The sequence below is a fragment of the Rattus norvegicus genome, chromosome 3, assembly GCF_021556685.1.
Source record: "Rattus norvegicus strain SHRSP/BbbUtx chromosome 3, alternate assembly SHRSP_T2T, whole genome shotgun sequence".
NCBI classification, from domain to species: domain Eukaryota; kingdom Metazoa; phylum Chordata; class Mammalia; order Rodentia; family Muridae; genus Rattus; species Rattus norvegicus.
The window spans coordinates 153,571,222-153,642,260 of NC_141536.1; the positions used below are offsets into that span (position 1 = coordinate 153,571,222).

General features: G+C 50.9%; 2 protein-coding genes across 12 annotated transcripts in view; one reads left to right on the forward strand and one right to left on the reverse strand.

Annotated features, from left to right (window-relative positions):
• Positions 1-9,126: 9,126 nt before the first annotated feature.
• Cd40 (CD40 molecule) lies at positions 9,127-24,062 on the forward strand. Of its 9 annotated transcripts, none has more exon segments than NR_197228.1 (10): positions 9,172-9,258; positions 15,595-15,673; positions 15,939-16,064; positions 16,299-16,445; positions 16,773-16,866; positions 19,734-19,795; positions 22,228-22,314; positions 22,429-22,455; positions 22,956-23,015; positions 23,257-24,062. NR_197228.1 is itself a non-coding variant. In NM_001431500.1 (10 exon segments), coding segments are annotated over 10 exon segments (930 nt in total). In that variant the 5' UTR covers positions 9,172-9,207; the 3' UTR covers positions 23,449-24,062.
• A 40,212-nt stretch (positions 24,063-64,274) lies between these two features.
• Cdh22 (cadherin 22) overlaps positions 64,275-71,039 on the reverse strand; it is a 125,255-nt gene continuing 118,490 nt past the window's right edge. For all 3 annotated transcript variants that reach the window (XM_087650228.1, XM_087650230.1, NM_019161.3), the window contains 2 exon segments: positions 68,970-69,221; positions 64,275-65,445 (listed from right to left, as the gene is read on the reverse strand). In XM_087650228.1, the coding sequence (XP_087506354.1) occupies positions 64,910-65,445; positions 68,970-69,221 (788 nt within the window). In that variant the 3' untranslated portion in view covers positions 64,275-64,909.

Genomic DNA, 71,039 nt, shown 5'->3' on the forward strand with positions numbered 1-71,039 from the left:
AAAGAAAGGAGTCTGAGGACATGGCACAAGGCCCTACCTACGCTCAAGCCCTAGACTTACAAAAACCAAAACCAGAAACCAAAAACGTTAATTTTATTAATAAAGCAGAAATACTATTTTTGAGAAATGGGAATCAAAGCAGCAGTATCTGTCACCCATTGAGCTGTCAAATACTAAACGGACAATAACACTTAGTAATGGAGAGAGTCCAAGGTTCTTTTATAAAAAACGTTTTCTTTTGTTTGAGAAAGAGGATCCCTGTATAAGCCTTGCAATCCTGGAACTGATCTGTATATCAGGCTGGCCTTGAACTCACAGATATCCACCTGCCTCTGCTTCTGGGATGCTGGGACTAGAGATGTGTACAGCCACACCTGGCAACCCGAAACTTTTTAAATGTAAATTTTCCAATTGTCGTCCTTGCAAAGCATTTTGAAAATACTTGTTTGCATTTTGTATACTCAGCATGCTCTTTCTAGAAATCTGTTCTGCAGGTAACAGAATACAAGTGCCCAAGCATGCGTGATCGAGGGACCTGTGTCCGCTGCAGGAGGGACAACCTGGGTTCCAGTCCACAGCAGAGCAGCTGAACTGGCTGCGACAAGTTCACTACACAGAGCGTTACATAACTATTTCAAACGGGAGCTGCAGATCTGTGTCTCCCAACTTGGAACAATTTCTTTGGTGTGTTATTTAGTGGGAAACAGTTTCAGAAGATGATAGGTTCCTTTTCTTAAGAAATGAACGAGTACACTCTTTAACATGTACTGTGACACCTAATGGAATGTCACAAAGAGGGGAAGAGTAATGATAGATTAAGGAAGAAAGATGTGGGCTAGAGAAGGCTCTATGAGCACAGACTGCTCACTCTTGTAGAAGACCCAAGTTTGGTTCTCAGCAGGCCAGTGTGCTAATAGCCGCCTGTAACGCCAGCCACAGGGATGCAGTGCCCTCTTCTGGTCACTATGGACACTACACTCATGAGTCCATACTATATACAGACACACAAAATTAAAAATACATCGTGTAGCCAGTTGGTGGTGAAGCACTGCACACCTTTAATCCCAGAGCTCTGGAGGCAGAGGCAGGTGGGTCTCTGAGTTCAGGGCCAACCTGGTTTACAGAGTAAGCTCCAAGATAGCCAGCGCTACACAGAGAAAGCCATGATAAAGAAGAAGGAGGGGCTGGGGATTTAGCTCAGTGGTAGAGCGCTTACCTAGGAAGCGCAAGGCCCTGGGTTCGGTCCCCAGCTCTGAAAAAAAAAGAACCAAAAAAAAAAAAAAAAAAGAAGAAGGAAGAGAAAGAGGAAGAGGAAGAGGAGGAGGGGGAGGAAGAAGATTAATAATAATAATAATAATGATAATAATAATAATAATAATAGGCTGTAGAAATTGCTCAAAGATTGAGGGCACTGGTTGCTTTTACAGAGGACCTGGGTTCAATTCTCAGCACCCTCACAACGCTCACAACTGTCTGCAACATCAGCTTCAGAAGATCTGACACCTTCACACAGACATACATGCAGGCAAAACACTAATGCACATTAAAATAAACATAAATAAATTATATAATAATAATATAAAAAGAAATCTTATAAAAGAAAAAAAATATCGTGGGAGTAACGTTCACAGCATACCATTGTAGGAAAGTAAAAAGCAGGGACTGCATGCCTTCCGTGGGAGAGAGAACTCTAAAGATACCAGCAGGCCAGGACTAGCATGTGAGTGTAAATGTACAAAGGACAGTGTTGATTTAATTTTGGGATAGGACAATGCATTGTTTTTGGTTCGAAGCATTTCATCCCCGTATGAGGTGTCTGTTTAATGCAATATCTTTAGTGATCTGCAGGGACACTGGAGAATGGATATACATGATTCCACTGAGCTGGGGGGGGGGTGGCTCGGTGGGTAAAGTGTTTGGCATGCAACTCTGAGCACTCCGCAGCCACATGAAAACCTCGATGCAGCGCTGTGTGTCTAGAACCACAGAGCTGAGTGTTCTTCAGTATAAACACGGGCGAATAAGAAGACTCGAAGCACGGATCTTGTGTCTTCCTCCACCTCTCTGCACCTTACGTTTTCGTTATTACATTTATGTATTTATGTGTGCATGTATTTATTGTGCATACCCAAGCAGGAGTGACACCACCTGGATGTGGAGTTTAGAGGACAACTTGTCAGGAGTTGGCTCTCTTTTTTCCACTATGTCAGTCCTGGGAATTGAACTCATGTTGTAAGGCTTGACTGCAAGCAACCCTACCCATTAAACCATTTTGCCCACCCTGTACCTTATTTTCTTCCTGAGACAGGGGTTTCTCGTTGAACTTAGACAGAGCTTGCCAGTTTGGTTAGACTGGCCAGCAAGTCCGGGGGAATCTGTCTCTGGCTTCCAGCATTAGAATTACAGATACACACTGCCTCCTTTTTGTTGTGGCTTCTTTCGTTTTGTTTCTTTGATTGTTTTGATACAGGGTCTAGCTATGTATCCCTGGCTGGCCTGGAACTCACGAAGATCCACTTGTTCCTGCTTCCCCAGTCATAGGGTTAGTTGGGGATCCTCCTGTGTTGGGAGTAAGTATGTTACTGACTGATCCGTCTTTCCAGCCAAACGTCAGGGTTTTATATTCTGGACTTCTTGTGACCTCCTGTGACCCACTGAGGGAGGGGACCAAACATGGGTGTGAAGAGGAAGAGTTGGGAACATAGGACTGTCTTGGGGACTGGCCGGTGCAGGAATGGCTGAAAGGACTTCTTTCTATTCTGACTCCTGGGGTTCTGGACTGAGGCTGGTTTTCCAGCCTCTTGCTCAGTCTCTTTCCAAAAAACATTATCCTTTATCTATGTTGATGAGTTCTGAAGACAGTGTGGGGAGCGGGAGGGGGCTGGGCAGTAGAAGGAACTCCCTTTTAGATGAGGGTCTCAAAATAGGCCTCCCTAGGAGACGACACCATCTGTCTTAGACCCAGCTAAGGAAGAGGAGGCTGATGGGTAGAGTCGGGACACAGACAAAGCTGTAAACTAGGAACAAAGAAAGCCTGACACCTGGAGGACCCTAGTGAGTGGGCACCAGCCGGGGAGGCCCACAGAAGCCAGGATGCAGAAGACCTGGAGATCACAGCAGGAAATCTGAGTCACATCTTCTACCCTCCTAGCAGACACCACAGTCGGAGAAAGCTGAGGTCAGTGACTGGGAGTCAGAACCAGTCAGGCCAGCAAGTCATTTTAACAGGTCCCGATGATGACATTTTGTCAAAGCACCCTTCTGCTTTGTTGACTCTCGGGTTTTCCAGATTTCTCGTTGTGTTCTTTCCTAGGTGCCTTAGTTCCTCTTGACAAATCCCGGTTCAACATTGGTGAGTTATAGGGAAATATGTGGGAATCCCTGCCAGAGAGTTCAGTCATCTGGTGGGGATGGCCAGCCATGCAGCTACAGGGGGCCCAGGCATGTAGGTGCTGATGGATTCCTTTAGTCTCAACAGCCTTGCATTTACTTACTTGGTACTTAATCCGAGCACCTCTGCGGCATGGGCCTGTAGTCTGGATGGTAACAGAAGGCTGTGCTGGCTAGTTGTTGCTGTTTTTTAAGATTTATTTACTTATTTCATGTATGTGTGTGCACTGTCGCTGTCTTCAGACACACCAGAAGAGGGCATCGGATCCCATTACAGATGGTTGTGAGCCACCTTGTAGTTGCTGAGAATTGAACTCATGACCTCTGGAAGAGCAGTCAGTGCTCTCAACCACCGAGCCATCTCTCCAGCCATTGTTGTTGTGTTGTTTTAAATGTCAACTTGACACAAGCTGAAGTCACCTGAGAGGAGAGAACCTCAATTAGGAAAATGTTTCCATAGGATGGGGCTGTAGGCAAGCCTGTAGGTCATTTTCCTAATTAGTGATAGATGTGGGAAGGCCAGCCCATTGTGGGTGGTGCCATCCCTGGGCTGGTAGTCCTGGGTTCTACAAGAAAGCAGGCTGAGCGAGCCAGTGAGCAGCGCCCCTCCATGGCCTCTGCCTCAGCTTCTGCCTCCTGATTCCTGCCTTGTTGGAATTCCTGTCCTGGCTTCCTTCAATGATGAACCAAATTAACCCTTCCTCTCTATGGTGCTTTTCTGGTCGTGCTCTTTCATCAGAGCAATAGAAACCCCAAGTAAGGCAGTGAGACATTGTTCTCCTTCTCTCTAGGAGTCAAGTCAGATGTGAGGAATGGCCATTACAAAGGTTATGGAGCGGAAGTTCTGTTAGGAATCAGCAGGAAAATCCACCAGGTGCTGTGTCGTGGGGAGCCAGATCTCCCCAAGAGGCAGAGCTGACTCCACACCCACTAGCCACAACCCGGGTTTTCTCCTCTCTGCCTACTTTAATTAATAATCCTGGGGAAGGTGGGGTCTTTGGTTTTACTGAGCACCGCAGGGTGTACGTAGAAGTGAAAGGAATTACCAGAGGGTGTGAGTAGCAGGGGCTCAAAGGATCTCTGTGGAGATTGAGGGCGACTGCCAGAAGGGGTGAGGGATGCTGTCTCCCTCGAGGTCTTCCCGGCAGTGGACAGTGCCTCTCTGAGCAGAGAGAATGGGATAGAGCAGAAATGGCAGAGAAGTTGCCCTGGATGCTTATGTTCCTGGGAGCCCCGTAGCCGGGCCCAATGCTTTTCTGAGCTTTCATCTAAGCAGACTGACTTCTGCCTGAGAGGGTTCTACTGCAGTCTTGAGATGGTAACATGGGGAGAGAGGAATGTTACAATCTAACCTGGGCAGCCTGTCAGAGAATTGACCAGAGGGAAAACCATGCAAGTCACTCAATGTCCCTCCGGAAACCAACCCCCTTGGCCACCGAGGACAAGGAGGGTCAACCAGCAGGTAGGCCAGACACTCCATCAGACATGTCTGGCCTCTCCTGCCTCTTCCATCGCATGAGCCAAGGCTCATCCCCCAGCCAGCCCTTTCTGCCCGCCTGCTTTGTATTTCTGGCTGACAAGATTCTTTCTGGCTCAAGTCAATCCTCGGCTGAGCAGGGAAGATGAAATGAGATTTAAATTGAGTTTGAGAATAAAGCATCAAAGGACGGAGGTTTAACAACACAGAGAGATCCAAAAGTAATGCAATCTGCCCAAAATGTCATTAAGGGACAGAAAAGGGAAACTTGGCTGAGCGTGGCTGGAGGGAGAGATTAGGGTGAGCGCTTCATTATCGGTCCCCCATGGAGCCGAGCTGCCTCAACGCACTGGTTTCACAAATAAACAGGATAATTGAAGTACAGTGGGGCGGGGCTGACTTGGAGGGAGAGCCTGGGGAGGTGGGTGGGTTCGCCCCGGTGGGCTATGGTGGGGAGGAGTTCTTGGAGGAGGTGCACTGAGCCCCAGCGCTGAAAAGTAAAGTGACAGGAGGTAAGGGGACTGTATTGTCAGGTGGAGGTGGGACTGAGCAGCTGCTAGATCCTTGGACTTCCATTCACAGCTGCTGCTGACCATTGTTGGGGAGTTGGGACTGCAGACTGTAAGTCATCAACAAATTCCCTTACTATTATAGAGACTGCCCATAAGTTCTGTGACTCTAGAGAGCCCTGGCTAATACAGAAGCCCAGGGCTGTGATGGTTCCAGGGAGTCACTGCAAACTGTGAAGACAAGGCTAGCCTCAAACTCACAGAAATTCACCTTCTGTCTCCAGAGTGCTGGGATCAAAGGCATGTGCCTCTCTAGCTAATATTCTTTTAATTTTTCCTAAATAAAACTTTATTGTAACGAACTTGCAAATAAAAAAAAATCACGTAGTGAGATTAATCAGACCCAAAGCTTACACATCTCCATGAACATCTAACGGTTGGAATAGCCAGAAGCTGTAGAACTTCAAATGGGATTTTATACTTTTACTGTCATTCATATATATATATATGCATATATATATGTATACACACACACACACACACACACACACAAACACACACACACGTGCACGCAGGGTTTCTCTGTGTAGCCCTGGCTGTCCTGGAAGTCAAGCCTGGACCAGGCTGGCTTCAAATTCAGAGATCTGCCTGGCTCTGCCTCCCAAGTGCTGGGATTAAAGGTGAGTATGAGTACCACCATCTCCTGATTATATTTTAATGAACTCATCCACCACAAAACCCTGATAAATACGTGACAGAGTTAAAAATCTGGAAAACAATTAGCTCTGTATCATCTTTTCATCAAACATGCGCATAATTCACACATACATACACACATACATATACACACTTACACAAACGGACACGTGCAAATATGCATGTAAGTACAGTGTATATGTAGGAACAGGAACAGCAAAACACACACATTATGTGATGAGGAGAGGCAGGATGCAGGGTAAAGGATCATGAGTAGATCTGGGCCTTTGGATACCAGATGCTGTGGATTCTGACCTCCAGGCGTGCTCCTCAGTCACGCACCTGCCCCCTGCCTCTCACGAAGGCCCTTTCCTCTGGGAATCCTGGATCACTGTTCTCCCCAGCAACCCTTGCCCTACCTCTATTGCTGGACCCTTCCCTTGATGGGAAGCCGACAATTGCCCCTCCCCTGAGAGCATCTCACTACCTGTGCTCTCTGTGTTTGCCTTTTAGCCCCACACTGTTCAGTTCCTTCCCTTCCCTGGGCCTCACCACAAGCGTCTCCTAGGGATGTGTGTGAACTGAAATATCTTCCCTTTATCTTGTCTGGTCTGCTCCCCATGGGGCAACCCCGAAGGCTACTATTTATTCTTTCCCACATTAATTTAAGATGCTTTAATTGCCGCTATGATATGTTTTATATAATATAATTAATGTTTTAATTCTGTTGAACTGGCTTCCCCCAGGCAGTTTTGTGAAGGGCCCAATTTTGGAATCAAGCAAATAATTAGCGAAAGCCGAGTTATCTAGGGGTGCTCTCCCCACACCCCATCCCTCCTTCCAGGGATGAAAACCAGACTTGTTGTCCAAAGGGGATGAAAAGGGGGGAAAATGGCTTCATTTTCTCCTCATCCCGGATGTTTTCGGGTGGTTTTAATGGAGACTCCTGGGTCCCAATTTGAGTGTGTCTGGCCTTCTTGTGTGTGACCATCATCCTTTCTATGCAGAGGTCACTGTAGCTTGAGGTCAGTATTGAGACCACCAGGGTTGTGTCCGTCTTGTCATCTTCCTTGTGACAGGGGTGGGGATTGACACTCGATTCACATCCTCGATGTGAGGCTCTGAGTTAGGACAGTGGTAGAGGTGGCGGGACGCGGGGGACTCCGGAGCGAGGGGCAGACAGTATAGGGGAACCTGACCCCCCCCCCACATGCTCCTCAGTCAATCATCTGACCCTGTGCTCCTCACAAAGGCAACTTCTTCTGAGACTCTTAAGTATGGAGTGAAGATAAATGAAGTGATTACTGTGCTTTTGTGGCAAAGGATCCGTGATGGCTCAATTGAGAATGGAACCCGTAGGCTCCTATGCTTGAGGTCTGTTCCCAATTAGTGGAACTGTTTTGGAAGATTAGGAGGTGTGGCCTTCCTGGGGGAGAGTGTCACTGGGCGTGGGCTTTGAGGTTTCAAAGGGTGGTGCCAGGTCCAGTCTCCCTCCACCCGCCTCCTGCAGCCTGTGGCTCAGGATGCAAAGCTCCTGGCTACTGCTCCAACACCATCCCTGTCTGCTTCCCACCATGACGATCACGGGCTAACCCTCTGAAACTGTAAGGAAGCCCCCCATTTAAATGCTTTCTTTGTAAGAGTTACTTTGGTCATGGTGTCTTCATACTGAACAGCATGTAAGACAGGCCCCGAGCCTGGGGGTAATGTAACACGCCTTCCTTCCCCGTCTTCCTTTTTCTTTGCAACCTGGTCTCTCAGCAAGGCTCGGATGTTCAGTTTGGAGGATCAGCATTCCAAACACCATCTAGTTCAAAGTTCCTGGGAGGGGACTGAGATGGGGATTGGCACTCAAGTGAATGCACCCGTCTCAGAGCTTGGATCAGAACCCAAGCCACCCTAGCTGCAGAGCAGATGTGAACCCTGGTTCAAGAATGGGGGCAGTGGGGGCTGGGGATTTAGCTCAGTGGTAGAGCGCTTGCCTAGGAAGCGCAAGGCCCTGGGTTCGGTCCCCAGCTCCGAAAAAAAAAAAAAACCAAAAAAAAAAAAAAAAGAATGGGGGCAGTGGAGTGTGGAGGTGTGGGGTGAAGACAGTACTAAAGGTTCCTACGTGGTGGAGGGAGATGACTAAATCCCTTATAATGTTCTCTGACCGCCATACAGTCTAAGAGGGGAGGGAGTGAGGAGGAGGAAGAGAGCAGGAGAAGGAAGAGAGGAGGAGGAGGGGGAGGGGAAAGGCGGAGGGGGAAGGAGGAGGAAGAGAAATATGAATGATGACTAGTGGGTGGTACTGGGGGAGGCGACACCCAGAGTAAAGTGCCTGCCACACAAGCATGAGGACCAGAGTTCAAATTCTTGTTCCTGACACCTCCCTACCCCGTACCCTCTCGTAACGTTAATGGGGAATAGGGAGTGTCTCTAGTCTTCTAAGGGTTCTCAAGGAGCCTCTGATCCTATGAAAGGCTGGTCCAGATGGTAAATGCCTGTCTCCAGACTCTGGATGGAGCCGGGATGGGATAGAAGTCCGTGGGGACACGTGAGTGGCACGCATGGATGAGAGGATGGGATGCTGCCCCTATTCGTGGGAATTTCCTTCTCAAGAAAGAGAAACTGAGTAGGGAACTCATTTCCTTGAATCGCCTCCTGGCCCTTCAACTGTGGTCTTTCCCGTTTTCTGAGTTTGCGGTGATGCTGGGGACTTCCTTAGACCTCTCTGGAGAGGCTTTCGGTTCTGCAGAGATTCCCGGGGGTATTGGGGTGGTGGGGAACCAAGAGCGTGGCGCTCCCATGTTCCTAAGTAATCCTTCTCCCCTCTGCTCCCTTGCAATCAAGAGAGTCTTTAGCCCTGCTGTAGGTGGCTTTTGAGGTCCTGGTGGAGTGGGGTGGAAAAAGGGCTCCTTTTGAGACCACTCCTCGTTCTGCCACCTTGGTGCCCATCCCTTAAACTCCTGTGGGCAATTAGACTCCCGGGAAGGTCCTGGGGAAATCCCTGCTCAGTGACTAGCCAAAGATCCACCGCGATTGGTTCCCGAAGACCCCGCCCCCTTCCTGGGCGGGACTCCTAGAAAGGACTCTGAAGTGACTTGTGGCCTCGTTGGGACCCCTGTGATCTGGCTGCTCTGATCTCGCTCTGCAATGCTGCCTTTGCCTCAGCTGTGCGCGCTCTGGGGCTGCTTGTTGACAGCGGTGAGTGGTTTCTGTTCTAACCTCCTAGGGGAGTTAGGTCTTTGAGAGTGAGAGATGGAAAGAGGCGACAAGACTTCGGAGATGAGCGATCTTCCTAGTTGATTTGGGAAAAGCGGGAAGCGGTGAATAGGATGGGCAAGATCTCTCGGGTCTTGACTAGAAAAAAAAATGAGGTAGACTACCCCACTTTCCGCCTAGAAGGTTGGGTTTCTGCTCCACACAGTCCACAGAGGGCGCTTAGGGAGGGCGTTCCTACACAGCGGTGCCCGGACTGCTTTATTTGATCCAAGCCTGGGCTCAGGAGCTGGCCACAGAGACTGGAAAGGGTTAGCAGACAGGAAAGCCTGGTTAGGGGAAGGGGCGGGTCTGGCCTGTTTCCTGTCACTTTCCCATTGTGGACAGATGTCTGCCACCAGTGGTTATCTTCTGCTTGCCAGTAAGGGCCACTTTCAACTAGAGAATCTTGTGGGAACAAGCCCCCAGGTACCTTTTTGGTAAGAAGTAATTTAATAACGACCATACCTGTATCCTAGTCAAGCCAATCTAGAGAAATCGCCAAGTTTGTGTCTCTGCCTCTTGAACTTAAGATAGTACAGGAGACACTGGGACAATAAGGAGGAAGGGGGGAGGACGCAGAGGAGGAGGGAGAGGAGGAGGAATAGCTTTAGAACCCAAGAAGAGAGAAAGAGACCAGACTGGGTTTCTCCAGGCACCAGAAGGGCTCAGACCCAGTCAAGCAATCAAGCACGTCTCGGGGATTTTCAGTCAGCACTCGATTCACTTTTGGTTTAAATGTGTTTCTGCAGTTCCTCATTCTGGAGTCTGGGAATCCCCTGATTACCTGAGTCTCATCCCCTCTCCTCTGTTGAGGCTCCCCTGGCTTTCGAGCACAGTAGATTCTTTTTGGTTGGAGACAGGGACTTGGGTTATTTCATGGGCTTTGAATTGTCTATGCAGGAAGTCGTCCTGTTTCAGGCCTGGTTTACTGCAGCTGGGATAGTCAGTGACCTAAGCGCATACTTGTCAATCCTCCAAGGTCGCCTATCCCGGGTTGGCCTCAAACTCCTGATCTAGTCGAGAATGACTTTTAGTTTTTCTTGTTTCTGTTCATGCGCGGGTTGTGTGTTTGCATGCATTTGTGTGGGAACACATGTGTGCTTGCATGTGGTGGCCTGAAGTTCATACTGTGAGTCATTCTTGGACACTCTCCCCCCCTTACTCATCGGGACAGGGTCTCGATCAAACCTAGAGCTCCCCATATGGTAAATCTCACTAGTCAGCCTGCACTGGGGATCCCCTGCTTCTGCTTCCTGAAGCTGGAGTTATTGGGGGGGGCACTGCAAAGGCCTGGTGTTGCACATGTTTCTGGAGATCTGAATTCTGGCCCACACATTCACATGGCAAACACCTTACGAGCTCAGCCATCTCTCCTGTCCTTGAATCTCTGATCCGCCTGCCTCCACCTCCCCAGTGCTGGGACTACGGGCATGCACCACCATGCCCAGTTTTATGTGGCACTTACAATGGAACCTAGGCCTTCTTGTATGCTGGGCAGTCACTGTATCAACTGAGCTACATCCCCGGCCAGAGTAGACTCTGGCGTGTGGTCTGCCGAGGATTGATGTGGAGGTCGCCAACAGGAGAGGAACAAAAGTGAGAGACTCGCTTTCCTGGCTTTTACTTTTACCCTAAGCCAGTGGTTCTCAACCTGTGAGTCGTGACCCGGGGTGGAGTCTGAAGGACCCTTTCACAGAGGTCTTCTAATACTATCAGAAAACACCGATATTTGCATTATGGTCCAGGGCAGTAACAAAGTAACAATTATGAAGTAGCAATAAAAATAATTTTACAGTCCAGGGTCACCAGGACTTGAGGAACTGTGAAGGGCCACACCGTTAGCATGGTTGAGAAGCATTGCTCTAAGCAATGACTTTTAGGGAGACAGGATTCGGGAAGAGGGTGGAGTGCGTGAGAGAGAAGTGGATGAGGGCCTTTGGGAAGGATGGAGGAAGGAACAGGGGTGCGATGAAGGGGAGTCTGGACCACCTGAGAGCACAGTCTGCCCTCATAAGCCCCAATCTGGGCTCCAGGGAGGGGCTGGGCCCTGACAGAAATAACAGGTGCTCTTTACTGAGATCTTCCTGTGCATGGGGCTGTGAGCGAGACTGTGTATCGCCTTCATTTGAGTTCTCGCAACGTCTCTGTTACACAGATGACCAAACTGAGGCTCAGAAAGGGGAGGGGTTTTACCCAGTCTCTCGACGTCGATATGAATCTATGCCTGCCTGACTTCTGAGTTTGCCACTCACATGCAAGGGGTCTCCAAGCTGTGACCCTGAGACCTTTTGTGGGGGAAGGACCATTGCTTCGGGGCATGGAAGCTAGGGCTGACAAGCCATCAGAGGGAAGGTGTCTTTTTCAAAGATGCTATCGAGGATGTCCGCTGTTCTAGAAGGAGGGTAGGAAGTCTCCGGGAGTGCTTCCTGGGGATGATGCCCTGTAAGGGGCAGGCGCTGTCAGGGGCCTTTCATTAAGTGACTTACTGAGTGAGAGATCTCAATTTCCTGGATTCTGGACGGTCAGACAGTCACTAGGGTGCAGGACATCCAAGGAGACACCCAGCATCTATGTGTGTTGATTAAAGCTGCCATTTTTTCTGAGCACTGCCTTGGTAGGCTGCCAGGCCATGCGCCTGTGTTCTCTTGCAATCTCACAGTCTAACCTCCAGGGCAGGTGTTATAGTCCCATTTTAAAGGTGAGAACACAGGGCTGGCTAGAGAGATGGCTTAGTGGGTAAGAGCGCATGCTGGCTGCCAAATTCAGTTCTTAGTAGCCACATTATGCTGGTACATACATACAGCAACAAAAATAAAACAAATCTTTTTTGAATGTTGCGCTGTCTTCAAACACACCAGAAGAGGGCATCAGGTCCCATTACAAATGGTTGTGAGCCACCATGGGGTTGGCTGGGAATTGAACTCAGGCCCTCTGGAAGAGCAGTCAGTACTCTTAACCGCTGAGCCATCTCTCCAGCCACAATAAAAACAAATCTTTAATGATGAGGAAACACAGCCTAAGAAGCAAAGTAATTAGTACGTGACACAGAGTGGATTGTCCTGTTCTCAATCGTGGGCCCACACAATCCCTCACCGTGGCTGGTTCTAAAATGTACCTGGCTTTAAGGAGCACACATAGAAGCTGGAGGGGTAGCTTATGAGCATGCGCCACCCTTGCAGAGAACTGGAACCAGATTCCCAACACCCACATCCGGCAGCTCAGAACCACCGGCAGCTCTGGCTCCAAAGGCTACCTAATTCCCTCTCCTGAGGGTACCTACTCTCACACGTGCACACATCCACAGATTTACCTAAACTCGAGAATAAAATGAACCTTGTGGCTAGAGAGATGCTCAGAATGTTTGTTGCTCTGGGGGAGGACCCAGGTTCAGTTACCTGGCATCCGAATTTGGCTCACAACCATCCCTGACACTGGTTCCAGGGAATCCAGTGCCCTCTGCTGACCTTGAAGGGCACCAGGCATGCCTGGGGCATATTCACACCGCAGGCAAAACTCTTGGCCACGGAAAACAAATAAATCTAAAAACAGTTTTAAGGTCTTGAACGTCAAGGATAGGATCGTGGCTGAAGCGCTTGCCATGGAGGCCTGAGGAGCTGGGTTCATCCCCGGAATCCATGTGACTTAGTGTGGAGTTGCAGAAGCCCGAACTCCTAATGCTCCCTACTATGAGACAGGAAGGAGGTGGAAACACGAGGATCCCAGAAGTTTTCAGGCCAGCTAGCTGGGCATCTGCAACCAAAACAACAAAACAAACAAGGTGGGAGGTAATATTGACCAGTGTTGTATGCTTCAGTTGGGACAAGTGCAGGCTCCAAGTCACAAACGGGGCAGTGGGCATTGCGTGTCACACACACCAAAACATAGGCCCACTTTGTGGTTCTTAAAAAAGAAAACCTTTCACACTTTAAAAAAAAAGTGTAGTTTTCATCACATTTTTTATATATTATTGGTGTGCATGTACGCATGCGCACTAGAGTGCCACAGCGTGTGTGGAGGTCAGGGGAATATTTATGGAAGCCAGCTTTTTCTAGCATGTGGTTCTTAGGGACTGAACTCAGGCTTGGCAGCAAAAGCCTTTACCTGCTGAGCCATCTCTCCGGCACACCTCTCTCTCTGTGTCTCTGTCTCTCTCTGTCTCTTTCTGGTTTATTTGTTTGTATTTTTCTCTCTTCTTTTTTTAAGAAAAGATTTATTTAAGTATGTGAGTACACTGTCCCTCTCTTCAGACACACCAGAAGACAGCATCAGATCCCAGTCCAGATGGTTGTGAGTCACCATGTGGTTACTGGGAATTGAACTTGGGACCTCCAGAACAGCAGTCAGTGCTCTTAACCACTGAGCCATCACTCCAGCCCTGTTTGTATTTTTCAAGACAAGGTTTCTCTGTGTAGCCTTGGCTGTCCTAGAACTTGGTCTGTAAACCAGGCTGGCCTCAATCTCAGAGCTCCACCTGTCCCTACCTCCCGAGTGCTGGGATTACAGGTTTGCACCACCACTGCCCAGCAGACTATTTCTAAAAGTGTTTCGCCTCTGCTCTTTGATTTCTCTTTGAGGAGAAATCCTGAAAGGCTTCCCTGTGGAGGTGTTGCTGCTTTGGAAGGAAAGGCATCCTGGCAGCCAGGGTCCAAGGAATATCACAAAGTCACAGAGCACAACAAATCTCACACGAGAGATTTACTGGGGGAGAAACAAGAGAACGGCTGCCTCTGCTCAGGGGAGAAGCAATAGAGAACTGAACAGCAGGCAGGCTTATGCAGGGCGTCCTGGGGGAGTTCTCCAGCATGGAGATCTCCAGGGTGGGAACTGGTGAGATTTCATGCTCAGGGACTGGTGGGTTTTCACATTTTTTTTTCAAACTAGGAAGTGGGCTCAGACCTGTCCCCCTACAATCTCATTGTCTTTGTTCCTTAAAAAAATATTATTTCGTTGTTATTTCATGTGAATTGGCGTTTTGCCCTGCCTGTCTGTCTGTGTGAGGGTGTCAGCTCCCCTGGATCTGGAGCTACAGATAGTCGTGAGCTGCCATGTGAATGCTGGGAATTGAACCTGGGTCCTCTGAAAGAGTAACCAGTGCTCTTAACCATTGAGCCACCTCTCCAGCTCCTACCAATCCTTTTCTTACTCATTTAAAAAATGACACTTATTTATTTATTTATTTATTTATGCGCACGTGCACACACACACACACACACACACACGCACACACGCACACACGAGGTTAGACGCTAACTTTTGAGAGTTGGTTCTTTCCTTCTATTATGTGGTTTCTGGGGACTGAACTCCAGCTCTCAGATTTGGCAGCTTGACTGGCTGAGCTGTCTTGCTTCTTAGGTCTTCAAGGAGCAAGTCTCTGGAGCTAGATCAGAGTTAATGCCTTCCCCCCCCCGCCCCCACCTCTCTCTCTCTCTTTCTTTTGAGACCAGCTTTGTCTGTGTAGCTTTGGCTGTCCTGGAACTCACTCTGTAGGCCAAGCTGGACTCACAGAGATCCACCTGCCTCTGCCTCCTGAGTGCTGGGATTAGAGGCTTTCATCACCACGCTTGCTAGTTAATGCCTTTGAAAGACTTGCTAACCCCCCCCGACCCCCCCCCCACCCTTAAAAGTAAAATCAAGAGTAGACAGAGTCAAGGATCTCAGCAAGGAAAGCTATGAGCCGAGGCTTCAGAACCCTGTGAGGAATCTCTTGAGTGTATTTTTAGGGTTTCTTTTAATTTATAGGAAGTGATACTGGCTGTTCTCTTGAGGCAACAGTAGAAGAGTTACAGTTACAAGAAGTGTGTTTAAATTAGCAAGAAGCAGCTCATAGCATGGGTGGTACCCAGATGTTGTAGAAACAAGTGTTGAGAGTGACCTGTTGAATGCGTTGAATCCTGTCCCTGTGAGACTCTGTTCAGTGTTGCCCTCAGTGGAGTGATTCTTATCCTTCTGGTGGTGGGGAGCTGGGGACAGAAACCAGGAGAAGGACTGAGGCCAGCTTGAGCCAGCAGCCTCGGGGCTCTGGAAGAAGAACTGGAGTTCTCCCTTCCTGGTTGGTCTTTGGGAGCACTGAAGAGTCGTGCGCATCTGTTCGGATTAGAGGGTTCTGAGTTCTTGCTTTGTGAGATGGCAGGAAGACTCTATTTGGCAACCGAGTAAAGAAACCTAATAGACCTCATACTGTGGGGGCTCTCTTTTCTGCTTCGGATTTCCACATCTGCTGCAGCCCGTGTCTTGGCTAACTTTCAACGTGCCTGACAACGATCCCACTTCCGTTTTTAGGTCCATCTAGGACAGTGTGTTACGTGCAGTGACAAACAGTACCTCCAAGGTGGCGAGTGCTGCGATTTGTGCCAGCCGGGTGAGATGCTAGCCCTCCTGCCCTGTACCAAACCCTTTCCCTCTCATTTTGCGGGATACAGACCGCTTTGCTGGTGGACCCTTCCTTGATGCCAGAATGCCCCAGGCTTTCCCATTTCTTTCATCTCCCTTGCTCACGTAGGGTCCGAGATGTTCGTCCATTCCCAAGCTCCGATCCCTCCCCCAAGCCCTGGCTCCCCGGGGTTGTGACACAGTCTGAGTCCCAGGGTTGGCCCAACCTGCCTCATATTCTCTTGTTTTTTCAGGAAACCGACTAGTTAGCCACTGCACAGCTCTTGAGAAGACCCAATGCCAACCGTGCGACTCAGGCGAATTCTCAGCTCACTGGAACAGGGAGATCCGCTGCCACCAGCACCGACACTGCGAACTCAGTGCGTGGGGCTGCCGGGATGGGGGACTTGAGAACCGGGTTGGTATTCTTAATGCTGAAATCGCTCTGACGTTAGTGGCCAGGGTCTGTCCTGGTGAGTCGGGGTCTGGGTGGAAGGAGTTAGTTGATCGACATCTGTGCTAGGAAGAGTCAGAAAACCATCAGGTGATGTGAGGAGGGAGGTCCTTATTGTGACCCAGCGGGTTCTCCCATTTTCCTTCTCATCTCCGCTCAGATCAAGGGCTTCAGGTTAAGAAGGAGGGCACCGCGGTTTCAGACACTGTTTGTACCTGCAAGGAAGGGCAGCACTGCGCCAGCAAGGAGTGCGAGACGTGCGCTCAGCACAGGCCCTGTGGCCCTGGCTTTGGAGTCGTGCAGATGGGTAAGTGGCCCGGCCGTCCGGGGAGACAGTCAGCTCTGTGGTTGGCAGGGAAGAGCTGGGGGTGAGCTGTGGGCTTTTGGCCTTCAGAAGCTGAGGGCAGAGAAATTCCCACCAGGGCTGGCATCTTCCCTCCAGAGGGCATGGGCTCTTCTGCATTCTGACCTTAGCTCTGGGCAGCTTCCTGCTGAGTTGTGGCCTTCAGGGGCTGCACTGGGGTAAGGAGCTGAGGGCAGGCGCGGTGCCCTGCCCTGCTTGTCTACTGGCTCCCTTGGGAGTCAGACGCTGTGGCCCAGATGTCTGCTGATGCGTCCTCTCACATCCTGCCAGCCACTGAGACTACTGATACCGTCTGCCAACCCTGCCCGGTCGGATTCTTCTCCAATGGGTCATCACTTTTTGAAAAGTGTCATCCATGGACAAGGTATAAGGGCTGCCTCTCCCTAACCAATAGTAGGGTGGGTCCTGTCTCAGTCTCTTTAACCACCTGCTGTTCAGTCCCTGACACCCCCCCACCCCATACCCCAATAGCCTCACTTGTGAATGTGACCTTGTGGCTGGCCTAAGGGACACTTTGTGCAGTTTTTCTAGCCTGCTTTCACTTAGTTAATGGAGCCTGTTGATCTCCATATCTTCTTGAAGTCTCTCTTCTTAAGGCATCATGACATCCCTTTCTCCCCTTTTTAGTTCACTTTCTTGGTGGGTATGTGTGTGTGCATGTGTGTGCGTATGTGCATGCATGTGTGCATCCATGTATTTGCATGTATATGAATGTGTGTGCATGCATGTGTGCACATGCATGTGTATATGTGTGTGCATGCATGTGTGCACATGCATGTGTATATGTGTGCATGCATGTGTGCACATGCATGTGTATATGTGTGTGCATGCATGTGTGTATGCATGCATGTGTGTGTGTGTGCGCATGTGTGTGTGTGCATATGTCAGCTATCAACTTGGTATGTTGCATCTCAGGTACTATCCCCCCTCTTTTTTTAAGAGAGTCCCAGCACTGGGATTACAACCACTTGCCACCAAGCCTGGATTTTTTTTTTTATTGTGGGTTCTAGGGCTTGAACTCGGGGCCCTCGGGTTCACAGTGCTTTCCTGACTGAGTTACCAATGTCCCCAGCCCTTCTGGACTCTTACTTGTGTTTGTCAGGCTTTGTCTGTGTTCTCTAACCACTTCTTTCCACCTCTCCTTGACTGTCTTGTCTATATCTCTAGCTCCATCTTCCCCTGGATCCGTTGTTTGGTCCCCAGATAGTTAATTTAAGTCCCATTGCTGAATGTAATGGGTCACCAGCACCTCAGACTCTATACATCCAGAATGGGCCCCTAGCCAAGCCCTGAACCCCAAGTGACAGACAGGTTCTGGCTCCAGGCAGTCACACAGTGGGCTGCCCACCCTTGCCTTCACCTCCAGTCAATCAGGCCTGTTACATCTGGTGTGAATGCCTTGGGGATCCACCTCCTTACGCTCCAAAGTGGTCACGGGAGTCTGTGCCTCCTCACCGTGGTGTGGTGATGACCCTGTCTCCTCATAGACTCCCTGCCTTTGGTGTCCCTTGTCTGCTTCTGCACCGTGCTGCCATTGTGAGCTTCCGGAACCCCTTTTGGATCACAGCACTTCATGATTTAAAGCACATCATGGCTTTCTGCTGCCTTTGGGAGGAAGCCCAGACTCCTTGGAATGGGGCTAGGCCTTCCAGCTACATTTCCTGTCTTCCCCCACACCTTGCACCCTACACTCACACCCCTGGGCACACTGTTTACTCTTTTGCTTCGAAGTCTCCTGTTCGGGAGAAAACTTAAACACATGCCACGTTCCTTTTTTTACATTTCACATATAATTTTTTCTTAATGTGCAAACCTGTTCCCTCAGGCTGTTTCCTCACTACTCCTTCAGAGAGAGAGGGGGGGGGAGGGCAGAGACAGAGAGACAGAGAGAGGCAGAGACACAGAGAGACAGAGAGACAGAGATGGGGAGGGAGTGGTGAAGAGGGGGAGACAGAGGAATAGAGAGACTCTGCTAATAAATTGATACACCCCTCCCCTGCTGACAGACAGACAGACAGACAGACAGACAGACAGACACACACACACACACACACACACACACACAGGCACACAGGCACACAGGCACTGGTCTCTCTGTTTGGAATAGTGCCTCCTTGCGGCTTGCACTCATAGTCCTCACTGGTAGGTCTGGCTTACCACAGAGGCTCCTGTCCTGGGTCAAATGTGCATCTACCACACTCACTGCCCCACTTAGCTGGTGTGTGTTGCTGTTTCAACCTTTGTACCTCTTGGGGGACCCTTCTGATCTTCTCTGGGGATCCCGGCTTCTTATGGGGATTTCAGATGCCTCTACTCTCAGGAGGCTTCAGCCGATTTGTAAACCGATGAGTGCCTTTCTCACACAGGGCTAGAGCACGTGCTTTCTCTGAAGCCTCTCTTTCACCACATCCCGTTTTTCCTTTGCCATGTCCCTCTTCATCCAGCCCTCCCAGGACCACCCATCCCCATCCACACCTCACATCTCCACTCCTGTTCTGCCTCTGACTGCCCACTCTGCTGCAATGTCTCCTTCAGACTGGGAGCAGGTCCTCTCACTAGTTAGGTCATCTGGCTAAGTGCCAAGGACACTCTCTAGCTGCCTGCAGTTGCCCTGCCCGGAGCTGCTCACCACCACACATGGCACCATGTGACTTCTCTCCTGTCACACTGTTCCTGCTTAGCCGGGTCCAACTTACCCATCCTTCAATGCCTTGTGATCTTCCTTTCACAGAGGTCTTCCCAGAAGACCCTGAAACCAGAGCTTCTTAATGGGGACCAGTTTTGCTCTCTGTGGGGGCATTGGCCACATCTGGTCATCTTCCTGATGCTGTACTTGGTGAGGGGGCTGTTTCTGGCATGTACTTAGTGGAGGCAAAGGCTCTGTTAAATGTTCTGTGTAGGAGATTTCCCAGGTGCCAAGGTTGAGAAGCCCCACCTTAGACCACCCCAACCCCTCCTGTTCCTACTACCTACACTCCTGGCTATCTGCATTTCAATATGGCCGTAACCTTTCCTTTCTGTGGGCTTCTGTTCTTCCCCTTCCCTTAATGACTGTCGTGGGATGTCGCTATAATCACATGCTCAGTGAACAAGGACTTGCAGCTGGCTGGGTGACTCCCCTGGGCTTGGAAGTCTTATGGTGGGGAGCCCTGTTTCTCTTTCTCTCTCTTCTCCCTTCTCTGCCTGTGTGTGAGTGCATGCACATACATGTGTACACATGTGTCTGTGCAGCTGTGAAGATCAGAAGCTGATGGTCCTACGGGAAGGAACAAGTCAGACTGATACCCTCTGTGGTAAGTCCAGGGGAGAATGGGTCTTGCCAAGTGTTTGGGAAGCAGGGAACTGAGGAGAGACTGAGGCATGCAGGAACACTGACTTGGGTAGGAGTGAGAACAAGATGCAGTTTGGGGTATAGTACCTTAGCTCCTGTCTTGGGTCATATCCCTTGTTTGAGCCTCAGTTTCTTCAACTATAAAATGGGTTGACAGCACCTCCTTCCTTCCTCCCTCCCTCCCTCCCTCCCTCCCTTCCTTCCTTCCTTCCTTCCTTCCTTCCTTCCTTCCTTCCTTCCTTCCTCCTGTTGTGTAAGTGCCTGACATGGAATTTTGCAGTTTGGAAACTGCTGCCTCTCCCTTGAGGTTCAGGTACATTGTGACAGTGTCGTCTGCTGACCTCAGTTTAGATGCTAGGGTGTGATGCTCAACCAGTCCCCATGGATCATCACAAACTCAGATAACAGAAACCAGGCCATCACTGAATGAATGAAGGCAGAGAAGGGTAAGAGAGCTAGGTCTGGTGAGCCGGCCTGTCAGGCTGAGGCAAGAGCTTGGTAAGTTCAAGGCTAGCCTGGGCAACTTAGGAAGATACTGTTCCAACACAGAAAATCTTGTTATAAAAAGAAGGCTGCTGAGATGATTCAACAAGTTAAGCTCTTGCCTGATGGCCCAGCTTCCATCCCCAGAGTCCATGTAAATGTGGAAGGAGAGAACCAGCTCCTAAAAGTTGTCCTCTGACCTCTGCATGTACAGCATAGCACACATATCATGTACACGAACACACACACAATAATAATAATAATAATAATAATAAATTAAAGTTTAAACATGTTTCTAGGGCTGGAGAGGTGGCACTTGCTCCTCTTACAGAGGACCTGGGTTCAGTTCCCAGCACCCACACCAGGCAGTGTACAACTGTTCATGACTAGCTCCTGGGGATCTGATGTTTCTGCTGGTACCAGGCACACACACAGTGCACATACATACCTCTAGGCACTTTCAGATATACATAGATACAAATAAATACAAATTTAAAAACTTATCAAAAAAGTAAGAAGAGAGCGAGGGGGTTGGGGATTTAGCTCAGTGGTAGAGCGCTTGCCTAGGAAGCGCAAGGCCCTGGGTTCGGTCCCCAGCTCCGAAAAAAAGAAAAAAAAAAAAAAGAAGACATCAAGAAGGGACAGTAAACAAGAGAAAACAACATTTTGAGATGATGCTAGAAAAAAAGCAAAAACATATTTTAAAAAAACCCGTGGTTCACAACATAGCAAACTTTTAAATTAAGTAGGAGTTGACCTGTCCAGACGCATGACCTTGCCTACCTCCTTCATCCTAACCTTGGCCCTGCTTCCGATACGAGTTTATTTAAAAGCCAGGTAGCCACCCATGGGCCTGTGCTTGTGTCACTGGTGTCTGCCTCCTGACCTATGAGCTAGGTGGAGTAGTATAGGCATGAGAACCCCAAGTTCAAGACCAGCCTAAACCACTTAGAGAGACCCTGTCTCAAAGAGGACTTACCTTTATGACTCTGTGTGTGTGTGTGTGTGTGTGTGTGTGTGTGTGTGTGTGTGTTTGCACCCTTTGCCTCTGAGACCAGCTGCCATTTATTTGGTCTTTTCATTTGTTACTTAGAATAGCAGTGAAGACATAAGAGATACTTTATTTCTCTCCTCCATCCTTTGCAGCAGATGTAACAATTCAGGCGCAGAGCTGCACAACCCAGTGTGGGGGAAGGGTGAAACAGGCAGGCAGGAGGTGTCCCGTCACCACACAGCTGATGAAAGCCAGATGGGGAGTTAGCTAACTGGGGGCTTATCATCCCAACTGCACTCTTCCAGGGCTAGAGAGACAGCTCAGAGGGTAGGAGTGTTTACTGTGCAAGCATGAGTGAGGCATGACCACACCACATGTCACTGTGACCTTAATACTATGTCCTGGCACTAGAAGGAGAATTGTAGTTTGTTGCATCACAGACTAGCTCCAGGCTCAGTGAGAGACTCTGTCTGGGTGAAATATGGTGGAGCAGGAAACCCTCATCTTCTTCTGACCTCTGCATATATGCACAGGTACACACACCTGAACACGACTAGGCTCACATACACCATAACCCCACCCCCAAAGATGGACTCTCTCAATGGATAAACATTGGCGAGTACCATAAAGTATTTTAAAAGTTCCCATAGTGGCCACATTATCCACAATGCTACTGCTCAAAAGCTCTGATATCAGGAGGCCTGAATTTTGGGAGGATAGAGCTGCTTTGGGCAGCACATGCCAGTGGGAGCACCCACCAGTGGGAGCACCCACCAGTGGGAGCACCTGCCTGTGGGAGCACCTACCTGTGGGAGTATCTGCCAGTGGGAGCACCTACCTGTGGGAGTATCTGCTAGTGGGAGCACCTACCTGTGGGAGCACCCACCAGTGGGAGCACTCGACGTCTGTCTCTCCAGGTTTCCAGCCCCGGATGCGAGCCCTGCTGGTCATTCCCGTCGTGATGGTCATCCTCATCACCATCTTTGTGGTTTTTCTCTATATCAGTGAGTACTCAGGAGGGGGAAGTGAGGGAGGATTCAGCTCTGCAGAACAGAGGCAGTGATTAATCTTGACTCGACCTCCCCATGTCCCACCCCTTCTTCTTCTCACTAGAAAAGGTGGTCAAGAAACCAAAGGACAATGAGGTAAGCCATCCCTGAGGAAGAGAAGCTGAAAGAGTGATTGGTGGGCAGGTAGGGAGGCACATGGTGCAGGGAGACAGACTATTACTCCGTGAGCGAAGAGCTTGTATTGGATCCTCAGTGCGGATCCAATATCCATGGAAAAGGCCTCTCATGCCAACGCTGTGGCGGGGAAGTGGACACACAGATTTCTGGAGCTTGCTAGTCAGCCACTGGCTACTCCAGTTTCCAAGAGAAACCCTGACTCAGAAAATAAGGGTTGAAAGTGCAAGAAGACACAGGATATTGACCTCTGGCCTCCAATAGTGCGTACATGGGAGTGTGGACCCTCTACCCCTTGCAATACGCCCAGTACCACATTCCGCATGCGCATGCGCACACATGCACAAACAGGTTCAGGGTCTGTCCCTGGAGCACGTAGGGTGACAGTGGGCTACTCTCACCCCCACCCAACCCTGCTTCCAGTCCTCATCCCTTCCTCCTACCCAATCGTTTCCCCCTAGGGCGGAGCTGGGCGCCGGCAGAGTAACCCAGGCTGTGCTTTCCCCAGCATTGAATGCGGGGTAAGTCCCGCCTTCAGGGACCAGTAGGTGGAACCAGAGGGGCAGCCTCTCCTCCGCTGCCCGGCAGTGGCTCTGGAAATTTCCTGCCAAATTTCATGTGTCCAGCAGGGGGCAGGAGGCATCCAGGAAATCAGCTTTGATACCCCCATCCTCCCACCCCAGTGGAAGGGATTCTACTCTTCAGAGGCAGGATGGCTCTGTGGCTAGAGGTGACCTTGGATCTCATACTTTGGCTCTCCAGGTCTTACCCCCTGAGGCTCGAGGACAAGATCCTGTGGAGATAGAAGATTATCCCGGTCACAACACTGCTGCTCCAGTGCAGGAGACGTTGCATGGGTGTCAGCCTGTTGCACAGGAGGATGGTAAAGAGAGTCGCATCTCAGTGCAGGAGCGGCAGGTGACAGGCAGCATGGCCTTGAAGCCCCTGGTCTGAGCCCTGGAACTGTTTTGGAGGTGATGGTTCCGGAGCAGAGGCCTGGCTCTGACAGCCGCTGACTTTTGAAGTTTGAGAGGAGCCAAGGCAGAGCCCGGTGCAGCTAACTTTCGTGCCTGCCCCTGTCATCTCTCGACTTGCTTTTTAAAGATGGAGGAAAAGCTTTGGCGTCAGGGGTCCGCAGTAATATCTACAGAGTGCAGCAATGCAGGCCCAGAGATGTCTTGCTGCGGTTTTCACTGTAAGGAGTCGTGGACACGGGAGTCCATGACTTGTGGCTTGTGCTGCTAGAAGGCACCTGGTTGCCCAGCAGCCGGGGACTGGCTAAATAAATCTGTAATTATTTATACAATGGGGGTCTCAGAAACACTAGCAGGTGGGGCAGAAAAGAGGAAGTGGAATGATGGGTAGAGAAACAGCTTTTTAAATCACATTCCGGGCTGGAGAGCTGGCTCAGCAGTTAAGAGCACTGACTGCTCTTCCAGAGGTCCTGAGTTCAATTCCCACCAGCCACATGGTGGCTCACGACCATCTGTAATGGGATCGGATGCCCTTCTCTGGTGTGTCAAGTGACAGTGTACTCACATACATAAAATAAATAAATCTTAAAAAAACAACAATAACACACACACACACACACACACACACACTCTAAGGCAGGTGAGATGGTTTTTGTGGATAAGAGACCTTGCCGCCAAAGCTTACTGTCCTGAGGGCTGTCATTTGACCTCTATGTGTGCTCTGTGGTACATGTATGTGCACATATCTTAAGATGGATGTGATAGTGTACTGTAGAAATTATTTAATCCTGACCGGGGGTTTCTACCACTTAGTTTGTGGATGAAAGACACACACACAACCTTTATATTTCTAATAAGCCTTAAATAGCACAAGAGCTGGGCAGATACCTACCCTCTGTGCTCTAAGAATCTACTTCCCTAGCAATAACCCTGAGTTACTACTTATCATGTTCTCGTAAACTCACCTAATCCACGGTGGCTTCTCTCTCCTCCATTCACCTTCTTCTCCCTCTTGGTTCTCTTCCAACCCCAAGCCTGGGAATCCTAAACCCCGCCTATGTCTCTTCTTCCCAGATATTGGCTGTTGGCATCTTTATTTACTAATCAGAAATAATTTGAGGGTCCGGTCAGTTTGGGGGTTCTACAGTATGGACTCCAGGTCTTAGGGATCTACACTTAGCATTACAATACACAGCAAGATCAAACCTCGACAGATGTACAACGGTAACCCTAGTATTCAGAAGGAGGAGGGGAAAGAAGAGGAGGAAGAGGAGGAGGAAGAGGAAGAGGGAGAGGAGGAGGAGGAGGAAGAGGAGGAGGAAGAAGGAGCAGGAGGCTAGACTTGGATATATAGTGAATTCAAGGTCAGCCTGGGTTCCATGATACTGTCTTAAAAACAAACATTAGGGGCTGGGGATTTAGCTCAGTGGTAGAGCGCTTACCTAGGAAGCGCAAGGCCCTGGGTTCGGTCCCCAGCTCCGAAAAAAAAAGAACCAAAAAAAAAAAATAAAAACCAAACATTAAATATCAACAACTTCTCCCAGCAACACAAAGTCACACACCCTTCAAACAATTTTTATATACGTCCTGACAGTATGTAAGCGGACTACACAATTGTATTTGAACACAGTATATATAGATATGGAAGGAAAACTATCATACCGTGAATGCCTGTGTGTGTCAAACAAAGATTTCTGATGAAGCATTGAAAACCCCAACTGCCACAGTGGTCTAGAGAGATGGATAGGTCAGGGGTTAAGAGCAGGAGTTCCTGCAAAGGCTCTTGGTTTCCAGCACTCACTCAGGGGCTCCTAGCCATCCACTTTCAGGAGCTCTGACATCTATGGACACTGCACACATGTGATACATGTACCACACAGGCAGACCACTTGTACACATAATATAAACGAACTATTTTTTTTGGTTCTTTTTTTTCGGAGCTGGGGACCGAACCCAGGGCCTTGCGCTTCCTAGGTAAGCGCTCTACCACTGAGCTAAATCCCCAGCCCCTATTTTTTTTTTAGAAAGACCGCCTGTGGTCCAAGGAGGGCAGGTGGGAGTGTTGTGTTTCCCATAATGCTTCATTATTTTTTCCAAAAGAACAGTAGATTCACACGATGTTTACATAATTTTAAAATATCAAACATGTACAAAGGAGACTAAGGGTAGACATGCTTGGTGATGATATTCCGAATTTGCTATCAGGCTGGAAGAATTAGGATATTTTCTAAGCTTAAGTAAGAGTGTCCCCAGACTGCTGTGTCCCCAGGGAGTTTGGCCTGTGTGCTCACATTCAGCAGAAAGCTTGCAAGGCTTCAGGTACACGGAAGCAGCCTTACAGGACAAGCAGGGTCTGTGTCCCTCCCTGTTCTGCCGGCATGGACATGGCTACAGAGAAGGGCAGTGTCTTGCCATCGGTGACAGTGCTGCAGAGCAGCCCATGAATTTTTGGCTCCAAGCTGCTCCAAGAGCTGTCTCTCTGCTTTCCAGAACCATTGTGGGCAACAGCGTTCAGGGAGATCCTGGGTCTCCCCCCACCAACTCCCCGCTGCCTTCTGACCTCCCCAAGTTTCCCAGTCAGATGGTGCCCTCTCCTGCCCCACGACAACATCTCAGGATAAAAATAGACCATCCTGTTCTCTTTTCCTGCTGTGCCAACTGAGGGGGAGCCTAGCCAGGAGGAGCAGCAGATGGAGCAGAGGGGAGGGAAGGAAGGCTGGGGGACAAGTCAGGGAAGGAGGAGCCGTGCCAAGGAAGCGCCTTAAAGAGTATTCCTGCACAGGCTCCTACTGAGGCTTAACCCATGGGTCTCAGGCTGTTGGCATTCTGCTGTTTGGAGAGTGTGGATGGCAGTGGCTGGTCCTGATGGAGGTTGGGGATGCTGATGGGGTGGGGTGCAGCTGAAAGCCAAGAGAAGGACACCTGGCTTTGGCATTCTTCCCAGAAGAGCTTCCAGGGCCATTTGGTGGAAGCTTCAGTTTAGAAAGCAGAGAGAAATATGACAGAGGGAGAGGGGACTTTGGGGTCTAATACTCATCCCCTGCCTTGAGCCCAAATGTTGGTGGAACCAACTTCCGTGGCAGGGTGTGTGTGTGTGTGTGTGTGTGTGTGTGTGTGTGTGTGTGTGTATACACGCATGTGTGTGTGTTGGATGGAGGCAAAAGACTCATCTCCCACCTGTTACCTGAGTGATCCTGGGCCAGTCACTGCCACCCCTCTGCCTCTGTTAGAGGGCAGCTGTCACCTCCTCATGGCAGGTGCTGTTGGCGATGGTTGCTTCCAGACTCTCCTCCAGGTTACAGGCTCTTGGATTTGAAGGAACAAAGTGACCGACTGTGAGGGTTGCTGAGTGACAGATTGCTGGGCCATACCTCCCCATGTTTCTGGCTCAGATCTGGGACCAGGACCAAGAATTTACATTTCCAGCAAGTTCCCCAGGTGGTCCTGATGCTGTGGGATCAGAGAACTTGGAGAACAGCTGCCCTTGGCATTCGCACTGCTGAGTCGGCAGTGGGCTTCCTGTTGGCTTTGGGATCGATGTCTGGGGCTTCCCCCGTCCTGAATACTTTTGTGGCTGTTGTGGCTGCAGGCCAGGCTGGGGACAGCTAGGAGAGTTAGTTCCCAGGAGCACACACTGTCTGTCCAGCGAATTGAGAGAGTGTCTTATGCATGCCACGGTGACCTGAAACTCCTCACTTAGCAGAGGAGGCCGGCCTTGAACTTCTGACCCTCCAGTGTTGGGGTTATAAGCATGTGTCACCACACACAGTTCAGTGCCATTTAAGGGACAAAACCTGAGACTTTATGCATGTCAGGCAAGCATTATGTCTGCTGAGCTGCGTCTTGTCTCTCAGGGGTGACCACACCCCATTTCCCTGGAGTGACGTAACCCCACGTGTCCACAGCGGAGCATTTTCCTGCTGGCTTCTGTCTGTCACTTTCTCAGTTCAACATGCTCTCTGGCTCAACTCCCTGACGCACTGTCTGCCTCCATTCGTGTCTTTGGTCAAGTTTCTTCCGAAAGTCTACAGAGTCAAGCACAGGAAAGTAACTCTCATATCTTTTAGCAACCCTACCAGAGGGAAGAGGTGGGCAAGCTCTGGTTCTAACACAGCGTGGTCCCGAGCTGTCTGGGATGCCTAGAGTTCCCTACAGTACATCTGATGAATGACTGGTTTTCTAAGGGTCCTGCCCAGCCTAAATATTATAGGGAGGACCAGCGGGGTGGGGTGGTGGGGGTGGGGGTGAGGGCTACTCCTTTAGTGGAAGATGGAGGGCTGGCTGTGAGACTGTCAGTGTCCAGCAGGTGGCAGCAAGGTAACATCCTAAAGTCCTTGGTGGCTGCTTGGCAGTCCTGGGTGATACTGACTCGGCTTTGAGCTGGCTCTGCACAGGGCCCACGCTCTGGAAATGAGGCCTGTCCTTCTGTCTTACTCACTCCTCCGTTCTGATTAGAACTCAACAGGCAGTCTCAGTCTGACCACTCATTGTGAGGTGTGGGCTCTTACTGCACCCATTTCACAGATGGGGCTTAGAGGCCAAAGAACTTGTTTGGATTTAGATCTGAGTTCACTCCCATCAAGACTGGGACAAATGGGAGTCTGAGCTGGGCAACCAATCAGGAGAGGAGGTAGGGCTGGAGACTAGGAAGGATGAGGCTACCCGGGCCAAGATCCCTTCCCTGGGGCAGAGTCTATCATTTCTTAAAAGTGCTTCTCAGGAGGAATGAGAGAGTTGTGCATTGTTTCTCAACACGCAAATGCAGCTGATTTCACAATTTAAAGGTCTTGTTAATTGCCCAAGACATCATAAATACGGAGGGTTTAGGATGGAAAGACAGGGAATCTCAATTCTCAATGTATACAATCCTCTGCTCGGCACACACACACACACACACAGAGTTGTGTGTCTGTGTGTATACATATGAAGTTCTGACATCCGGTAGAATGCTCTAAGCACATTGTCTTCATCCTCTGCCATTCAGGAGGTTGGATGAAGCCCTGGGGGCTTAGGCTGTACTTGGTGCACAGTGACCTGGGCCCAAGGCACTGAAACCAAAGACTTGGACACTGCTTTTGGGCCTCCTAACTAGGTACAATGTGCCCTGAGGTGGCCATTCTCCAGGTGTGCTTACACAGATACCCTCTTGCAGACTCAGGCCTTGCTCCTTGGGCAGCAGAAGTTATTAAAGGCTGTGCCCTGGAGGACTGCTCTCCCCTGGAGTCAGCCGGGCGTAGAAAATTACGAACCCGCCCGCAGGGCTGGGGAGATGCAGTTTTAATTTAAAAAAGGGGGTGGGGAATCATGTTGCCGTTTGGGGTGGGGAGATCCTTTCTAAAGGAGGCTTTTCTGGAACTAGTAGTGTTGTAATACAGAGATTCTAGAAAGATCTCCCAGCAGATGTTGCTGTAGGGCCAGCGGCCTGGGGACTGTGCTTCCTTCCCTTGCCTGCCTCTTCCCGGCAGCAGGCACATCCTGCTGGGCCTTGGTACTCAGCTGGCCGTCCCAACCTCCTCCTCACGCCAGGCCTCCCTCCCACTTCCTCCAGGGACCGTCTGGCCCTCTGCTCCATCCTCCCCCTTCCTGCCCACCTCCTTCATCCCCGGCCCCTCCATCTCGCACAGGTTCTCTTTCGAACAAGTGTTATTGTTTTGGCTAATTATAAAAGTCATACTCCCGCCTCACACCCCCATCCAAGCAACAAACAGGGCCAGGAAAACAAGGCCACCTGTGCTCCTCCCACCATCCTGCCAATCACAAGGTAGGTCCTTTCAGAATTGCTTTCGATGCCGCAAATAGTTTTAAAACTTGAGATATTATTATAGGCACTGTTTTGTAAGCAGCTTTCTCTGCTTAGTGGGATACACCAGATGTCTCTCCGTGCCAATAAATATATATAATACAACATGCTTTTAATCGCTGCGTATTCCGTTTGTGGGGCAAGCTTCTGACTCGCTAGGGAGCCCCGATATTGCTGGACTAGAGGCTCACTTCCTCTGGAGCGTCCTGGGCTCGCTCTCTCTCCTCCCTTATCCCTCAGTCTATCTCTTCCATTTTCTTTCCATCCGCTCCCTCTACTTCTTTCCTGCCTCCTTCCTTGACATCTCTGGCTCCGGCTGTTTTCTTCGAGCTCTCTGCACCCCGCCGAGGGCTGAGGGGGTCGTCTGTGTTTAACACCCGTTCCCCTGTGTCAGACGTGTGCCGTCTCATTAGCTAGCCTGTCCCCCCAAGTGAGGCAGGCAGGAGCCACTGTAGCAGCAAGAGGCCTAATTGAATGTAACTAATTATTCACTCCCTTAAATGGGCCTGGGAGGGACGGAATTACTCACTCCGAACTGGGGAGACAGGGAACTGGCCGGCTGGCAAACAAATCCTGGGGCCTGCGGAGAGGCCTCTCCTTGGAATACTAATTAGGGCAGGAGTGATGAAGGCAGGCGGGCAGAAAAGCCTCTTCTGCGTTCTGCCTCGCGAAGGATTTCAGGGGTCTGGAGGGGAAGGGATTCCAGTATGGACCCTGGGACAGCGTTACTGTGTGTGGAGTCTGGGCTGGGCGCCGGCAAAGGCTAAGTGTGTGGAACTGGGAGGGAATGAGTGGGACAGAGGTGCTGTTGGTACCAGGGGACCCAGATAGCTAGGAAGATGCCTCTCTAGTCCCCATGGCTGCCCCGTGCCGGCTCTATACTGAAGGTCAGAAGTCTGCAATACTGGAGAGCTACATTATCTCGAGGAAGTAATCCGTTCCGCTAGGGTCAAGCTGGCGACTCAGTTCGGGGTAACTGCAGCTCTTGGCCCTAGGATGGTCCTAGGTGAAGACTTGACCATGGGGATCTCTGCTCCTACGACATGGGCCTTCTCTCCGTTCTCTCATCTAACAGATTCCCAATCACCTCCAGCTCAGGACTGTGAGGAACAGCCTCACAGGGAGCCAGGGAGGTGGGACCTCAAACCTGAGGGGCTCTGGGACTGCACAGATGAATCAGGCTTGGGGAGGGGGGTACAGACTAGAGAGAGGATAAGGGAGTGTTGGGTGTGATGGATTCAGTAACTGCAACTCCAGGAGCTGGCCCCCACCTCACCCCTTCCCCGAGCATCTTCCACATTACCTCATTCGGTCTTACCAGCCATCCCTTCACTATGTGTGGTTAGCCTAGGGGAGTAAGGTCAGCTCAGAGAGGTTGAGCAAGTGACCCCAGGCCACACAGAAGAGTGTGTGTACCATTGCAAGCTTTAGCCATGTCCCAGTCTCTCTATTCTTCTGATGCTGCTACACTTCTGGGATTGAGCCTCTCATCTCTTCTCCAGCAGGTATTAATACAAGCCAGCTACCATTCTGTGTGTGCTCACTCATTAGATGGCCGCCCGTGTGCCTGTACGTGCGTGCGTGCCTGTGGGTTTGTGTTCGTGTGTTTCCTCCTGAAAAGGAGCTGGCTGTCCACAAATCCCTATTCCAGTGCAGCAGGATGCCTCCCGCTGACCATCTAGAGGAGAATCGAAGAGCTGCCCTGTCCCCCAGCAGCTCTGGTGCCCATTCAGTCGATGTCGCCCTCTCCCTGTGGCTGAGGGCTGGGGAGGGGCGGGAAGGTGTGTCCTGCCAGCCAAGTGACAAGAAGCCCAAGTTACTTGGTAACAGAGGTGACCACCATGCACTGGGCTTTAGGGCAGGGGATCCCCCTCCTTTCCCAGCATTCCTGCTGCTCCTGCCCCCAGTGCAGGTGGCAGAGAGAGATGGACTGTTGCCTCATGACCCCCTCCCTCATCAAGTAGGGTGTCCTGTGAGCTTCACAGAGGGGCAGCAGATTTATGAGCCCGATGTTGATTCCGTCACCTTGCTGGCCAATCCATCTTTCTGGAGCCAGGGATAAAATGAAATTATCGTGAAATAAATCCATGCAGATGGGGGAGGGACAGGCAGGAGGGGCGGCAGGGGGTGGGCAGCAGAGGAAGCTAGGCTCTAGGTGGAAGGTACCCCCTGCCGCTCCACTGAGTTCAGAGAAGGAACTTGGCTGTAACCCTCCCTCCGAGGTCTGGGCTTGGGGCAGATCTGTGCCTGAGCCTCAGCTTTCTCTGGAGCCCTGGAGTTAGCAGGGCTGTCATCTCAAGGGTCCAATATAGGACCCCTGGGTTTCTGGTGGACTCCTGAGTCACCCACATGTCCTGGCAGAGCTCCTGGACCAGGGGAAAGGGAGGTAGAAAGGGAACAGTGAGGACCAGGCTCCTGTGTGATGTCCATTGTAACTGTTCCTTGTGATAACTGCCATAGGAAAGGGAGGGGGTGGCGTGGATGTGGTGGAGTGTGGTCCTCAGAGATCCCCAGCTGGGCTTAGCATTAATTCTTCAGTTTTGGGGTCTGAGGGGCTATTGTGTGGCTGCACAGAGAGCACAGGGACAGGTGTACAACAACTGGGCACCCGTCTTAGGGCAGGGTAAGGGTTGAGGCAGTATGTCCCAAAGCCCCGCCTCTCCTCCTTGTTGGGCCCTGAAGACTGGCTTTAGGCTACTTACTGAATCAGAGAGCAGCGCTGATGTCCTTAGCACACTCTGCGGGGGGTGGGGGTGCGGGGTAAGCATAGGGCCTGCGTGCCTGACCTTCTACCCACAGTTCCTAGGGGACCCCTTCTCCCAGAAGCTGGAAGCCAGTTCAGCCTCCCACGCAATGCCATCCCACAGAGCAGCCGTGAGGTATCTCACTGGGTGGGGTAACCCCCACCTCCACTGCTGGCCTCAGGAGGCCGCTGTGGCATTGGGGGTGATAGGGACAAGGTCATTAGTACCTACTGCTTTGAAGGCTGGGAGTGGGGCGGGGGGGGGGTGTTGATATCTGAGTGCAGCCCCTGGCTTACTGGGCCAGGGTGGGAGTCGGACTTGGAAGCTCTGCAAATAAGATTTTCTGGGTTATCTGCTCTTGTTCAGGCCTGGGGTCTTGGGTATCAGTCAAGGAGCTGAGAGGAGGGAGGGGGGACTGAAGCCCTGTGTGTGTGTGTGTGTGTGTGTGTGTGTGTGTGCACTTGTATTTGAGTGTGTGTGCATGTGTGCTTGTATTTGAGCATGTGTGTATTTTTTGTGTGCCTGTATATGTGTATATGTTTGTCTGTCTGTGTTTATGTTTGTGTCTGTCTGTGTGTGTTTATAGGTGCATGCTTTTTTGAACATGTGTGTGTCTATATGTCTGTGTGTCCCTCTGTGTGTGCATGCTTCTGGGTGGTGTGTGAAATCTTGTTTTCAGGAGTGTATGTGTCTCCTGGGGAGTGTATGTGCCCTTTACTGGAGCATGCTTAGAAATTCTCAGCTTGCTGCTCCCGTGTGCTGATATTTCTCTTTAGAGAGTATATGTTGCTGGAATTGAGCGAGAGTGTGTGTGTGTGTGCGTGTGTGTGTGTGTGTGTGTGTGTGTGTGTGTGCAGGCATGTGTGCATGTGTACCTCCACACACTCTTGATGGCTTTGTATGCTTATGCCCTGCCCACCTAGAGGCCCGTGGCATAGACACACCTGGTGGGCCGGATGGCCAGGCTCCTAGTCCCTGGGAGAGCTGGGTGGGTCTGGGCATCTTCCAGAGGAACCAGCCCTGCAGGGAACAAAGGGGTAATCAGCAGAGAGGCCACAAGAGCTTCTGATTGAGGAAGGAATTAGCTAGGAGCCTCACGGGGCCCTGTAGGGGGCCAGGGCAGCATGTGGGCCTTGGCATCCTGATTAAGAAGCATCAGGTGTGGAGGGACTTACCTGCACCCCAGGGGTGCAGCAGCCCAGAGCTCAGGAGACTGTGGGGAAGAGAAAGGAAGGGACAAGGATTGATTCGTGGGGGCTTGAGGGGTTGGAGGTAGCAGGGTATGCACATCTATGGAGCCTAAGTGGTGGCCCCTCCCACTTGTGGCTTGATCCTCCCAACACCTCGGAGAGGCCAGAACTGTTCATCACTGGTTCCCCGTGAGGGGCCCAAAGAGGGGCTGCTGGAGCCTCACAGCTGCAGATCCAGCCCTGCTAACTTCATCCTTCTCGTGACCTTAGGCCACTCCTTGGGCCTAACAGGTAGAAGCCAGCGGATGCTGGTAGAGGAGAGGGTACAGACCCACCCAGCCGACACTACAGATCGACAGGTAGTGAACTGCTTGTCACTGTGGGTACACAAGGAGGAGTTCCCTGATCAAGGGCTTCCTTGCTGGGTAAAGGGCTGGAGTCTATTCTCCCCACCCTTGGCAAGACGGCTTGAGTCCCAGCTCGACCATCGACTTATTGGGTGACGTTAAGCCACTCACCAGGCGTCTCTGTGTTTGCATGGGTGATGGACAGTCACCATAGAGTAAGGTCTTGGTCAGGTCTGGTCTTGTCTGTTGAAGAAGTAGTGGAGGGGGTCTTGGAGGGTCAGAGAAGAGAAACCAGAGAGAAAGAAGCGTGTTTCTCTGGCTGAGACTAGAAGGGTGTAGTGCAGCTCAGAGGATGAAAGGAGAGGTCGAATTCCTCTTTCCCTTCTCATCTTATTTTCATGCAGATGAGCATTTTGCTTGCATGCCCCTATGCTCACCACGTGCGTGCAGTGCCCATGGAAGTCAGGAAAGGGAACAGGATCCCAGGGAACTGGAGTGACAGATTGTTGTGAGCCACCATGAGGAGCCGGAAATGCAGCCCAGGTCTTCTGCAAGACCAGCCAGTGCTCTTAACCGCTAAGCCACCTCTCCAGCCCCTCACACCTCTGTTTCTTATCTCCTGCTCCTTCTGCTTCCCCTCAGTTTCCCACTCCTGCTTCAAGCCCCCTTCTCACCTGGGAGTCCATCTGGCCCCAAGGCTTGAACACCGCCCGCACTTCTCAGAGCAACTCTTTTGGCCCGGCCTTGCCAAGCCCTTTTGTGTTTGAGACAGGGTCTGGCCAGACTTAAACTCCAGATCCTACTGCCTCTGGCTACTGAGAGCTGAGATTACGGACCAGTGTCCTCCAGCAGTGGCCTTCTTTTTAAATACAGTATTTATTCATTATTATGTATGTGCATGCATGCACACACGTAGGGGTCAGAGGGCAACCTTGTGAAGTCTGTTCCCCTTTACCATCTTTATGGGCATTGGAGCTCTTCTCCTCACAGAGGAACCTCACTGGTCCTCCAGGAGTCTTCTCAACCCCCTGATGCAGCTGTCCAACGGGTATCCTTGAACGACATGCCCTAAAAGTGTGCCTGTGTTACCCTGCTTCTGTTGCATCCTCGAGGAAGCCCACTTCTTCCTTCCTGCCCTCCCCATCCAACCTCTCAGCTCTCTGACTGGCTTCTCTCAAAGCCATTTTCTCTCTCACCTTTCTTCAGGTTGGTCTGAGCCAGCCTATGCCAGGCAGGGCTCCTGACTCCTTGCTGGCCTCACAATGGCCAGAGGGACTTTTAAAGGCCTTAATGAGATTATGTCTCCCTACAGCTTAAAGCCTTCAAAGGGCCTTCCCTGGGGCTTACAGCAAATCTGAGCCCTTTGCTCCAGTATACAAGGCCCTAAGTGACTGGTGTTTTTCTTTCATCCCATGGGACCATTCCCTGTGTCCACTCGGCTCCTGTCATGTCCCCGTGTCCCCAAGCACACAAAACTCAGCACCATCTTGCTTCTGAAAACAGAGCTTCTTTTTTTTTTAAAATATGATCAGCCAAATTATTTTTTTTTAATTTTTTTATTTGTTCATTTATTATATATAAGTACACTGTAGCTGTCTTCAGATACACCAGAAGAGGGCATCAGATCTCTTTACAGATGGTTGTGAGCCACCATGTGGTTGCTGGGAATTGAACTCATGACCTCAGGAAGAGCAGTCGGGTGCTCTTAACCGCTGAGCCATCTCTCCAGCCCCCAAAAACAGAGCTTCTTGCTGGTGATTTTGGCACACACACGGCACCTTCCCTTCCTCCAGCCGTGAGCTGGACAGTCCTGACGTCCCTCCCTGACCACTGGGGTGTAGTGTCTCCCAGATGCTCTCCCAGATTTGTATACAGCATGCTGTTTTCCTCCTCCCCCTCTTCCCTCCGCCCTTCTCCCTCCTCCTCCTCTTCCTCCTCCTCTTCCTCCTCCTCATTGATTCCTGTCATTAGACATGCTTTTACATCACCTTATTTGCCAGGTGTGAGGAAAGATCTCCATTTTATTTAGTGATACAGTTATTTTCCCCACTTGAAAGAAGAAAGCAATCTAGGCTTACTGATAAACTTCTATAGTCCTAGCAGGTGGGGAGTGGGGGCAAAAGAATCAGGAGTTTAAATCCAGCCTGGGCAGATAATTAAGGCACTTCTACTCCCTTCTCCAGAGAGAGAGAGAGAGAGAGAGAGAGAGAGAGAGAGAGAGACCAAGAGTTTTATTCCCAGCACCAACATGGTGGCTCGCAATGGTTTGTAACTTCTGTTCCAGGCACTCTGACACCCTCCTGGCTTATATAGGCACTGCATACATGTTTTGCACAGACATTCATATACACATAAAATAAAAATAAAGGAGTCTTTAAAAAAAATCATATCCAGAAAATATAAAGAGCTTTTATAACTTGACAATCAAAAACCCAAAAAAAGAAATTTGTAGCCCTTTCTGTAAAGAAAGCCATAACAGACTTCCAGTAAGAACATGTAAGGAACATGCAAATCAGAGCTCCGAGGCCCCACTCAAACCGCAAGTGCACAACAACACATCACTAAAGTGGTCAAAGTTAAAAAGGAAAACCACAGCAAAGGTCGGTAGATTAGGGGAGAGATTAAGATGTGCATGCTTGGCTGGGGGGGTTAGCAAATGGTTAGCCATTTTGGAAAAGGCTGGGCAAGTCCTCCCAGAGTTAAACATGAGCGTCTACCCTGTGACTCAGCAAGTCTCCTCTATGATACCCAAGACAGGGAAAACCTATATCCAGACAAGAACGTTATCTGGAAAAGGGGAAGAACGTTGCCTTTTAAAAAGATACATTGAGTTTTATTTTATGTGAGTAGGTGTGGGGAGCTGAGTGCATGTGTAAAAGGTGGGTGAAATCCCGAGTTAATGTGTACTGTTTACGTGGGCCTGGCCATGTTGAGGGCCGATGCTTCAGACCCATGGGAAACTGTTCCCCCAGCACCTGTCAGGTGCTGAGGGATGGCAGAGTCTTCCTCGGGTCCAGTGCAATTATCGGTAGTGTGTGCAAACACTAGCAACCACAGCTTCGCCTTCCTTTGCGTTTGCAGCCTGAGGTTGCCCTGCTGCAGAGACCGATTACTGAGACTGGCCGACTCCTCCCCTCTGTGCTGTGCAGGATAACCACGCTGAGACTGGGTTGCGATACAGTAAGTAGGTAGCGTCCCATCAGAGCAAGCACAGCCCACCAGATCCCCACTTTTCTGTATGTGTGTCTGTCTTTTCTTCATTCCCTTGCTGTCCCAAATCATGATTTCCAGACCAAGCCGTGCTGGATGTGGTACGTAGGTGCTGTGTACCATACTGTACCTGTGGAGGCCAGAAGGTGGCAGCAGATGTTCCGGAACGAGAGTTACAGCTGGTTCCCAACCAGCAGGTGGGTGCTGCAAATTGGACCAGGGTCCCCTAGAAGTGCTCTTAACCACTGAGCTATCTCTTCAGACATGGCCTTTTTCTCCCACAACACAGGGAAGTATGGGTCTCTGGTGAAGCTCTGGGGTCTGTGGATGTAAAACACATGCAAAAACAGATTCATACACACAGGCTCACAAAAAGTAATTCATACAAACACATACACATACAGATACACCCATGCACATAAGTAAATAGATGCATGTATCGCACACACAAAGGGCATGTAAACATACAGACATGTGTTCATAGGAACACATGGAAATGCAGGCACACATCTACATGTGCACATACACTTGTTCACATATAAAATGCATGCACCTAAACATGCTCATATATGTACACACATGTGGACACACATGTACTCCTACACAAGCACATGTATTCTCATACTACTATAGCTACATGTATACATGTACAAGCATGCATGGTCAGACATATGCATGCATATATCCCACTCGTGCATATATGCCCATGTACATGCATGTACACATGTACATATCCCCACTAACATGTGCCTACATGTATACACACATGTACACATATATACTCATAAACACATACATGCACATGCCTTATGCACACACATATGCCTCGTGCATGGAAACATACCTATGTGCTTGCACCTACATTCATATGCACATATCTAATCATACACCCTTGAGTCTGTCAGCTGCCCCTGTCTGGAAAGTTCTTCCTTCTTTACCCTGCTCTGTCAGTGCAAGTGGAATTGGCTGAGGAGGTGCCCTGTGTCACACGCAGTACAGAGGATGAGGCAGGGTAGACATGATCTGAGCCTTTGGTGTGTGTGTGTGTGTGTGTGTGTGTGTGTGTGTGTGTGTGTGTGTATGTGTGTGTGTGTGTGAACCTCACAGGCAACCTGAGGGTGGCCAGAGGAGAACCAAGCAAATGAACATGGAGGGGGCTGGGATGGTGGGAACATAGCAGGAGACCTTGGAGAAAAGTCCCCAGAAAGAGACGCTGTAGCTGGGTAGTTAGCCAGACAAGACTAGACCAGAGAAGGAGGGTCCAGAGAAGGCACTGGGCTGGAGAAGCAGGAAGTGGGTGTGGCCTAGGAGGTAGGCACATAGAAGAGAGGAAATATTGTATGCCTGTGGCCAGGACCCTGGGAAGCTGGGCCAAGGATTGCAGGTGTTTCCTGCATTGGGACGTTTCCTACGACACCACGGTCATCCGTTCTCCTGTCACTGATCACCCTGTCCTACATGGCCAGTCCATCTGCTTCTCGGTTTCCCCGACAGCAGAAGTGATACGGTCCTCTGCAGTTTACCCGTGCGTTCGCACCAGCCAGAGCAGTGCCTGGCTCATGTAGACGCTCGATAAACACTTATCGAATGTATGGATTTACCTGCCTGTCTCTCGCTCTTAACTGAGTTATTTAAAGTCAGGTCTGGCGGCTTCATCCCCATGCCCCTGGGCCTAGAGCGGGCTCCATTAGTTTATGCTCTTTGTGTTTAAAGGATGAATGTACAAAGGTTTGCTGAAGCCAGTGACACCCAACCAGATAGGACACAGGACATTTCCAGCAGATCTGCAGGGCAAGCTAGGGAGACAAAAGCTGCAGATTCCACACACGGTTTTTAGCTGATAGATTAGAGGAGGGATGCTCGGCGGGCGAAGATCTTAGGGCTTTCGAGTCACAGGCCGTGGTGTGTGGACAAGATTATCCCAGATTCGAGGCAGGCACGGAGACTGGGGATCTCTCCTAGGGGGTCGGGGACTCTCTCCTCTCTGGTTTTCAATTTTCTAGATCTGCCCTCTTATGACAACTAGCAGGCTGCTTCACCAGTGAGGTGGGGTTGCAGCTGGGGTGGCAGTGGATGGGACAGATGGTGGGACACAAGGAAACCCCCATGTTCTCCTCCATCTGGTGTATTTAATTGACTTCCCATGGAAAGGGGAAAAAAAACCCCAGTTGCAAGGATGAAATTGCTAATTAAAAGACCCTCTGATTAGAGAGACAAATATTTACCAATTACGCCTGACCCCGTCTGTCCCTTTTATGTCTGAAAACTTCCCCATCAGCAACATGGCTGCATTATGCCCAGCTGGTGGCTCTTCCACCAGTCGCTCTCGAGGGACTCAGACTGGCTGTGAGTGAAACAGGGATGGAGGTAGGCAAAGCCAGACAAACAGTCATTCAACAAACACTCACGATGCCTGTTGCACCTCCAGGCTCATTGCTGGGCTCCAGGAAGCCTGAACAGGATCTCTGCGGACAGTTGTTCGGGTTGTGTGTGTGACACAAAGGGCACTCTCTGAGTGTGAATTCTATTTGCCAGCCTGGGGTCTCTGGTACCAGAAAAGGGGGCTTTTCTTTTCTTTGTACAATAGGGCATTAGTTGGGCGAACCAAATTCATGGGGGCTATGTATGGTGTGTGCCCAGAGGGGGCATCTTTCTCTAATTCATGTTGAATAGTGATAGCAACTTAACAGAGGAGATGTGTACAATGCCCAAGTCTCCAGAATAGTGCGAAAGAAACACATGAGGAAGCACTGGGTTAGCAGCATTTATTAGCACCCAGTGTCTGCTGAGCCTTGTGTTAGTCACAGGGTAGGAGCGGGGAGGATTGTGGTGCACACTTTCTCTCCTTCATGTCCCCAGTCCAGCTGGGAGGTGGGTTCTCAGCCTGGGTCAGCCCTTCCCTTGGTGTCTGCCTTTCCTCATTCCATAAAATTTGGGGGAGAACGTAGAAGACAAGAGTCACACTCTGGGTTCACACCAGCAATCTCTAAGTTCTGACTGTACTATGTCTTTCCTACGTGACTTTGAAGGAGTCACCTTGCCTCTGTGACTAACCTCTCTGTGAGTGGGAGTTAGTAATGGCAACTGTTCCAGGGCTATCATAACGGTAAATGTGTAAACATGTAACTTAGGCCTGACACAGAGCAAGCATCAGTGAAGGTCAATGTCTGTGTGTTCGTGTACATGTGTGCATGCATGTATGTACATGAACGTGCATGAGTGTGAATGGGACTTGTGAGAATGCATGTGTATGGATATGTGCACTGGGTGTATGAATGTGTGTGTAGTGTAGGCATGTTGCATGAGTATGGACATATTTGCACATGTATGTGAGTGTGTGTATGAGTGTGAGTAGGGCACATGAGTATGAGAGTGTGTGCACAGTGTGTAACTATGTGTGTGCACAACTGGAAATGTGTGCGTGTGTATCGGAATGTAGGTGTGAGTACCTAGATGTGTTTGTGGGTATGTGTACATAGGGCATGGTTGCATGCCTGTGTGTACATGAGGCATGTGCATGCATGTGTGTACAAGTGTACAGGTGCGCATGGATGTATAAATATGGATGCAAGTTCATGGGCATGTATGTTTGTGAGTATGTATATGTGCACTGTGTGAATGTGTGTGTATGCACATGTGTTCATTAGTGTGTGGACATGCATGTGTAGACATTTGTGTGCATGTGTGCATATTTAAACATATGTACACAAACAAGTATCTGTAAGTGCTGGTAGGTGTGAATGTGTGTGAAGGTGCATATACATGTGCATACTTGTATGTGTGCATATGACTGAATGTGTACATGAATGTATATATGTGCTCATGTGTGTTCATATATGCATAACTGTACATACGATTATGGGTAGGTGCACATATATATGTTCATGTATGTATGACTAAATATATGCATATGAATGTAGGTACAAGCACATAGGTATGTTTCCATGCATTTGGCACATGTATGTGCATAAAGCATATGCATGTATGTGTTTATGAGTGTACATGTGTGTGTGAATATAGACACATATTCATGGTGATATGTACATATGTATATGCATGTACATGGGTATATATGCATGTGTATGCATGAGTATACATGTATGCATATGTCTAATCACACATGCTTGTGCATACAGTAGTATAAGAATACATGTGCTTGTGTGTGAGTACATGTGTGCATGCATGTGTGTACATATATGAACATATTTAGGTGCATGCATTTTATATGTGAACAAGTGCCTTTTTGTGTGTGTTATACATGTGTTCATTTACTTATGTGCATGGGTGTGTCTATATGTGTATGTGTTGTATGAATTACTTTGTGTGGTCCTATGTGCATATACGTGTGTGAATCTGTTTTTGCGTGTGTGTTACGTGAGTGTGCATGCATCTATGTTTACATATGTATGTTTGTGAACTCTTTTGCTCTATTTATGTGCATACACTTGTGTTTGCCCATGCAAATAACATCTCATTTAAATCTCTCAACAGCAGGAACTATTGCCATGCCCACTTTACAGAGGGGCAAATTGAGGCCCTCTGCATGAGTGTAGCCGTGCATTTCAACCAGCATGGGGATACCATCAGAGCCTGGATGTCCTTGACCTCTGGGATGCCAGTCACCCCACTGTTCTGTCAATCAGGCTGTGGGCTTCTCTGGGATGCCCCACCCCTTCCATGTGCCCAGGAACTTCTTGGCTGCCTGTCCCCTCCTGGGCTCATACCACGGAAACCCCATGCAGTGCCTTCTACTCTAGAGGGATATATATTATCTAAATTTGATAAGACAACTTAATTTCACTCCGTGTCTGTTACCGGCGATAAAACCAGCAGACTTTTATGACCCAGCGTCCTCAGCAAGATTGTCAGGAACTTATTATACAAGGTCTAACTGGATTTCTCTCTGCAGATGGCGAGGAGCCGCGGGCTGGAACGCGCTGTGGCCGCATACTGGGGGGAGAGATGCAAAGTGCTTGCTCCGCAGGCTGAGATAAGGCCTCAGCTCCCTGGGATCCAGGATCAGAACTACCTTCCCCGGCCCTGCAGGGTGATTTGGGGAGAATTTGCCCTGTGAAGGGGGGTGGGGGAGGATGGGCTCCATGCTGGATCCTCTGAGCCCTGGAAAGGAATATAGAGGTGTCGAGACTTGTGGTTCAGTTAAGCTGCTCCCCTGAGGATAGCTGGGTAGCCAGAGGTGTACGGGGTAAATATGTAAGGATCGGTGCATAGGAGGAGGGAGGAGAGGTTAGTTGGAAGGTGACAGGCTGAGCAGGCCATTGAACCCTTTTGCTTGTTCCTGGATGGTTGTGTCTCAGTACCCACCAAGATCAGTGTAGCTCCCACCCCTGGTCACAGGGTGCACATCTACACTGCTATCACCGTGACATTTAGACTCACAGATGCCTCAGCAGTTAAAGGTTCAGTTTTCAGTACCCCACATTCAAGGTAATCTGATATCTCTCAGGCTTGGACTTGCTCAGAGTTGGTGGTTGGCTTGGGGGATTTTGGTCTCGATGTGCAATCCAGGCTCACCTGGAACTTGCCATCCTCCTGCCTCAGCCTCCTGAATGCTGAGATTCTAGGCATGTACCAAGGCATCAACTCATAGTTTGAACAGTCCTGAGTTAGAGCTGAAGAATCTGGGTTATGTAGGCCACACCGGTGGAGTTCAGAGTCCGTGGGCAGATGTTTCCCAGGGCATGAGCTTGGAACACCAGCTCCAGATGCAGACATCTTCTGCAACTGGGCATAGTTCCCTGGCCTGAGCACCTCCATCATGGCTCCCAGAAGGTCAGAGGGCTCACCTTTAGATATAGAAGTTCAGCGTTGGATGCGCGATCATCTTCAGATTCAGGCACCCAAGTGCAAGCATGTGCTGCTCCAAGGCTGGCTCCCACCCAATACACGGGCATGGCTTTTGCACCCCTAACCTGGGAGTCAGGTTGGCCAGGCCTTTCCTGCCCACCAACCCAGGGCTCTGGGCCTTCTTGGGGCCAGGGAGGCGCTGTGCTGCAGTGACATGCCACTCAGTGATCGGGTAATGTTCTGAGTGATTCTGGGCTGTGTGAAAGCCAGAGAAAGTGGTGACATAAACCAAGGTTTCTGGTGAAGCCTCCTGATCATTTGCTGACTGAGATGCTATTATACACCCATGGCTGTCCCGTACTGTCCCCCTGACTCCCACTCACCCGACTCAGGTGGGTTCTTCTCTCTATTAAGGAAGTTTCATCTTGTCCTTTCTCTCTGTGTCTGTCTGTCTGTCTGTCTGTCTGTCTGTCTCTATCTCTCTTTCTCTGTTTCTCTCCCTGTCTCTGTCTCTGTCTGTCTGTCTCTCTCTGTGTGTCTCTCTGTGTGTGTCTCTCTGTGTGTGTCTCTCTGTCTCTCTCTGTCTTTCCCTGTCTCTCTCTGTCTCTGTCTGTCCGTCTGTCTGTCTCTCTGTCTCTGTCTGTCTGTCTGTCTCTGTCTCTGTCTGTCTCTGTCTGTCTGTATCTGTATGTGGGGAGGGTATGGGGGTATGGTGTGTGTGTGTGTGTTTCTCTGTATAGCCCTGACCATCCTGGAACTTCCTCTGTAGACCAGGCTGGCCTTGGACTCACGGAGATCTGCCTGCCTCTGCCTATGCTGGGATCAAAGGCGTGTGCTACCATGGCCCGGCCTCATCTCTTATTTGAACCTCCACTCCAGCTGGGTCCCTCCTCACTGAGGTCTGAGGAAAGTGTGATTCCTCTGAGTGTCGTGGCTGGTTCCAGGGAACCCTCTCCACATCATCTCAAGGTAGCTTTTCATCATGCCCATTTGCAGATAGGAAGAGGAGGCACAGAGAGGTGGGGTCACTTGTCTAAAGACACACAGCCCAGAATAGCAAAAAATAAAACAAAACAAAAGAAAAGAAAAACTTCTCTGCTAGGATCTGCAAGGGAATTAGGGTGTTAACTGGTCTTGGGCTCCAAGAAGCCACTGCCTGTGTAGAAGACCCAGGGGGGCATAGCTGTGGACTTTCCCTGTTGTCAGAATGAATTGCTTCTAGTAGATCAGAAGGTGGAGGACACGGTGGTGAGATCAAGGGCACAGAGTGCCAGGGCCAGTCACAGGGGATGTGAACATGAGCTGGCCTTGGCCCAGAGACGGTGATGAACATGCTGGGTGTCAGCTTTGGCTGAAGGGCCAACCGAGACAGGGTCCCATGGCTAGAAATGGGGAGCACCAGAGATCATTGCTGGGCTGGAGGAGCCAGGCTGGGGATGACGGCCCTGGCCTGGATGAAGGCCAGGTGATTTGCAGGGCCTCTGAATACTAATCTCTAATGACCTAGCTTGTCCCACAAGACACAGTGCAGGCTGGAGCTGGCCTGTCTCCTGGCCCCTGACTCTTCAGGTCCCTGGGTCAGAGTTTGGAACTGATAGAGAGCCCTAGAGCAGAGCGGGTGCCAGCAGCTCTGAGTGTTTGAATCAGACTCCATTCTTTCTTAGCTGTGTGACCTCAGACAGAGCACTCGGTCTTTCTGAGCCTCAGGCACGTGTGCACACGAACAGGGATGTGAGCTGCAGGACTGAGGGGTCTGAGGTAAGTCATGACTCTGGAAATAATGGTGTCTCACACTAGAAAGGCGTAACCAGGCCTGAACTCCCCAAATCCAAAGGGGGCGCTACCAAAAGCATTCCAAGTTCCCAGTTGAGAGTGGGTAAGACATTTGCTTTATTTACTTTGTGTGTGTGTTTCGTGTGTGTGTGTGTGTGTGCATAGTGCTAGTCAGAAAACATTTCCCATGAATTGGTTTCTCTTTCCACCAAGTGGGTTCCTGGTGCTCGAACTCTGGTTGTTGGGATTAGGCAGCAAGCACCTTTACCGCTGAACCATATCACTCACCCTGATTTTACTTTTAATAGAGAAACAAGCCATATAACCCTCAAAGGATTTTCCTCCTTGGCTCTTAAAAAAAAACCTAACATCTTCATTTCCATGCTCCCCCCTTTAAGCTAATTTGTGGAAAATTAAATCGGGGAACTCACAGCGGCTGGCATTTTAATTGGCTCATGTCTGGCTTTTCTCTCGGATCCTCTGATTAGCTGAGCTGCCTCCATTAAACGCTCCATGCTCCACTTAGCCTGCTTTCTGGTCACTCCCCAGGCCTGGACAGCAGGGCCACCAACCCAGCTGACTTCCCTACCCAGCTCCCCTGCTCCCAGGGTCCCAGGCAGACTTGTTGACCTATGCTGCTGGGCCTGTTTCCTCCCTTGGGAATGGGGTTTACCTGGGGCTGAGTGTCCCCTGATGTATCAGAATACTGGTTCCTTCCTCACTCTCTTCCAGGATGGGGTCCCCACAAGGTGGGGAGAAGGGTCTCCCCATTGTCTCTCAGCAGTGCATTTCCTAATCCGCCCACCAGCCACCCAGGCTCTGGTTAGACAGCTGGTGGGGCCCATGTAAACATGGAGATCTGAGTTCGATCCCCAGAACCAACATAAAAAGAAAAGCTGGGATGACAACAGGGACAGGAGGTGGGCCAGCAACAAGCCCCAGATCCAGGAAGCGGACTTATCTCAAAATACACAAGTTGGTGAAGCTTGGGAAGTGGATAATGGGCTGGCTGAGTGGTGTAAGGGTCAAAGTTCAGATCCTTGGAAGTGATAAAGCTGGGCCTTCTTCACTCATTGCCCCTGCTGTGGACACAGCAGTCTCTTCACCTGGGGTGTGCAGGATGAGCAGAGATGGGACAGACAGCAGAATCCCTGAGCAAGTGGGCAAGCTCTGGGCTCAGTTGAGAGATGCAGCATAAGTAAAGTGAAGATGGATTGAGAAAAACACCTCAAATCAACTTTGGGCCTCCATTGCATGTGCACTTCCACATACATGAAAACACAAACATGTTTACTACACATACATGCCCGTTGAAAACCATCAAACTACAAGTTGGATGAGTCCTGAGGAGGGATACCCAAGGTCGGCCTCTGGCCACACACACACACACACACACACACACACACACACACACACCACATCACACACGCCACACACACACCATACACACTATGTACACTATACACACTACACACCATACATACATACACACATAACATGCACCACACACACTATATACACTACATACACACTACACATACTACACATACACACCACACACATACACATCACAATACAACACAAACTCACCACACATACACATCACGCATACAACACATACACACCACACACACTACATACACACATGCATATACATACACACATACCACATACATACACACTACATACACTACACACACATACATACACACATACACACACTGTACACACTATACACATACATACACACCACACATATTATACACAAACACCTCACATAACACACATGTAACACCACACATTATATACACTACACACACACTACACACACCACACACACTACACACACATAATACACACTCACACACACACTGTACATACACAAGCACACTATACACATACACACATGTGCACACATGCACACACACACTAACACACACACTATATATACACAAGCACACTATTCACATACACACATGTGCACACATGCACACACACACTAACACACACTATACATACACAAACACACTATTCACATACACATACGCACACACACACACACACATTCCCATTGTTCTGGGAGTTGCATAACTGGGCAGCACTTCCTCTGTGCCGACTTGCTATCCCACGCTCTCTGTCAAGTCTTGCTTTAGCCTCTATGATAACTAAGGAGGAAGACATTATCTTCCCATTTCGTAGATGAAGAAACTGAGGCTCAAAGAGGCATAAGTAACTTGCCTAAGGCCTCACAACTCACTTTAGCAATCGAGCCTGTGTTAGAACTCAGGGACCTCTGTCTGCTTCTTAGCTGCAGACCACACATCTTCTGGCTCCGGACTCTTCCCGAGTCCCCAAGGGGGCACCCACTTCCTTCCACTCCTGGTAGCCTGCCTTGTGTGTGTGAGGGCCCTGCAGGTGAAGGCTGAGTGTGAGAGGGGCCAGCAGCACCCCAGAGCTCCCTCCTCCACCCTGTGGGGGGCCTCAATCAGCACTAATCAGCCACCACTAATTATCCTGTCCATGGGGAGGTGAGCACACGAGACGGAGCGAATAGTGAATAGCATCAGTAGGGGCGGATGGGGACTGGGTCTTCCAGCCCTGGCTCAGAGCAGTGTACATGGTGCTGCCTTCTCCTGTCAGGCCCTTCCCTCCTGGGGACACAGCAGGCTTCTCCACCTGGAACATGCCAGGGAAAAGCCTTGCGCTCTGGAAGCCAGGGTCATAGCTTCTGGGCTCTGCCTGTGGCCTGGTTTCCAATGCGGTTGCCAGGTTACAACGCACCTGACTTCCTGCTCTTCTCACCCCATGGAGGACTCAGAGAGACTGAAAGGTGCTTAGACCAGTTGTGGTGAACGTTGCGAATGGTAATGGAGTGGGTCCTGGTATACAGCAGGTGCTCAATAAAGGCAGCTCATGAGGAACCCTTGTGTTTATAGTATCTCATTTAATTCTTAGAGCTGTAAAGAGGCATGGTGACAGATGGGGAAACTGAGGCCCAAGTAGGAACCAGCTCTTTCATCCCTTCATGGGTCCAGTACATGTTGGTTCTTCCTAGCTCAGCTTGCTCCAAGTGTGTTACACACACACACACACACACACACACACACACACACGCATCATGCTACCGTTTGGGCGTTCAAGCAACTGTCTTGAACTCCCACACTCAGGGATCCCTTCTGGAGGGAGGCTTCCCCACGCCCTGCAGTAGCTGGGGAGGAGGTAAAGGATGGTTATCCTTGGGGTCTGGGTGCCTAATGACCCCTTTCTCATAAATCCCACATGTAAATTTCTTTCATAATTACATTGAAAGCTATCAAACTATTTAATTTAATTTCTTTGAGAAAATAAATAGCTAAAGGGGCCTTAGGTACCACATAAACCCCTCAGGCAGAACGGGCCGAGATTGCAGCCGGGCAGGCCTGACTGGCCACAGCTCACACTTTAATAAGCACATATTTATTGGGCTGGGGGGTCCCCCTGGAAGGGGCGGGAGTCTGCTGACTCGGCAGGAAGGAAGTAGAGGGAAGTGATCTGGGTCACAGTGCTAATGTGGGGAGGAGGGAAGGGGGATGAGGGAGAGTGAGACAGACAGTTAATTACCCATCTTCATACAGCCATAGCTTTATTTTATTAAGCAAATATGCAAATGTATTTTGATGACTGCCCTTGCCTGGTCCACCTCCCCAAGGGCCATTATCTGGGGTTTAGCCCCTGAGGAGACTCTAGATGAAGTCTAGTGGGGCTGGGCCGGCTTCTCTCTTCCTCACTTGCCTTGGCTCTCGTGCTGACTGTATGCTCAGACCCAACAATCTTTGCTCTGCTTGTTCAGGGCCAGGAGGCGGGACCTCGGCATCCTGGATCCATCCCTGCTGCCCAGGCTCAGGGTCCAGGTTCCTTCTCTAGAGCTGGATTCTGGCTGTTCCTCCAGCCTGCTCTCCTGTCTCTCTTACTCCTGGCTGGCATGCCTCAGCCCCACAAGCTCCCTATACCTCGGCTCCACATTCCGTACCATTTAAAAGGTTGTCTTAGCCAGCTCTCTTGCTCCTTGCCTGCCTTCTTTCCTTCCTAGTCAATGTTTCCTACCTCCCTCCCTCTCTCCCTGCCTCCCTCCCTCCCTCCCTCTCTCCCTGCCTCCCTCCCTCCCTCCCTCTCTCCCTCCCTCCCTGTCTTATCCAGTTTCACCAGTCTCTCCTCCCTTTATCTCTAGTCAGGTAGCTTTTGGGACTCCCCTTTGGGCAGACCCCTTCTGGAGCCATGAGCTGCTTGGCACCTTGAACCCGGTAAAGACAATCCAGAGATCTAGAAGGATCCGTGGGAGGCCGCCTGAGATTGGCTTTATGGAAGCTGTGGCTTCTTCCCTGGGCACTGGCTGAACATTCACTATGAAGGCAGCCTCTGCCATGGCTTAACCTCCTCAGTAGAGAGGCCAAAGTGGGGAGGTCCAGGCTCACAAGACCTTCCATGTTTGGCCCTCGGCATCATGTTTCACCCCTCCCTTTGAGGTTGGTGCTGTTTAATATGTACGATATCTGGGTTCAGAGAGGTTAAGGTATTTTCCCAAAGTCAAACAGCTAGAAGTGCTCCAGGATAGGAAGCCAGGCTCTGGCTTCAGCATATTCACACGTCCCCAGTGTCCTCTGCAGATCTACCACAGAGTGGGGATACGGGCTACAGGTGACTATTTTGTTAGGCAGGAAGGCAGTGAAGAAAGTCACCCACCTCGAGGCTTGAAAGGGCATGGTTTAACCTGGAAGGCTGAACTGCCAGGGGTGTCTAGGACAGCTGCCCACGACCCCCTCTTTCCTCCTGTCTTTAATGGAGGGGGCGGGAGCAGCAGCTGGAGCCAGCAGGGAGAGCTGCCCATTAGCCCTAATTAGCAGCCCGTCTGGAAAAGCGCTTTGGCTGAAATCAAGACGCTGTCAGTGGGTCCCAGCTGGGCTGTAGCGGAGTGGCAGCTGCAGCATTTCCAGAGCTCTGAGCCTGAAGCGCCAGCCAGGGAGGCCGTGAGGACGGCCTCACCTGGACCTTGTCACTGGGGAGCCGTTGCCGGTTTCTCCCGGGCCCAGCAGTAACCACTGAGGTCCCATGTCAGCCAAACAAGCTGAGCTCACAGGCCTCAGTTATCCCCATGGGCTCTTTTTAGCCTGGAGAGACCTCACCTCTCAACCTGTTTTGCAGAAGATGCAGGCGTCAAAGAGCTTAAAGGGTGTGTCTGGGACCCACAATTAGGATGTGGCAGAATTGGGGGACCCTGTAAGACTGGGAGTAGGAAGGGGAGTCCGGTAAGATCCCGAATAAGGCTGGTGAGTCTCATGGGGGACAGGGACCCCAGATGCCATCCGCCCAGCAGGAAATACACCTCCCTTTTCTCTGCAACCAGACAAGCTCTGTGGCAAAGGTCAACTGGGCAGGAGGCTGATGGGGCGAGTAGGAACGCTAGGAGTCAGGGAGGGCTCAGTTTACCTCCCTATCTGCCCTGCTATCACCAAGCACTAGGACAAACTGAGATTTACAATCAAAAGAGAAAGAAAATAGAGCAAGTGGTCAACCCCCTGAAACTGCTTTCTGAGAAACTGATGGCTGCAGTTTGCAGGGTGTGGGCTGAGGGTGCAAGAGACAACCCTGACCTTTGATGTTGTTGTCTGTAAAGATAAAATGCTAACAGACTGAGGGTTGGGCCAATGAGGCACTGAGAATTGGGATGTGTTGGGTCCTAGCTGGGTGCTTTGCAGAGATTAGTTTGCTAATCCGTGCAATTAACCTTGCCAGGTGGGTGCAGGATCTACCCTTGTTCTCTCAGCGCTGAAGCCGATCCAGCGGTGAGGAGGTGGATGGGGTTGGGAGTGAGATTTCAAGACAAGTCAGAACTTGTGGTCTCTGGAGCCAACCAAGTCTACGAAGCCAGCAGGGAGTAAGGGATGTGGCCTGCTTAGAGTTTCCTACTCTCATCTTAGAAAACGGTTTGCATCTCTGCCTAGGAAGCTTCTAGAACACTGAGGAGAGCGATCAGGTGGCTAGGGAAGGGCAGCTACCTGGAAGGAGACTGTCCTTAAAAAGAAGGGACCACTGTCCCCTGTAGAATTCACTGGAAGTTCGTCCATTTGAGGTCTCAGCAACGTCCTTCCCAAGGGCCAGCCCTCACCGGTTCTGTCCATGGAGTTTTAGTAGAACACAGCCACATCCACTCACATACTTGCTGACTAAGGCTGTGGCTATGTTCACAGGCAGTGACACTGATGGTGGATACCTGGCCCTCACAGCCCCAAATACTTATTCTTGGGAACTGTGTAGGAAAGGCGTGTTGATTCCTGACCTAGATAGCATGGTCCTCACCATTCAGATGCCACAATTCTAGAGTACCAGGGCACAGTGCATCCATAGAGATGTCTGACCAATGGAGACATAGATAGGGAAGATGTTTACTCAAGGACACGCAGCAAGAGGCAAAAAGACAAGACTGCCTCAGTGGGTCCAGGGTTGGCTGTGCAGGCATGAGGCTGACTGAGTTCAGTCCTCGAAACTGGAACCTCAGTGCTGGGGAAGCAGAGGCAGAGGATCCCGGGGGAATCAGAGGTGTGAGACCTGCATGTGGTAAAGGTGTCCTCCATCAGAGCTTGATCCCTGGAATCCAGGAAGGACAGAATCGACTTCCTGAAAGTTGTCCTCTGACCTCTGCCTCACCTCCAACAAACAAATAGGTAAACAAATTTAAAGTAAGGTGGTGAATGATAGAGGAAGATTCCCCAATATCTCTCAGCTCTTCTCCCCCCCCCCCCAGCGTTTAGGCAGCAGAGTTGCAGTGTCCAGGTGGGTTAGCCCTGGGGAGATCTGACCACTGTGCTTCCGTTCCCCTGGAGAGCCTTTGCTGCTATGTCTTGTACACTGTGGGGGTTCAGTGGAAGCCTTTGGCAGGCTGCCCTGCCAGGCAAGCATTACCGGCTGTGCTTTACCAGCGAGTGTAGACGTCACGGTCAATGTCTCCCTGAACAGGTTTCTGCACTGTAAGCTTTGCTTCCAAAATAAAATTAGGGTAAAAAGAAGACTTCTGGAAGAAGGAAAAACCACAAGTAAATAACAGTCCAAGCGCCTACTTCCAGATGACAGATGTCATAAATACGACATTGGAGTGGCTGAGACGGGGCACCGTGGATCAATTCAACCGCATTCCCAGAGCTAAGGCTCCATCCAGGCCATGGATTTAAGGGCAGAACGTGACTTCAGAGCCAGGATGCTGCAGCGGTGAGTGTGGACCAGGGCACGCAGGGCTGCAGGGCCTCACCTGGCTTTAGAGACACTTTTAATTTTGGGCAGTGTGCCCAGAGGCTCCTAAGCCCGGCCTTTACTCCTGCCGTTTCTACACGGAGCTCAGCATCCCTCAGGTCTAGGGCGTCTCTGAGGTGGCCAGCTGACTGGCAGAGGTCAGAGGTTACAGATCTCTGATTGGGGTTTGCTCCTTGCCAGCACGTGGTCACCCCATCTGCAGGGCAGCTTCTCTTATTCTGAGCTGCCTGGTGGCAGTGCCATCCATGGCTGAGCTGGCTGGCTTCAGAAGCTGCAGACATTGTCCATAGAAGCCAAGTCCGGTGTGAGGTCACCCGGGTGAGACGGCTGACTGAAACAACCTTGCTCAGGCAACTTCACTTCGAGTCCCTGACCCTCGCTTTCCTAACTCAGCTCTTTTGTGACTGGACTGACTCTCACAATGACCCTTGGGACATGGGTCAGAGGGCTCAGGTGAGCAAGGGGCACACAGTGGCTACTGGATGAATGTCAGGTGGAATAAGTGCATAGTGAGGGTGACCTGCTCAGGGTGCAGGGTGGGCAGCTCACCCAGGGGCCCTGGCGTGGCTGGTTCTCCAGGCACTGCCAGGCTACATTGATGGAAGCGATTGATTTCACCATGACTGTGCAGTGGCTGACAGCGCACGCACGTGTGTGTGTGTGTGTGTGTGTGTGTGTGTGTGTGTGCGCACGCGCTCGAGCATGCATGCTCAAATCACAGTTAATGAACTTTCCCTCTAGGACCTGGAGACAGTATAGAAAACTATATTTGGATTGGGGAGGAGGAGGAGGAGGAGGAGGAGGAGGAGGAGGAGGAGGAGGAGGAGGAGGAGGAGGAGGAGGAGGAGAAGAAGAAGAAGAAGAAGAAGAAGAAGAAGAAGAAGAAGAAGAAGAAGAAGAAGAAGAAGAAGAAGGGGAAGAAGGGGAAGAAGGGGAAGAAGAAGAAGAAGAAGAAGAAGAAAGAGTGACTACCTCTGTTGCCACTTTCATGCCTTACTGCAAAGAGCCAAAGCCCAGAATACCAGAGGAGGGCAGAAGTCGATGAATCTTCCCTCTCAAGTGGTTATTGCTCAAGGTCTGTGACCTTGAGGCCGAATCCCTGGTGTCATAGACCAGCAGGATCTATACCACCAGGTGATATTTTCTTACTTGCAAATATCGTCTACGTGTGTTCCCACCCCGCCCCCAGCTGCCCACGCATGCTCACACAGACTGTATATCCTCAGAGACTCCTAGCCAGGCTCTAGGCGAAGCCCTGAAGACAAGGTCTCGGAGAAGACAGTCAACAACTTCCCTGTCCTTTGAAGGTCCTGCCCTTCCTCCTTCCTCCTTTCCCAGATGCTTACAGAGCCCTGTGTGTGCGCCCTTCATGTCAGTGCAGGGACAGCCAAGGACAGTGTCCCTATACGTGGAACGAGATGCTGAACCCATCAGTGAACCCAGACACCACGGTGCACCCAGAAATACAGGGGAAGAGAGTTGGGATGATGGTGGTCCTGTCAGCGTCCTCCAAACCATCACTAGTGATTCACACCACAGCAATGGAACCAAACATGGTGGGACACACAGAAATGTGCTTCTGATGTCCCCAGGGTGTCCTTGCATGATTCCCAGGGCCACTAGTACTTGACACTAGTTACAGTCTGGTGGCACTGGCTATGGACACAGGAAGGCTAGGGACCCTCAGTGGTTTCTGCAGTTTGAGCTCTTACAGGCAGGTGGACCCTGGGCAACCCCTTGGCCCATCCTGTGATTCAAAAGAGGTGGCCCCACAGCCTAGCCCAATGGCCAGGATGGCTCCCCGCCGGAGACCAATTGATCCCATTCCCTGGGGGCTTGACTCTGAAGCCAGAATGTCATTTTCCACCACAAAACCCTCTTTCTTGTAATTACCAAGAATTACTTATAAGGAGCGTGCACGCGTACTCCTATTGATTGCCACCCTGAGAAGATCAGGAATCATTTCAAGTAGATTAAACGAACTTTCTTTTGCCTTTTGGGAAGTTGGACTCAGAGTTATTTAAGGAGATTAATCAACTCTTAAGAGCTCCAGACAGCCGCCCTGCCTCTTGAACAAGCCAGGGACATGTCATCTCCTGCTTTCAAATACCTTTTCCTCATCCCCCCTCCGCCCCCTTTGTGACTCTCACCGTATCAGCAGTCTCCACGATGCCCTTCCAGAGAGCAGGCAGAAACACCTCCGGCTGCCACCAGCTTCCCTGAGCAGCTCAGTTCTCAGGCTGGGCAGCACCTCAGAGAGGGCTGCATCCCAGCGAAGAGGCTTCCATCCAAACCCCTCTCTCTGCTGCTGTCGCAGTGGGTCTGAACAGTTTGCTCAAAGGCAGCAGTAGACTTTCAATACCTCTGGCCACCCAGACTCTACACAAGTCACCCCCTCTCTGCCATTGATCTGCACTCTAAAGTTCAGAGCAGTTCCCTGGCTTCCCTCCCAGGAAGCCTGTGCTATGTATACTGGGAGTGCTGGTCCCACCTTGTGGAAAAGGCAAGATAGGGGTACCAGAGAGAGGGAGGGGAGGAAGAGGATGAGAGGTTGAGAGCACTCAGCACCCCAACAGGGAATGTTGACCATTCTAGAGTCAAGTGGAGTTGATCTCAAATCCCAGCCCCAGCTCTCTCTAGTTGGGAGGCCTTGGACTATTTGCTTGATCTCTCTGAGAAAGTCCATCAGCACTCAAGGCTACTGCTGTCACATTTGTCTCCTGTCTGGTGCTTAGTGGCCGCTCCACAGATAGGCCAGGGACCCCTTTAGCTCCTCCTGAGGAAATGTCCTTTCTCATGAGTTTGCATCTCATTCCTGCTCTTCTCAGGGGCTGTAGGCAGGGTGGTCAGAACTCCTGGATCCTGAGAATGAGGGCTTCTGGGGTTCTCAGGTTCTGTGGTCTGAGGACATGACAGACAGACACCCCAGGTTCTGGCTGCTCCCTTCCACCACCTCTCTCCCTTTCTAGAAAGAAGCTGGAAGTCGAATGGGTCCCGAGGTGGAATATTTTCCAAATGTCAGTGCAGTCTGTGGCACATTACAGCTAAATGCGATCATCTTGGCGCCTGCTCTGAATGTCAGTGCACTGTGACAATGACAAACAGCAGGCTGACAGGTGGGCCACAGCCCTCTCTCCTGGGAAATCAGCAGGCTGGCCAGGAAGCCAGGCCACCTTCTGGCTTGGGTAGAGACCCACGGTGGGTCTTAGGATTCTGTGCACTCATGTGACTTATGTGCTGGTATCCTATGATCTTTTCTCCCTCTTTCTCACCACTGAGTTTTGGGGTGCATAACACCTTGGGAAGGACCAGACAGGTGTTATGCGGGTGTGCGGTCTGTCTCAGGGTGTCACTGTGTACCTGGGAGTTTACTGGTGTTGGGAGAACCTATGTGATGGTATATACACGTTCCCATTAGCCTTCTGTCCCTCCATGAGGTGGCAGGGCAGGGAGTCTATGGAGCTGTACACCATCCGACATAGACTTTGTCTGTTGGGTGCACTGGTTTCCATGCCATTTCCTGTGTGCACGTGCATGCCTGTGTGTGTATATGCTCTCGGGACATCCATGTGTGTGCAGGAGTGGGGACACCCATGTCTTAGGTTCAGAAATGCACACGTTTGGTTCATGGGGTTCTGGGGATCAAACCCGGGGCTTCATGCATGCTGGACAAGTGCTCTCTCAACCGAACTACATCCCAGCCCTTAAAAAATCCCTCAAAATATTTATTTTATCAATGTTATTTGTGTGTGTGAGTGTGCATGTGCACCTCTGTGCACAGGTGCCCACAGAGTCCAGGAAGGGGCATCTGATCCCTTGGAGCTGGGTGTGCTATATGCGGTGTGTGTGGCATGCGTGGGAGGGGTGTGGTGTGTATATGTTTGTTCACTAATACTTGCTGGTGAACCATCCTGTATGAGTATGTTACATGATGTGTGTGCATGTTGTGTATGTGTCTATGTGGTGTGTATGTATGTGGTATATATATGTGCGTTTTGTGTGTGTGTGTGTGTGTGTGTGTATGCTGTGGTGTGTTTGTGTGTGTGTGGTATATGTATGTGTAGTATATGTAGTGTATATATGGTATACGGAGAGTGTGTGGTATGTATGTGTGGTGTGTAGTCATGTTGTGTGTGTGTGTGTGTGTGTGTGTGTGTGTGTGTGTGTGTGAGACAAGCGTATATGTTTCAGGTGAGTCCAGGAAAGCAAAGGGAAGAGTCTCAGGGAGAGGCTGTCTACAAGCCAGCACTGAACCTTGGGCCAGCTCCTCTCACAGCCCTGGATTCCAGGCCACCAAGCCTCCAGGACAGACCATGAGGTACTTCCTCTTTTTTAGCCACTGGCGTGTTGTGCCAGCCTGGCCAAGAAGCATGGATCTGCCTTGCTCTCAGCTCACTTCTCACCTGGAAGACCCGTCCCACAGGCATCTGCGCCATGGTGGCTGCTGCGTATGTCTAGACTGCAGCTCCCAATCCCTGACTGGAGGCTTTGGCTCCTTTGTTTCCTCCTGGAGGCTTCCAGATGGCAGAGGTCATCCCTCTCCTAGCTCCACAATGGCCAGGTAAACTTCCTCCCAGGGCTCCTAGCCAAGTCCTGACTTCATTGTGTCTTCCAAGACTCCTTCCTCCTCCCCCAGCATGCTCTCCTGCAAGCAGCCAGTTTCTGAGAATCTCACCCAGAATGAGGAACCCAGGGCTTCAGACTCTGAAAGAGGAGATCTGCCTTACACACCTGTCCCTACATGACGAGCCTCCTCATCCGTATCCTGACTGCCGTAGTTTTGTGTGTGTGTGAGTATGTGAGTGTTTGAGTGAGTGTGTGTGATTGTGAATGAGTGTGTGTGAATGTGCATGTGTGTGAGTGTATGAGTATGTGTGTGTGTGCATGAGTGTGTATGTGTGTGAGTGTGTGAGAATATGTGAGAGTGTGTATGTGAGTGTATGAGCGTGTGTGAGTGTGTATGTGTGTATGTGAGTGTGTGTGTGTGTGTGTGTGTGCATGTTCAATTGCTATGCCAGTGATGAGAAATTGATGTCCAAATATCCCCTTCTTCCTCCGCCTGCCCCTGGTGTCCTGGAGGCTCTGGTTTCCTTTCTCTCACAGACTGCTGTGGACACAGTGCAGAGCTTCTTTTCAGGCCCTTTCTGCCGAGCTCCAGCACTTACCTTTCAAGTCTCCATGTTCTTGCCCAGCAGCGCCTCAAACTTAGCTCAGCCAAACTACGCTGACTTTGATCCACATGGGAGGGCTGTCCCTTGTTCTCTGGCTCCTAGCCAGCCTCCTTGCCCTGTCACTCAAGTCTTTGACACCTCCCCCACCTCTGGCCATCATCCCCACATCCAATCAACTGCAAATTCCTCGGCATCTTCCAAGTGTGTCTCAAACACATTGCTGGGGAATCCATTTAAGCCTGATGCACCATTCTAAGATGGCTATGTCAGCCTTTCTCTCAGCTGTTTGGGGCAGAATAGCAAAGAATAGTGGCTTCAGCAGGTTGGAGGTTGATTCCTCTCATGGGAACCTAGTCTAGAGTTGGGAAGGTTGGTTTGAGGTTTAAAAGAACCAAGTCTTCTGCTTCATTCTGGTTGGATAACATGTGGTTGTTGTCCTCATGGACCAAAGTGACTGCTAGAGCGCCAGTCATCTCAACTGTGCTTAGTCAGCAGAAAAGAAGAAGAGCAGACAAAAAGAAGCAAAGAGCCTGGGTCAGTAGTCTTTAGACAATGATCTGAAGTTGCCACCTGTCAGTTTTGCTTAGATGTGTTGGTTGTGACTCGATCTGTGGGAAACATAGACACAGTAGAGAGTGGGAAGTGAGGATCTTTGTTAATGGACATTCTCGTGGCCAGTTAAGAATGAAGGAGTTTTGGGGTTGGGGATTTAGCTCAGGGGTAGAGCACTTGCCTAGCAAGCGCAAGGCCCTGGCCCTGGGTTCGGTCCCCAGCTCCGAAAAAAAGAAAAAAAAAAGAATGAAGGAGTTTTTAATTAAGGAAGGGAGTAAGGCATCCTCTCATCCTCACCATATGCCCTCCTTTTAATCTGTCCTGGACACAGTAGAGGTGATTTTTCTAAAAGTATACACATTTGATTTCCCAAAGGGAAACATAGACTCTGGGTGTAACCTGAGTGTCTGAGAAATGAGGAGGGAATGTTTCTACTTAAGAAGAATATCCCAAGTGAAATGTGTAGATACCAACCCCAGAGAAGCTCTTTGTGCCTAGCAGAAATTCATGTCTCACACACACACACGAACCCGCACATGCACACACATGCACACACATGCACACACACATGCACACACAACATGCACACACAGATACATACACATACACACAGGCACACACCCCTGTGCACACACACATACACACATGCATATGCAAACACACACATACACATGCATACACACACATACACATGCACACACACTTACACACACCATTCCCGTGCCCCATCCTCCACCTCATCCTTTGTAAAAGACCCTGTAGAGGTGACCAGACCTTGCAGCTTGTGTTAGTCACAGACTTTAAATCTTTCCCCAGCTGCCATCTGTCCCTAGAAGGCCCCTGGCCCCTGAACCTCTGTCCCTGGGGTCACATGTGGGTGAGAAATTATCTGGTGAGTGGATAGGCTCAGAGCAACACAGCCAATGAGAGCAAGGGGAGAGGTGCTTCTGGAACCTCAGGACTCCAGGACTCTCTCCACAGTCCGGGAGGATCCAGAGCTGGGATCTCTGTCTCTGTCATTCATCCAATGGCATGTGAGACTCGGGCGTCCCCAGCATACATTGGGTTAAGGCAGTCCTAGAGTGAGGAGCTGGTAGGCTCGTGGAGCTCTTCCTGACAATGAAGCTAATGAGTCCCTCCTTGCTGCTTTCTCTCGCACAATAACATTTAATCATCATTTGCACAGCAGATGAGGCGTCCGCAGCAGATGCGATTCTGCGTGAGTGGTGATTCTTGCGTGTGGGCGCCATTCCTGTTGTCCCAGGCACACCTGACAATCTGGGGCTGGGGCAGACTACGCGCTGGGGGTGGGGGTGGGGTGCTGTGAACACCCACGTGCCAGGGATCTGCCTCTGTGGTGTGTGGAGGTAGGACATGGAGGCACGTGTCTGCCTGCGGCACACTGACCCGGGGAGCAGGAGCTGAGGGTCTTGGTTATGGGTGAGTCATGGCCACCTCTGAAGGACCATGTGGGCAGAGGAGTTTGGGAATAGGAAGGTGAGGAGTTTGAGAGCGAGGGCCATGCAACAGGGCAGTAGAGGCTCAGGGTATGTGGTACTGGGTGTGTGCATGCCTGGTGTCCCTCTGACCGCCTGGAGGACATGTATGTGATCAGGTGCATGCATGTCACATGTGTGCCCACCTCACACATAAGCATGACAATGGACACTGTGAACCTGACTTTGTAGCCTAAAGGTGAACCCCCAAATCCTCACATGCTTTTTTGTGCACACGGACAAGTGTGCCCTGTCCCATGTAGCCGTCCATTCTTGTGCCGACACATACAATGTCTTTGAGTGGGAGCTTATGAAGGTCACATGGGTGTGGCCTGGATAGGAAAATATATTCAGTCACTGAAGAGAACCAGCCAGCACCACACATGTGCATACATGCAAGAGAATATTTGCGGATGTGCTGGATGCCTTGTATGCAAACATAGATGTATATACACACGGATGCTTGCTTCCATTGCCATGGGTGACATGCTGTACTGTGATTGCATTTGCAGACCTACAGGATAGCCTCTGTGTGAGCAGCAGTGCACACGCATGTTTGCATGGCGGATGCAGACAGGAACATGCCTTAGGGTGCACTGTGCGAGCATCCTGTGCCGGCATGTTCCTGCAGCCACGGAGCGTGAACTCTCACTTCAACCCAGGGCTGACAGGGCCACATTTGCAAAACGCTCAGCGGCCAGTGACAGAGCTGGCTGGAGCACGATGGCTGGCAGGAGGTAAGTGGAGCTGCTGATTCGTGACCCAGGGGTGGGCGGCGATGACGGCTGGCTGACGGATGCGGGTGCCAAGCCGCCCCCTGTGACAGCAGCCGGTTCTTTGAGTTGCCTGAGTCAGGAGGCGGGCACTGGATCTTGACCTGTGGCTCACGCTGCCTGACTCTCTCTCTCTCTCTCTCTCTCTCTCTCTCTCTCTCTCTCTCTCTCTCTCAGCTTTGTGTCTACAGCCACATGAGGTCACCTCAACATACACCAGAGATTCAGAGCAGTGTTGGATGGTGGTGGGCCAGCCTATTCCACCTCCCCTTGCTCCCAGCCCAGCCCTCTTTCTGGAGTGTCACCTCCTCTCCTCAGCTACTTCTCTGTCCTCTCTATGTGTGCTTCCTGGGCAGAGCTATGGCCGGGTGGGCATGGGTGTTTGTAACAGTCTGAGGGCCACATTGTCTCCGTGCTTTCTCTTCCTTCCCCTCCTTCCTTCCTTCCTTCCTTTCCCTCCCTCCCTTCCTTTTTCCTTCTCTCTCTCTTTCTTTCTTTCTTTCTTTCTTTCTTTCTTTCTTTCTTTCTTTCTTTCTTTCTCTCTCTCTCTCTCTCTCCTTCCTTCCTTCCTTCCTTCCTTCCTTCCTTCCTTCCTTTCTTTCTTTCTTTCTTCCTTTCTTTCTTCTGTTTGTCATTTTGAGACAGGTTCCCATCTAGTCCACTCTGGCCTCTAACTTGCTGTGTAGCCAAGGATGACTTTGAGCTCCCGACTCCCTGCCTCTACCTCTCGAGTGCTGCAGACCTGGGCCACCACATCTGGCCTGTGTGGCGCTATGGATAGAACATAGAGAGGTGCACGTGCCCGGTGTGCACCGTATTTACTGGACCGCATGATTGCCCAGACTCTGTGCACTTGAGCAAAGCCCTCCACGTCTGTGAGTTTGGGCTTCTTTATGTCAGCTTTACAAAAAGAATCGCACCTTTAAATGGAACAGGTCACGTTGTGTAAAGAGCTAGACAAGGAACAGAGTTAGTGGGTTTCACGTGGTTTCGTGTTAATCACACGATGTTGCTTAGTTAGTGCAGAGTCAGGTACGCGGCAAGTGCCACATAAGTATGTCACCCTCACCATATCCAGTGTCATCTCTGTCACTCAGCCCGACTCTGGAATTCTTGGTCAATTATATTAATACATCCATTTTTCATTCAAGGTCTCTGCAGCCTTCTTCCATGGTGACGCTGGTGACACAGAGGATAACAATGGAAGGGGATTTTGTTTGTCTTTTGTTTTTCTAGTGGTCTTGTGCAGCAGGCAGATGCTATGAGCAGGGGGTCTATCAACTCTGACCTCCCAGGCAGAGCTGGGTGTGCCTCTTTGGTGCCTGGTGCTTACTTGATCCTAAGATTCTCTCCCTAAAACAGGCAGACAATTTGGGACTCTTGGGGGCTCGTGGGAGTCAGTGAGGCCAACCATCAAAGGCTTGTGCGCCTCGTGAGACCTTTTACGGTTACCCCAAATCATGGGGAAAGCTCGTAGGGTGCTTGGTGTGGGTGGACACTCTGGAGGACCGGGGAGGGACTGGGCACATGGGATGCCTCAACATCCTGTGGAAGCAAGCTCTAGGGAGCAGCTAGCATAAAGGGGACCCGTGGGTGCCTTTTCTTGTGACCCTACTTCCTCGCCAGCAGAAATCACCGGAGGTGTAAGGACCACGGACTGGGTAGGATGGCAGTGGTATTTGGCTGCTGACATTCAGATAGGTCAGGATATACTGAAGGCTGACTGTGTGCCTGACCTCAGGGATGCTGACTAGGTGGCACTGCACCAGAGCCCCCGTCTTTAAACCTGAATGCCACCACTTACTTTAACCTTGGACCAAGTCATCTTCTCTTTGTGCTTTGGTTTCCTCCCTCGTAAACCGAGGTTACCCCAGTGGTTAGGAGCTAATTTGGGGGACATTATTGGATATTGCCGGATATTAAGATTGCATTTTGACCTTCCCACTGACCGTGTGCAGTTGAACAACTTGCGTACTTTAATGGCTGAGAGAACAGAGGCACGGGCAGACAACAGAGCAGGAGGCTCAGAGGGGGAATCAGGATCAGGCCTGTCCTGTCCTTCACCCTGTGACCTTGCCAGGTCATGTGTGGGGTTTAGGCCTGTGACACTGTATCCCTCTGAATAGATTATCTCCTTGCTTGGCGGGATCAGAAATCAAGTCAACCAGTATGTGTGGACAGTACATGTTTTGAGGTGAGGGGACCTTTCTTGTTCCAGCTGTTAACAGCTGCGTGACCTTGAAACAGTCACCTTGTTCTCCCTTCTCAGTTTGGCAAGGGGCAAACCATGAGCAGCCTCAGAGTTGCCTCTGGGCTCTGTGAGAACTGAGCATGCAGGGGTGAGCATGCCCGGGTCCCCAAATGCTTACATGCAGTATTTGCCACAGGAGTTAGGGGACAAGGGTCCCTTGTGGAAGAATGTGACTCCCATATTCCCTACCTCATTCATCACCTGCCATCAGTCACCACAGTGGTCCTCAGCAGATGAGCTAAATGTCTACAAAGCTATGATTGTAAGACAATGATGGCCTTCCAAACCCCTTCCCAGTGCCCTAGATGACTCGTGAGTGTGCACGTGCAGGATTCACGCAATCCTGGCTCCTGCTGTCTGGGTATCCGTCACCAAGGTTCAAGGTGAGCAAAACCGAAGGTTCTTTAGTCCAGCCTTCTGGGTCTTTCCACAGTCTTCCCTGCCTCAGCCTCCTCCTCCTCCTCCTCCTCCTCCTCCTCCTCCTCCTCCTCCTCCTCCTCCTCCTCCTCCTCCTCTTCTTCCTCCTCCTCCTCCTCCTCCTCCTCCTCCTCCTCCTCTTCTTCTTCCTCCTCCTCCTCCTCCTCCTCCTCTTCCTTCTCCTCCTCCTCCTGGTGAGTCAGCTTGGGGGGAGGGGATCACCCTCCTTGTGAGAAGCAGCCGCATGCTGCAGTCTACCCAACCCAGTCTTTACAGATGCTGATGTAGCCCCTTGGGATGCTCCCTTGCTGGGCTGCCTGCCTATCTCTAGGTCGCGTTTCAAGACTGAGCAGACCCCAGGAATTATCCCTTCTGGGCAGGTATGTGTATGTGTGTGTGTGTGTGTGTGTAGGTGGGAGGGGGGCTTGTTAAGCTCAGCCTGCTTCCTCAAAGCTGTGGTCACTAGTGATTTCTGTCTTTGTCTCCTGAGGCATGAGCTACTGGAAGGCAGAAACTACTTACTGAGGCCAGCTAGATGGCTCACTGGGTAAAAGTGTATGCCTAACTGAGTTGGGTCCTCAACCCTACCATAGAAGAGGAGAACCAACTCCCAAAAGCTTTTGTCTTTCCACAGGGGATGTGGCATGCACACACACACACACACACACACACACACACACACACACACACGTGTGTGTGTGTACACACAACAACAAAGATAACTACATACTTGTGTGAACAGGGCATGTTGCTGTTGTGAGCCTGTTTTCTGGTCTCTGAACTAGGGCTGTGGTGGCATTCAGGGCACATCGACTGCCTCTCGTCCACCCCCATGGACTTTGGGGCATGGAGAGAAGGAATGGGAGTTCCTTGGGAGGGTGACAGACAAAGTGGGGCCAAGAAGCATTTACTGAACACTTCCTACAAGTCAGGGAGACACTGCAATTGGACTCAGCACCCACTGCCCCCTTTTTAGCACCCATTTTACAGCCGAGCAAATGGAGGCGGCCAGCTATTAGGAGCTGGAATTCACACCAGGCTCATGTGGAATCACTGATTCATCCCAGAGGGGCTGGAAAGGGAAGACAGAAGACAGTCATTGCCCTATAGACAGGCTCCCGGGTAGCCCAGGGTGTTCTCACTTTTGTGAAGTAGCTGAAGGTATCTTTGAACTTCTGATCCTCTTGTCTTTCCTCCCCAAGCACTGTGATTACAGGGGTCCATCACTGTGGCCCATCTGGGCAGGGCTGGGAATGGAACTCATGGCTCTGTGAATTACAGGCAAATGTGCTCTACCCACTGAGCTACATCCCCACCGTCTTTTTTTTTTTCTTTGACTTTGTTTTTCTATGTAGTTCTGCCTGGAATTCACTAAGTAATCCAAGCAGACCTCCAATTCGTGGCAATCCTCCTGCCTCAGTCTCTCGAGTGCTGAGATCACAGGTCTGTGCCACTATTTATACCCAGTGCAGGAGAGTCTTAAGTTGGAGTCAATAGAGCAGAAGTTTTCAGCCCGTGGGTCGCAACCCCTACAGGGATCTCATATCAGATATTTATGCTACGATTCAGAACAGTAGCAAAATTACAGTTATGAAGTAGCAACGAAAATAATTTGATGGTTGGGGGTCACCACAACATGTATTAAAGGGTCGCAGCACTAGGAAGGTTGAGAACCACTGTGTAGAGGGAAAGACTCCAGCTCGCACAGCAGAGAGGCGATGCCACCACTGTGGGCAGCCTTTCCTCTCCTCCCAGGCTCATCTCGTCTTAGCAATTCTTGCCAGGGGTCTTATTCTGATGTAGCCTGGGGGCAGGAAGATCCCACAGTTGCTGGGCACATCTGTTTCCCTCTCAGAGGGGGACCAGGGCCTGAGAGCTGGGACCAACTCTTCTCTCCTTGGAAATGTTGGGAGGAGGCAGATGGCTCTTGGGTGAGGGAGGGAGCTCAGTCACACGGGGTCAGTCACGCAGCCTCTAGTAACCACAAGGATAAGGGTAGTATCAAAGGCGAGCATTTATTAAACACCTACTCTGTGCCAGGCACTGCCCAACAACTTGACACATGAACCATTTTTATCCTCTCAAATCTTCGAGGTAGGTGCTGTTATTAACCTCATTTGACAGATGAGGAAACTGAGGCCCAGAGAAGTGAGGTGACGTGCTCAAGGCCAGGCAGCCGGCCAGTGCCAGAGGCTCCACCACTTGCTGTCTGGGTGTCCCTGCACAAGTCAAACCACTTCTCTGGGAGGCTTTCCCATCTGACACCTTCAGGACTCCACCTCATAGTTTCTCCAACAATGCAGTCGGTATCCGGGTAGCTCTCAGCACACAGTAGGTGCTTAGTAAATGAACAGCCCTTCCTTCATCTTTAATTGGATGCCAGAAAGCCTTGGGGTGGGCACCGCAGCAGCGCCATCCTCTGCTTTCTCCTCTCATTGTCCTTTCCCAGAGCCGGGTTCCCCCTCCGCGGTCCTGTCCAACCCAGATCCGTGCAGGCCGGGTTTCCCTCCTTTCTCCTGACATTGCTCGTCACCCCCGCACCCCTGAGTCCTCCGCAAGCTGCACCCCTGGAAACGTGTCGCGGAGCGGGGGCCCTGCGGATCCCCTCCCGTCGGACTGGGCGGGCTGGGGCTAGGAGGCCGGGGCCTCGTCGTCCCCGCGGTGGCCGGCGTAGAGAGCGGCCAGCGGTCGGAAGCGCGGGCCCCAGGCGCGAAGAAAGGCGAAGTCCTGCTCCGAGCCGGTCGAGCCGCTGTGCAGCGAGCTGAGCGAGGCTGCCGGCGAGCCCGCGCCCTCGAACGCGTAGGTCTGGAAGGCGTCGTAGGGAGGCACCGACAGGTCCGCGTCCGCCAGCGCCACCTTGCGGCTGATGAAGTCCCTGAACACCGAGAAGTCCGGCTCGGGGCTCGACGGCCCCCGAGGCAGCGAGTGGCGCTCAGAGGAGGAAGCAGCCTGCGGGGGACTGGCCGCGCCCCCGCCTGGGTCGCCACCCTTGAGCTCCCCGAAATCGTAGAGGCTCCGCAGCGCTGACATGTCATAAGCCTCGGTGTCCTGCTCGCCGCCGCCTTCGTCGTTGTATTTGATCACGTTGTCCCGCATGTCTTCATCCACATCTGAGCTCAGGTGGCTCTTGTGGTGCCGCCTGAGGGTGAGAATCAGCAAAGCCAGCACTGTGGGGTGAGTAGGGGGAGACACAGGGAGACAGAGTGAGGGCTGAGCTCAGCATAGGGCACTCACTGCCTGGAACCCCTCCGGCCCCCAACCACTGAGCTTCACCATCCCTGAAGGGTCCCTGGGTTGGTGGTTTCTTACAGTGAGAATTGAGCTGACAGCCATTGTAGGTGGTGAGCTATTCATCACAGGAGGTGTGCAAATTGTAGCTAGTGGCCAGTAGTACTGGGGTTGGGAAGCAGAGGGGCCCTCCAATTTGAGGGCCAGAATTAACCCTTGAGTTCTAGGCGCTGGAAGGTTGAAGGTACCGGCTGCAAGGTGGACGACACTTTTCTGTTGCCACCCTCCTCTGTCCCCCCTGGAAGTGTCTCAGGTCAAGACCCTCAGGGTTCTCTCTGTGAGATCCCTAGCCAGGTCCCCCACAGGAAGGATTCCATGGTTCTCAGTGGCCTCTTCACCACCAGCAGCTGCAGGGACCTCTTTACAACTGCGGGTCCTCGTGGGTCCTAGATCTGCCTCTGAGACTTCCTTTTCCTCATCTCAGCCAGAGAGGGACAGCTCACCAAAGGCTAGGTCTTGCCAAGTTAACCCCAGTAACTATCCTCTGGGACCTGGAAACATTTCCCTAACTTGATGCCGGGCATGGAGAAAGCATTGGATGTGTGCTTGCTGAGTGGAATGAATGAATGAATGAATGAATGAATGAATGAGGAGTTGCCTGGAGACCTGACTAAGGGGGAGTGAATGAATGACCTACCCTCTGTGTTTCTGTCTTTCTTCATCTGCTTCTAAGACTTCCCTTTTCCTTCCTTCCTCCTCCTCCTCCTCCTCCTCCCTCCTCACTAACAGGGTATTCTGTCACCCAGGCAGGTTTTCCTGGCTCCCCCAGCTCCCTAGCGGTCTCTCCACGATGTACTCCTTCATAACATTCTCTCCCTGACATTCGCCTGAAGGCCCGTGGCCTTACCTTTCCTCTGCCAACAACTCCAGCATCTTTGGCCCCTGAAATCCAAGTACATTTAATTTCCGGTCCCCTTGGTTGACCAAGAAAACCTCAAAGGCCATATGTTCAAAGTTGAAATAATCTTTCTCTTTCCCACTTTCCCCTCTCCCTCCACCAGGCCCAGAGAATGTGCTGGAAAGGGGACAAGGAAGAATGTAGGAGTTGAGGACAGGGAGGGGTGCTGGGAAATGCAGGCTTCTGGACTTGATCTTATACCCACAGCAACTGTGGAGAACTCCACAAGATCAAGCCAATCAACAGTCCAGTGAGGATAGGGGAGGGGTCAAACAAGGCCCCACCCTCAGCCTTAAAGCCATTGGCTGGTTGGTGGAAACTGAGAGGAGTCATTTTCCTTCAGGGGTGTGGCCATTGGTGGGCTGACCACGCTCCTGTGTATGGCCACGCTCCAGTGCATGGCCACACTCCTGTGCGCTTGCAGGCAGCACTAATGGGTCCTCCCATTAGTGGTTATAAAGAAGACACAAAGAGGGCCGGAGTGTGGGAAGGATACATGTAGGGAAGGTCTGGAGGGTCTGTGGGTGGACATAATCAAGATACATTGTATATATGTATGAAATAAATAATCATTTTAAATTTCATTTTATTTTGTGTGTATGGGTGTTTTGCCTGCCTGCGTGTCTCTGTAACACACGTGTGCAGTGCCCACAGAGTCCAGAGGAGGAGTCAGATCCCCTGCAACTGGAGCTACAGATGGCTGTGAGCTGCCGTGTGGGTGGTGGGAATTGAACTCTGGAAGAGCAGCCAGTGTTCTTAACCGCTGAGCCGTCTCTCCAGCCCCAAGAATGAATTAAAGGGAAAAATACTTTGTTCAGTGATAAATCCTACTGTGGAAACAGCCTAGCACCTGAGAGGGATTTTCTGGATAGATGGATGGATGGATGGATGGATGGATGGATGGATGGATGGACAGACGGACAGACAGACATATGCCAAGCACCGCGGCAGAGATTAGACATTTCTTGCTGCTCCAGACAGATCCAACCAGGCCTGTGAACACAGCCGGCTGTGAGAGCTACAGCACAGGTTACGAGCTCACCACCTAACATGGTAGCTTACAACAGGGAAGGAAGTGGGGGCTGGGGACAGGCCCCGAGGGAGGGCTGGAGGGAAGGGAGGTGTCAAGAGAGATGTGGGGAAGATGGATGGACGGCTGGAGACCCAGGGCTGTGGAGGGATGCCCACGAGAGCAGATGGTGGGGGATTGCAGGCGGGCGGCGGGCGACAGATGTGCCAGACCTGATCAGCGATTCCGCCCGTCACCTTTAGAGCACTGATGTGCACTTTCTTCGTTTGTGGGCAATTAGGCAGAAATTTGTTTGCACTGCTTTGGAAAATGAAACCGCTGTAAAGTGCACCCTCTGGAAAAACGGGATTCTGAGCGGTGGGCTGTGGTGGGGAGGGAGGGGCTGTACTCCTGGCTTGGCAGAATCTGTCCGGGTCCTCTGCAGGGATCTGACAGGACACTGGAGGATGGGCAGCACAGAGGGGGGCTAGGCAGGGCCAGAGAGAACCCCTAACTCCAGCTGTTCTGTCTACAGTCTGCACTTGGGTGGCTGTGGCTGTGACAGCAGCCAAAGGCTGTTAACATCTCTTCTCACCAGGGACACTGGGGTTCAAATGACTTTTGGTACCATTGTTCCCAATGTCTCAAGACTTTGTCCCAGGAACCCTAACTTGTTGTCCCTAGTTTTATTTCACGGCAGGTGCCAGAGTTAGAGGTGGAGACACAGAGTCAGGAAACCTAATTTCATGTCAGAAAACCATCTGGGTCATCTTAGCCAAGCAGCTTAATCTCTGTGAGCCTCAGTTTCTTCATCGGAGAAAGGGGTTGATACACCTGGTCATGAGGCCACACAGCCATGCCTCTCTTAGGACAATAGACAAGAGAATTTTAAAAATATGCTTTGTATGTCCCCCCTCCCCCATATCAGGTCCCAAACTCCCTGTATGGCTAAAGATGACTTTTAACTTTGGCTACCCTTGTCTCTACTTCTGGGGTGTCAGGATCACAGCCCTATACCATCACACTAAGTTTCTGCAGCACTAAGGATCGAACCCAGGGCTTCATGGATGCTGGGTAAGCACTCTACCAATTAGGCTATACCTCCAACACCATATTTCTTCTTATTACTTAGGAGTGTCATTCTATAGTCCAGGTTGGTCTGGAATTTACTACATAGCCCAGGCTAGCCTCTAACTTGTTGAAATCCTCCTGCCCCAGCTTTCCGAGTACTGAGATTACAGGAATGAGCCACCAGCCCAGGCTGCACCTGTGGTTTTAAACTCTCGGAAGTCTTGGGCTAAGTGTGTGGGGAACAAGACTGTCCCAAGTGGGCCACCACCCTCACTTCAGAGACTTCCCACGGGAACTGCAGGTAGAGGTTAGAGATGTATCCAGTCTGTCCACATGTAGGAGAAACTGGGGCTCCCCTCCCAGGGTGTGGTCTATCCAGAAGGGTACCAAGGTCCAGTCATGGGGGGCGGGGCTCTTGGACTCACCGACCAGGATGAGGACACAGACCAAGAGAGCGATGAGTGCTCCCGGGCTGAGGGAGGCAGCCATGACAAAGGCAGTGGTGTTGCAGGACTGGATGGTACCGGAACTGTCACAGCCGCAGATACGGATGGTGAGGGTGCCTGTGCTGCTCAGGGTGGGTGGCCCGCTGTCCACAACAAGGATGGGCAGGAGGAACACATCCTGCTCTTGCCGGTTGAAGCCCACATGCTGGGTGTGCACCGCAGCCGTGTTATCTGCTCCGGAGAAGTGGACAGCATGTGACTCGGATCCTGGCCCAGCCACATCCCGATCCCACCTTGAGACCTGCCTCTTCCCACCCCGAACTGCTGCCTCTCCAGGGATACACACATCTGCCTCATCTCCCCCACGTCTGCCTCAGCTGCAGAAGACCCTGCAGCTCACAGAGCCCACGGGCGTCCTCAGCCGTCCCTGCACTGGGTTCCCAGCTGTCTTAAATGTCTTTTCAGCAATTCTAAGATTTTTTTTTTTTTTGCTCCCAGCTGTGCCAAGGTACTGTCCCCAGCTAATCCCAGATTTCGTCCCCCGCTGGACCAATGTCCCGGCCTCGGCTATGCCAATTTTCTTCCTTCATTGATCTCAACAGCTTGCTTTGTTCCAGATTCTACTCCGATTTCCAATACACTTTGCTTGGGGGAGTCGTGGTCCTTGGCTGTGGTTTGCTGGACCTTGACAAATCCAAGGTCATCAGAGGTGGCTGGAAACACCAGCTGGCATGTACCCGTGGCTGAGGGGTCTTTATGCTATCCAGACATTCTGGAGCTCAAGGGTCTCTCACTAAGAAGCTGGGGTAGTGATGCAGCCTTCATGGTCATATGAGGAGACCCAAAGCATCAGACTCTCTCTATGCAAAGTTTTCCCTTGTACATGGGCAGTCAGAGAGAGGGGCAAGCTACTTAATGGTGGCTATTGTCCAACCTCAGCCTGCTGCAGACCAGACCAAACCCAGAGAGCACAGGCTGAGCCACAGGTCAAATCCACTTCCTCTCCTTTTCTTACATCCTCCACATCTGTCACGAAGCACTGACCCTTGCTTTCTGGGGTCACCTCCCAGTCCTGCACAGTGTGGGGATTTGAAGGGTTGAGTCCTGGGACAGATGCTCTGTCTTTGCTGTTGCCCCTCTGCTTGCCCGTCAGACCCATCTGTCTTGCCCTGTCAGTGTGGGTTCTTACCTGAGACCTTGGGAGTCCTGAGTCCCTTTCCAGCTTTGTGGATGGGACCCGGGGAGCTCAAGGAAACGCATGCCTGTGTGGAGAGGGCAACTGAGATCTTCCTGATGCTAGTTTGTAAGGAAATCCTAGCCTCAGGATGAAGCCCATCTCTCCCTGCTTTCTGGTCCTCCTTACTATGGATACCATGCTGCTGACAAGAGCCTTTGGAAAGACTGACCATGACCTTGGGCAGACAGAGGTGAGTGGAGCTCAGATGTGACAATCTGGCCCAGGAGGTGATGGACAAACAAGGTTCAGCGTCTCACCGTACCCCCTGTTACACATATTTGAACATTCCCATACAAATGCTAGCCAAACCGTGTGCCTGGGGCACCAGCTCCCTCAGTCCTCATGGTCCTCATCGGCAAACAGAGCCAGGGTCTCACCTAGCAGAGAGGACAGCATGGGATCATTCCCAGCACACAGCAGAACCTCACAAATGCTGCTTAATAGTTCTCCCACGTGCCACACCCCACACCTGCTCCCTGTCTGGATGTCTCTGCCTTGTTTCTGAGGGGCCCTGCTATCTAGGATGCCCTCTCTGCCTTCTTGTCTGGGCAAATTCCTCATCCATCACATTCCTGCTAGATATCACCTCTTTTCCATGGCCTCCTTTCTCCACTCCCCTGGGAAGGAGGGATTTATGGCTGCCATGCCCTGGTGTGATGGCTGGGGTCCCTGCACAGTGCCCGTCTCTCCATCTTGGGCCAGCTGGAGCCTGGCCCTGTGCCAGTCTCAAGGAGCACAGTTGGAAGGGACCACAGCTCTCCCTAAGTGGCAGATACGGGTCGGGTCGGCACCTTAAGCTCTGGCTTGTTTTC

Coding starts and splice junctions, on each gene's coding strand:
- Cd40 (XM_087647450.1), top strand. CDS start 9,208: ATGCTGCCTTTGCCTCAGCTGTGCGCGCTCTGGGGCTGCTTGTTGACA. Junction 16,446..16,772: donor CTTTGGAGTCGTGCAGATGG/GTAAGTGGCCCG, acceptor ACATCCTGCCAG/CCACTGAGACTACTGATACC. Junction 22,315..22,428: donor TGTGGTTTTTCTCTATATCA/GTGAGTACTCAG, acceptor TCACTAGAAAAG/GTGGTCAAGAAACCAAAGGA.